The sequence below is a fragment of the Halichoeres trimaculatus genome, unplaced genomic scaffold (genome assembly GCF_033239565.1).
Source record: "Halichoeres trimaculatus isolate MK-OKI-2021-1 unplaced genomic scaffold, fHalTri1.1 fHalTri1_scaffold_10, whole genome shotgun sequence".
NCBI lineage: Eukaryota > Metazoa > Chordata > Actinopteri > Labriformes > Labridae > Halichoeres > Halichoeres trimaculatus.
This window is the reverse complement of record NW_027437187.1, coordinates 18,094,604-18,166,692: the sequence shown is the minus strand read 5'-3', so window position 1 is coordinate 18,166,692 and position 72,089 is coordinate 18,094,604. Positions and strand designations below refer to the sequence as shown.

The window sequence follows — 72,089 nt, the reverse complement described above, 5'->3', positions numbered from 1 at the left end:
ATGTGGACAATGCACTTCTCTCCAATGGTGTGGGTGGGCAGTAAATTTGCCTTTCCTTTATCTTCATTTGGCTTGAACAGGATAATTGCTCCCCAACGTACACAGTGCTGGCGCCGCACACAGTTGGACGTATAAATCATTCATAACCATGCGATTAAATATATTGAGGGATATATTGGTGGTAAATGGGTGGTTGGATCCTGGCACTCCTGCATGATATTCAGACTTGACCGCTGTCATCAGGAATCCATTCTAATGATGATGTCCAAAGGAATCTCTGCCCATCTGTGTGTGGTATGATAAATCAGAGCAATATGTCAAAGGACCAACCCAGTATGTTATTATCTATGTGTGATTTGACTGAAACATTCTGTAAAAAATGTGCTCAGTGCTGTGACTTTAACAAGACGCTACCTCCATGCAGATCTGTTTTTTGTTTGATGTGAACTGTGCTACAGAGTGCAATATTCCTGAATACTGCCAACTTGATTCAGTGAGCTCTTGGGTGATTCAAACTGTAAAACAGCCACATTTTGATGCCTCTATGATTACAATCAGCTGCTGCAAAGTGACAGCTGAGTCCTCCCAGTAGATGGAGACAAAGTATGCAGCACAAGTTGCCACACAGTGAGCTTGAGGCGTTTCAACAGTTTATTTTCTGTATTCCTCGTTCCGCCAAGATGTTGACACAAAAAACGTATAAAGTTACAAGTTTTGTTGCAATTTATACAGATATTTGAAGGCACTGGCTGCTTTCAGGCTGACACACAAAAAACAGACCAGAAAAAGCTGCTAAGAGACTGATCACCAATCAGTTCTTTGCGAACAGAAAACATTTGAGAGGCCTGATTTAACTTGCCCTGGTGCTTGACTCTGATTGAGATGATCACCCAGCAGAGGGAGTTGTTGCACAAGCATTGAGGCAGCAGGTTGTTACTTTCAGCAGCCCCTGGTAGTGGATCCAGCCTGTGCAGAGCCGGGGTCTGACTGTCCCCCCAGTGCCTCCGCCATCTTGATTGCTGCCATCTTTTGTGGGAGCGGCACCCTACTCACGATCATCACTGTGGGGGCAAAACTTTTGTTGCTGCAGAAAAGACCAGTTAGAGATCAAGGGCATGGAATCTTATACAAAAAAATCTTCCTGCCAAGATAATTTGTTATTTAAGTTTCTCCATCTGACTGAAATTCATTCCTGCTTTCCTTTTTTTGAAAAACAAAAGATAATCGAAAGTGTTAAACCCCATCCCATGCAAACCGCATTCCTCTTTTTTTGCCAAGAAGGGGTACTTTATTTTGATATTTTCCTGTTTCACCTGTTTGTCTGCACTTTTTCTCTTCTCATTTTTACTTGACCAACCTCGGAGTGAAAGTCTCCCCCTCTCTCTTTTCTTCTCCACTTTATTAATCACCATGAACTAAAGCTCAGACAGATCTACCAGCTGGCTAATGGAGGCCCAGCCTCTGCTTGCACGCCACTGCACACATGAATATCATTAATAACTTCATTAGCACTTCCTGACTACAGCCAGCACTGCACTGGATTGGATTGCTGACTAGTTTGTGTGTATCTGTGAGTGAGTAAGTTAGTGTGTAAAAGGGCTGAAGGAGGGGGGCTCCTGACTCCTGATTGCGCACCACTTTCAAGATCCAGAGGAATACATCTCCTCCAATTCCAGCCATGCCGTGTGATTGAAACAGTGTCTGGCTCGGACACCCCGCACTTACAGTCCCACCAGACGTATCACCGTACAGTAACAGTACCCCCATTAGGATTCAAAAACAGCCTGATCAAAGATAGACGTTGTGCCCCATGCTCCAAGTCAAAGTGAATTACAACAGCCAGGTTCTGTCCAAGCATGTAACACAAAGCACTTAAACATCAAATAAAGTACGTAAATACTCTGTTTAATTGTACAGTCTGAGGCCGCTCTGGACCGGAATGAGTCGTCAAAACTGTCTCCTCTTGTTGTACGTGGAGTGATGTTAAAAGTCTGGAATACAGAGGTGTACACCACTTACACAAAATGAATAATAATCACAAATGCATGGAGAGATGATTAGTCCCCTGTGAGGAAATGTCACTCATGTCCATGATTGCAGGGAGGAAACTTTTTCAGCTTTGAACAGCTGTGCGTTGTTTTTTTTCTATCACTATAAGCAGAGTTTTCATCACTGCACTGCATAAGGACTCTGCTTCAGAGCACTGCAACCTGCACAGAAAGAGTGTGCTTCCAAGCAGGGATGTATCCAGAGGGTTGGTTGAGGGTGTAGGGGCTCCTTGTAATATGATTGGTCCTCCCTGGTGGCACCCAAGTATGCTTTTACACTATGACGCTGCTTTTTTTTGTCAGAGGCGAGTCTGACATTAAGGTCAATTAACTGAAATTTGCAACAGTCACTAAAATTTGGTCGCTGTCCATGTAGCTTGAGTCAGAGAGTGCAGCATAAAAGATTCATATGTTACCTTTCTGTTGTTACTTTATACAGTTCAAATTCATCAAAAGACATCAGTAAATTTTAATGTTAGCAGTTAAATACACATAATGAGTGGAACCAAAAGGGGAAAATAAAGGGGATCATTTATGTGTGAATAGTTTATGAACAAAGTTTCTGTGACATCACCACCCTGTTATTGACGGGGGCCATATTGGAAATGCCGGGCTTTGAGCCTCCTCACTAACAGCTATCAGTCAGGTGAGCTGCACCTCTTACTGGTAATTTTAATATAGACTAAACAGCTGAGTTTTAAAAAAATATGATAATAACCTGCGATGAAGTGCGTGTCGTTAGAGAAATTAACTATTTAGACCCACGTTATTTTTTGTACCAGGTTGCAAACGTGTTTATTTCTGCTGTGAAAATGGCTTTTTTTTTCCAGCTTGGTGTGTATGTGGTGTCCAGTACTCCCGGAGCCAGCTTCAAGCAGACACTCAACAAACTGCAGATTTTAGCACTTCCGCATTTTCTTCATTTCATACAGCCAGAGGTTGCCGCTCGGAAGACAGAGACTTTAAGCCATCCCTCTGAGCAACTGAAGTCAACAAAGCCTGCACACACCCCTGTGTCTTAGTCAGGCATCTTTACTGAATTTCAAAAGAACATTTATACTACAATCTATATACTCCCTTATATTCTATGTGTGATTGTGCTGTCAATTTTTCAATGAAAAGACAAAAAAATCCCCATAATTACTCTAATAAACATACAGATATACATTTTCTTCCTGTTTGACCAACTTTTGCTAGAAGCTGTCATGCCTCACTTTTCAAAGTGGATCAATTAGTCTCATCACTGGTGATTTAAATAATTCGGTAGTTGGTGTTTTTTCACCAGTTTTTGAAGGAACAAATAGAAAGAAGAGGCAGTCAAAATGTACCAGACTATTACATTGTTGGGTTTAGGCTTTACATTGTTTTTTTTTAATCAAGTATAAACATGTATTAAGTATACAGATAGGCATATAGATACACATAAATAGATACAGGATACAGAGTGAGGTATGGGTATAAATTCATTAATCATTTAGTTCGGCTGCCACTTCCATACATGCTACACAACAGAATCACTCTTATTTAATTAATTAACAAGATCTGTAAACATGTACCACAAACAGACTGCACAAAAACTTGTTCGGACAAGTTTAAATACACAGGATAGCAGACATTATTTTGACAGAAAATGAATGAAAAATCAATATTTAATTTACCCATTGAGGAAATCTATTAAAGTAAAAAGTCGATGTGATTCATCATCAAAGAACCAAATCTACTTTTAGAGTGTGTATCTGGCTCAGCTGGGGATAAATTAGAGCCATTAGACATTTTGCAAAGTTAATTTCTAATTTTTATGCAAACAAAGATATTCTGCTAGTACTGTTGGCTTGTTTTCAACCTGCTCTTTGTCTGAATGATTGTGCTTTGTGCCCTGGTAGCTTTTATTAGCAACAAGGTAATGTGTTCACATATGCAAATGACTATTATCCAATCATTGCTGATTAAAATTAAGTCCAGATGTACAAGCTGTTGTAGACTACAAATTTCCCTTAATGAATGAAAAAATAAGTCTTTTTCTTACTTTCTTTTTTTTTTTTTTTTTTTTTTTTTTGCTCTTTGCAAAAGTTTACCCAAAATGTTTCAATCTGGTGTTTTGGTACAAAGTGTCAGAAACTGTCAGCCTTGGTCAGCAAGCATCCTGCTGTAAACTGCCATAAAATATACTGTTACTAATTAGATTATCCCTCTCCAAATGCTCCAAAGATCTTTAGATAGATAAAAATCAAGATCCAGTGACCCAGTAAATTATACTGACTGAGTGTGCAGCACATTTTCTAGCCATATACAATCAATCTTTGCTGCGTCCAAAACAATTTGCACCTATGAACAGCGCAGAGCCCAGGGCCATAAACTGCTCGACTCCTCCACTTGCTGCACGTGTAAGCTTGAAGTTTCCTTCTAATCACACGGGTCACATACAAAGTCAGTGAGTAATATTCACATGTGCCAATTTACTCTGATCTCTTTCCTTTTCTTCATGTTTAGTTATCACGCAGTGTTAAGCTTTCTTTTCTGGATGTGTATTTCATAATGACAAATGTGCTGTGGTCTTTGCGGCACAAAAAGTGAATACATATGTCAATGCCATGAGCCAAAACAACATTACAGAGAAGCTCTTTGATTTATCGTGCCTGTTTCCCTTTAAATCTCAGTTGACCAAACCCCCCTCGACTGGTGATTTTTCTCACAGTTTTGAATTCATTTCCCGCCCACAACTCCTCTTCTGGCTCCGTTATTGGGGGAGACAGCTCTCTGTCGGTGATGCATGGGCCGGATCCCCAAAGCAGATTTGTGGTGATGCCATTGCAAAAGGACCCTGGCGAGTGGAGGGGGTGTGTGCAGTGTGCTGATTCAGCCTGTGTGGAGAAGGAGGAGGGTGAAAGGAAAGAAGAAGTGACGCGGGGAAGGACAATTTGTATCTGTGCACCAGCCAAATTATCTTCAGTGCAGCTCTGAGACAGAGGGACAGCCTTATTTGGCAGGCTCATCAGACTTGTAAGCATTTTACTACAAAATAAAAATGGATGCATGAAGAAAGAGTCTGAAATGACTTGTGATAAATGATTCACAGGGAAACTCACTTCAAGTGCCTCTATACAGAACTTTGTTGGAAATCAGTTAACATATTTCCCTCTGCAATCTCACACTACTGGTGTATGTTTTTTTTTTCTTTTTAATAAAGTTCTCCAGTTCCAGTGAAAATAAATAAATAAATAGAACGAACAAATGAGAAACTCGACCTTGCCTGAACTTTGGAGCATTCCTTCACAAAGGAAGTGATTGTTCAGGCACTGGAGAAGGACAATGCATATTTGTCATCCCTTGAAGAAGTTGGGGGTGTAAGAGATCTACAGTAATAGTATTGTGCAGTGAGCAGTGCTGATTAGTTCATGCTGCAAGTTCTCCTAGGTCACTTACCATCACCAAAAAGAGTGCTGCTATGAGATTATCAGAGTTGTACATGTTTTTTAGTAGTTTTGGCACCATTTAATGCGTACACTATTATTCAAATAAGTTTTCTCATGGAACTTTTCATGATCAGTTGTTCATAATAATTAGAACCTCTCATCAACTAACGACCAAGTACTTTTCAACAACATACATTCAGATGTGTTGGTGGACAATTATTTGCAAAAATTGTGAGTGATACGGCTTTGCTGTCATACAGCTTGGAATAAGTCATGTACAGACTCAGTTTTTCTGCATCTTTCTAGGACAGGATTAGTCTGATTTGTTGGTTCTTGTATGGGTGAAAAAAAAGCAGTTATGGAAATTTGTTTTCTAAGGATAAGGACATACCCTGAACAAATTTAACACCCAGATTTTTTTTTTACATTGTTCTGAAGAATGTGATAATTCATTGTTTTGGCAAATTAAATGTCCTCCTGCCTTTGAATTATGGCACCACATGCCCACATAACATCTTTGCAATCGCAGAGCAGTCAACTGTGGAAGATAATGGTGGTTTTAAGTTTGGGGCCAACACGATAGTTTCATAAACAAAAAGGCAGCATTTGTCATGGCTGCTTCTGACAGCTCATGACAACCAGTGATGAATAACACATGCTGTGTTGAGTAAGAACCACAGCAGGGCTGTTGGAAATGCCCAACAGACGGTGTGAAACAGCGAAGATACTTCTGGGTCAGCTGGAGGGATAAAACCCTCACGTGGAGACGATCCAAGAAGCACTGACAGGGATCAGATGCAGTAATGCCCAGACAAACAACAGGGCTAGGCCACATGAGGTAAACATTAAATGCTACATGCAAAAATCTCTTCTGCACCAACACATGCAAAAATACTTTACAGTGAAATATATGCTCATAGTTCTGAAAGTAAAATGTACAGTCATGCAGTATGCATTAATAGGAATAAAGAGCGAAACAAATTCCCTGCTGTACTTGAAGTCTGAATCTGCAGAATGTTTTTCATTCACTGGCAGGGGTGAACGAGTCCATACAGTCCCATGACCAAAAATACACAACTCATCTGAGTGTGTTATCAAAGGCCTGCCCCACATCTTGTTAAGGCACGTCTGCCAGCCTATCTAAGCCTATCACTGTGCTCCGAGGGAAAACAAACAAGACCCACATACACATAGAAACACTTGGCAGCATCCTCCGAGACTTGTCCTCATGAAGCAGGTCACAGGTAAATCGAGGAGAGTCTCATGTCTTGTTGATGTCACACCATTTCTAAACTCGTGTCAGTATCAGGATTAATTTCTTGAAAGCACGGCATATGGGCCAGGTTTTCTCTACAATAATAGGATGAAGAGGAAGGCATGTGGTGCCAGGGGAGCCTACGTCTTCACTTTACCTGAGATGACCCTTTGCCACACAAATGTGACTCACCCTATGTGTGTTCCGTGTTTTTTTTTATGCCTGGTATTAATGTAACACAACCTGGCGTGCATATTTAACTTTACCGCCAGCTGAACCGCTGAACCATTTGAAGTTGTGATGGTTATTAGCTTTACTGAATTCTTTCAAAGTCACCACAGTAATTTTGGCTTTGTTATTGACATCTTTACCTGAGATAATGGATTTTTTTGTTTGTTTATTTGCTTCTACTTCATGTCTGTACTTAACATGCTGTTACTTTCCAAGGATTTTTAATCATTTTACCTCTTGCTTTTTGAATGCATGCTTAAAATAAAATAACAACACACTTTCTTTTTATGAGGACACGGTGCGAAAAAAGGATAACTATCAATTTACTTCAGCGTGATGAAATATTAATAATGAAACATATGAAAGCATCTAAGTAATCACAGTAAACATGGAAGGTGTGTGGCCACTACTCTCCAACAAAAAATTTGTACGAATGCTTGTCAATACACTATTAGCCGTAGCTTTCAATAAATAGCAATAATAGAAAATTTGACACTTTTTGCTTTTGGATGAGTTTTTTTTGTGCTGATTTGTGCATATTTGTTGAACGATTTGGCTGTTTGGTTTGAAACTTTGACCGTTCGGTTTCTTCTCATTAGGGCCTGGGCCTCGCCAAACTCCTACATCATCCTACAAAACTCTTGTGTTTTACTAGCATGCAGGCTGTTGACTACACGTAAAACTTCAAGTTGCCTGTTCTAGGATTTGCACATTCAACTGATTTTTGTACAAGTCTTCAGTAAATAATTTTTTGCTGAAGCCCTTAAGAATGATGGACATTAAAAAAGGAAACATGGTAATAGGGTGAACACAAATATTCAATCTGAAGATAACTCTGGTAGCAGACCCTGATCTCATCTGAAAAGGAAAGATAACATAATGGTCATAAATTTTGAACTCGTCATTTACACTTTTATCAAATATACATGTATTTAAATCTTTTGTCAAATTTTTTAGAGGAAGAGAGGAGATCACTTGGTTCTGTGTAAAAGTGTAATAACACTGAGTGGTAATTCCAAAGCTGACTTCATAAAGTTAACCATCAGCTGTTTTTACTTTCCTCAGGCAAAAATGACAGATAAACTCAATTACAGTTATCTGTCTGAAAGTTGGCAGTCTAAATTTCATGTTGCGGAAGTTTAATTTTAACTGGAGTGGATCCAAAGCAGAAGGAACTAAACGCAGAGGTTTGTAGTTAGCATAGTGACAGGGAAAAACAAAAGCCAGCCGCCAGTTCCTCTCAGCCTGCGGCTTGTCAGTTCATTACAGAATAATTACATCAAAATCAATTTTATTCTGTATTAAAATATAAAAATAAACTATATTTTAGCCAAAATGGCACAGTTTGTTCTAGGCCTGGTAATATCTGTGTCAATGTTGATGATTCAGCATGTGAGAATTTGAAATCTAGTTTGATGATAAAGTTATTTGAGTACAAAGCTCGAGTCAATGCCACCACTCACCGCTGTGCATTTGGAGCCTCAGTTTTTAACAGACCTGGAATTTATTTTTGATTCCCAAGTTCCTTAGATGTTTTGTTGGTCAATTCCCATGGAAAACCAGCAGACCAGAAGGCAGAGGGAGAAGGTGCTGAGAGGTTTATTTCACATTCTCCTCGTCCAACTTATCCCACTGTCATTTGGTTGTTTGATAAGTGGACTGAATAACCTCTGTACTAACAAGGGTGAGTTATAAATATTTTATCATGTATTTTTATGTACCCCAAGACCTGAGCTTTCCTCGAGGTTTAACAGTGCTGGAAAAAGAGTGCTGTGATTGACATGAAGTATCGTAGCCAATACTTTCTAGCATAAGCTTGTGAAATGTCAAAGCAGCAAGAACTGGTTCAACAAAATATTGTGTTCCTCTCAAAACACCGCTGCTCATTTAAGACAGACCCAGTTTCTCTTTAACATTTAAGCCCCCTGAACTTGAGATTCTTGATGAAAGATAAATTTTTCAGATGGAAAGGTTTTTTTTAAAGAAGTTGGCTTTACAGACTACTTGCAATCTTACCATTTGTACAAATACCAACTTGGGACCATAACTTGCATTAATATTTATTTTGAAAGGGAAATCATGTCATCTACAAAATGTACCTAAATCTATGCTAAAATGAATTTATTACATGTCATTGAAGTTTTTTGCTCAGTAAGTTGGTTTATTTTGTTTATAATGAATTCAAACAGATGGAATAGCTGCTCTGTGTCCATATATTTACATAAGTGTTGTATTTCACAGAGTGGATGAAAAACTTCAACCTGAGCTTGTGGAAAAATCTTTCACCAACAGTAATTAAGAGTTTTTTTCTGTTTTGTAACTCAATACACACCCTCTGAATCCTCAGTTGTTCACACTGTAAATGAGCCAAAACACACAAGGGAGGTCTGATGATGACTGTAAATCATGTCTGTTATAAGGTTTAACGCAGAGAGTCTTAAGTAGCTGCTGCACAGTAATGTGAACCACATTAGCTGAGATAAGTTGTCGGGTTATGGCTTTTCCACATGCTCCTGTCTTTTGTTCTGGACTAGATTTTATTAATGGTCCTTTCCTTTCACCTATTTTCCTTCTGTATCGCTTGTGGAATTTTATTTGTGACCCCTGACATATGTAACTGTAAGAAAACACCCTCCACTTTCACACACTTGCATGGTTACAAGATTGGCATCCATATTTTTGCAGATGACGCAGTCTGTTGCCAGAAGTTTATTCAACTACTTCTAAAAAAAAAAAAATCCATAGCTGCATGAACTTGAATGAACATTATCCTGCTCAGCATAAAGAAATAATTATAAAAAAAGATATTTGTCATGCAGTCAGCTCTTATTTCAACTTCTACCCTGTGAAACATAATTTGTTGGTGCAACTTAACACACTCAAGTTATCTTGTTGCTTTGACTGAGTTAAGTTAATTCAACATGAAATGTCAAATAATTTGATCTAGAAAAAGTCATGAGAACTACAAAAGATGTTGATTGAACTTAATTCATCAAGTTTTTACAGCAAATGTGGGGGTTTTTTTGGCGATGACCTGCTATCTTGTCTGTCCTATCCCCCATCAACATATCTCATGTGTTAGCATAACACTAAATGCACTTGAAAAATCATTGAGTAAATGAGCTCATGCCCTGTGAAGCACAGATAGCCCGTCTGTGCCATGTGGAGCACGCAGAGCTGGTTCATGCAGTGGAGCAAAGACAAGATTTCTTTGCAGTAGAGCACAGATAGCCAGTGGGTGCAGCGTGGCATCATGGATAGCCTGAGCCCCCTGCAGTGTATATCAATGTACAGCAGGGTCTCATATCCACTGCTTTTCATCCTCACTCATGGTTTCAAAACAGCATCACAACAAAAAAAAATCTTTGATGTCAACAACAGTGAAGTACTAGCGGCGGGTTTGTCATTATTTTACTTTTAATTTACAATGTAATTTTTTACAGCACTGTATTTGAAAATAACAGGATTTTACTGTAAAAATGCCAAAATTAATTTTTCAGAAATTTGTGATAGTGTACTGAAGAAAACTCAGCTTTCAAGAGCAAAAAAAAAAAATTTTTTTTAATTTTTTTTTTTGCTTTTTGGACCCACATAGCAGAAAAAATTAAACAAAACCTCAATTAAATCTATGACCGGGGATATATGCATCTGAATTAATAATATAACATTATTATTATTATTATTATTATTATTATTATTATTATTATTATTATTATTATTGTTAGTATTATAAGTAGTAGTAATAGTAGTAGTAATAGAAGTAGTAATAGTAGTGGTAAAAGTGGTATAAATAATAATAATTGTTATTATAATTATTATATTTATATGATAATTAGAGCATTGAGTAGTTATGTTATGAGAATCAGGTCCAGCTAATGTCATAATATTATGACTTTATCCTGACTCTGATTTTATAAAATAACAACTTATTTTTTTTACTTTAAGCTCATAACATTACAATTACATTACTTTTTCATTCTTATATATATATATATATATATATATATATATATATATATATATATATATGGGGTATTTTTTATTTGTTTTCATCAGGACTCATGGCCATCCTAGAAAGCTTCACACCAATGAAGGCTTAAATCGACAAGACAGAATCAACTGAGGAGGAAGAGGGGGCTAATTGGTCCTTCACTGTAAATTTTCAGTACACTTTGTGATCCACATTAAATGGAAGTAAGCATATGCACGAAGAGTTAGCTGAGATGCTCCAAGTTATTCTCACAGCTATTGAGTTCATGCCAACTAAATGCCTCCTTACTGAACTCTTAAAGCAGTTGAAAGTTCACCAGTGCATGATGCCAACACAAGATGTAAACAGGTGAATAGCTGCCATGTGACTTCTGTACCCTATGAATAGACTACACACATGACTTTTGTCCTGGACTTGAACTGGCTTGAACGGAACCAGTTTATCCAGAAATATTTCCAAAATTTATATAACAAATGTTATTTCTATACATTTGGGTTTGACTTGAATTATGCCCAGTAGTTTGTCAGTGTGGGTCTTGTAACTCAAAAAAGGTTTTAATGCTGGTTGCTTTGTTTTAAAAAAGTCACATAATGTTGCTGTGTTTATGAAGAATCTGTGGGAAAGGTATTGGCAGGTTCAACCAACACATCAGAATGAAGTGAACTAATTGAAGATTATGGAGGGGAGTATGCCGTGCCTCTACCAGCAGATAATCCCTCATCAGCTGCCGTCTGGACTCAGCCTGAGGAGTGCATTTCATGGAGGGACTCCCCCCATGGAGCTGCAGAAACTGAGAGGCGGCCCTGTTTAATTACTGGCCCCACTAACAGCACTCAGAGCTGGTGAAACACAGACACTGAGGTGGGACAGCCGACTGAAGTTGTGGGAGTCTTTTGGTGGTTGGGGGGGGTTCAGTGGGCAAGGAAAGGCCTAACCCCCCTAACTGTGGAAAACAGGAACAATGAGATTTTGTTTGGACTGAGGGCTCAGCAGCTTTGCCTCTGTTGCTATTGTCTCCCAGGCTCTTTCTTAAGTCCTGGCAGGTTCCAAATCCAGACACATATTGAGTCATTCATGCATCCGTCAATGACAGGGTGAAGCCCACGTAGGGACTCCTGCTGGGAAACTAATGAACATGTTTTCCTGAGGAGGTAGCTCGAAAAGTTAACAGGCTGGCAAAAGAGAGAAATGTGAGAAAGTTAGCAACAGCCAAGAGTTTGTAGCTTGTGCCAATTTAGCTTTATAATTTTGTTTGATTCCATACTGCATTTAAAGAGATGTATTGTCAGGGAGGTTGGTGGTCTTTGCGCTATTTACAACAACAAAGACAAAGTTTTGCCTTCAAGTCATTCAGTCCTCTCGTCTCACTGCTTGATCTATGCACTGATGCACAATGAATGCATCAATGCATAGATTGATTAACAATGAATCAAAAAAGTCTTTTTTTTCTCAATCCAAATTAAACCAGGGCCTCTAATAAAAATAAAAAGTAGAGTGAGAATGGTCTCTTTGTGGCCTATTCAGAGGCAGGAGGAGCGTGGAGAACTTGAGCAGAGCATTCTGTTTACAAATAAGCATGGCTTAGCTCACATAGAGCCTCTAGACAGTCTGAGGTCAAGGAGCATTCAAGCAAACCATCTGAGCACAGTCAGAGGCAACCTCATCGCTTTACGCCAAAGCAGGATTTCACATGCCTATGGATGACAGGAAACTCCACTGAATTCTGGGAGAAGTAATGAGATGCGTAAGTCGTAATCCTTAATCTAAATATCAAGTTGTTTTTGCATTTGCAAGCACGTTGCGTCTGGACTCCTGATCAAGCAGCATAAGAGACGCATTGTCTGAAATGAAAGTATAGAAACAGGGTAAATGTGTGCATTCAGGGTTTGTTGCTCAATAGTTGGAGTGACAATGAATCAATGTGAATCAAGAATGTGTGTTGGGAGAGAACAAAATTCAAATTCTGTCTTTACTCAAATTCATATAACCTTGTTTACTCCAAAAAGCAGCAAAGATTGAAGCCCACTGAGTAACATAAACAGAAACCAAAGACAGACAGGCCCAATATTAATCTAGGGCCTAAGTCAGAGGATTGCCAAGGGTGTCCACTGCTGGCCTTGATATCTGATTGGCCACCCCAAAGTCAGAAACAGTGCTTAACTTAAACTCCGTGGGCTGTGTTGCTAGCAGCTTTCTTTGCATATCCTTGTGACATATTTTCATTGTATAAGTGTTTTACATTGGGACTTTGTCAAAGTATGTTTTGTTTCGGCCTCACAATGTAAGCACAAAACAAATACTGCCACTTCATTTTGCTCCTTTATTAAGTATAAACATGATAATTCACAAAAAATATATCACCTTTTTTAGAGCTTAATATTAATTCAAGTATGACAATAGAGCATGACATTTTTCAGATAATAAAATACAGCCTATTGCTCATTCACATTTATCCATCTTATTCATGCTAGTAGTGAAATAAAGTCATGATGAGACCAAAAGAGCTAAGATTGCGTTCCTTTAACACCACAAACAATCACAACATGTCAGTGAGATCTAACTCAAACACAAAGCTCTCTGTGATTTAAGAGTTGCATTCTGTAGACTATTGACTCCTTCCACTCGCTCAGTAAATGTCCATATGATGCAGTTTGAAAGGCTGCCTGTGAACACAACCCACTGATGGTGCAACAGCAAGCAGAAAGTGGTTAGCACATAATTAATCAAAGTATTAAGGCAGAGCAGAATAGTTCACCAATCGAGTGGACAAAAGTGATTTCAAGTTTTGTCTTTGCCTTTGTGTCTGAGTCTGGAGCAGCCAGACGGGTGGGTGTTTAGGGCGAAACCTTGTGGTGCTTTCTGAGACTTTCTGTGTGGAGCCAGAGTCAGTGGGCAGTATGTACTCTAAAATCTGCAGTAAAGACAAATTTATAGGCCTGAACACATCCTGAGATTAAAGTTCAGATTGTTTCCAAAGATCAATATTTTTTATTACTTTTTCTTAACAATGTTGTGTTAACTTTTTGTCCAGTATTGTGCATTGAAAACAGCATTTAAATACACCTCAAGGTATTCAACATTTAAACCACATTATGCATCACATCCCACCCCTTAAACTAGTCTGAAAAAGCTGTGGTAGCCCAGAATGCATTGCACGAGGCATTTTGTGTGAGAGGTAGAGACAGCTCACTGCTCATGACAAATTGGCTCTGCAGGCAACATTGTAACTGGTGATTTTTCCAAACCCATTTTCCGTAACTTCATGGAAAGAGACAAATGTACGTTCCTTATCTGGCTGTTCAGGAAATACAGGATATCCTAATTGAGGCATAAACAGTTTAGACAAGCATCAAAACAAAGTAATCAGCGGTTTTTATGGTCAGTTTGGGTACATTGTCTCAAAGTTGTAGAGCCAAAAGGAAGCACAAACTGCCAGCATCACTTGAAGTCAAAACTTGGCAGAAGTTAAATAATTTGTCTGAGTGTGTTCAAATGAGAGCCTTACCAAATATCATTAAGAGACACACAAGTTCTTCCTGGAAACAGTCATCCCTGTCATTTTATGTCATTTCCTTTGGCACAAGCTCACGGAGCAAAACTCTTGTCCTTAGCTCACCGCTTCATGAACTCACTAACCTTGCCCAGTAATCCCCGCTCTCTCTATCTGCAATGATTTAGTCACTTGAACTGCAGAGCTTGAGAGCCACGCACGTACAATCTGGAGGGAACACGTCACAAACGACGCTCACACTCATGCACGTCTAATCTTATTACCCTTGTCTCCATGCAGTGAAGGGTCAGCAGGGTTGCGTTGCTTGTGCCACCGCTGTGCACGCAGATCAGAATGATCATAAATTCCAACAAGGTTTCACAGAACCATGAGTCACATAAATGCGAGAGGTGGCGTTCGTATTAATAGAGGCTATCAAGAGGCCCGAGCGGCTCGACTTCACAGCAAAACATGTCGCTGGGCGAAAGTTGTTTGTGCTCTCAGGGTGGAAAGTCCTCACAGTGTGTTTAGTGTCTGTCAGGTCTGGTATATTAGAGCACTTCATGCAACAGGTGCAAGTTAAGATACAGTGAGAGTTATTCTGAGTGATAGCTCAAGTCGCCATTAAAACAACCCTGAGGCCACCCGGCTGTCTGAGAGATGGCAGAGAGACAGAGACGGGTACTCAAGTGTGTACTGGACAGAGACAGTCTGCTGTTTGACTGATGAGTTGAGAATCAGAAAGTGTGTAATTGGAAAACAAACTTGGGATACAACCAATCAAATTTGATGAAAATTAGCCCATTGGTTTTTTTTCTTGTGTTTCTAGCACATAAATGATAAAATACTGATCCCTCAAAGAGTCCTCAGGGCACCTTACTTCAAAATAGAGCACCAAACCATGACTTTCAACTGGTAAACTTAAGTGAAATTATTCAAAAATATTTTGTGATTTTAACTTAATTTTATTTCTTTAATCTCTCTTTTTTCAGTTTGCATAGATCAGAGGAGCATGAAGAGATTTCTCTAATAGCTTGCCTTTTAGCACGAGTGTTGTGGTTCGACAGGTGACTATGCAAACTACTGTCCAACTTGACAAAGTTTCCCACCCCCGTTGCGTGAACCAGTTTAGTCTAAAAATTGTCAGTTAAAGCATGCTTTTAAGCTTCACCTTCTTAAAAGACAGCCTCAAATGTAATAATAATAATAATAATAATAGTAATAATAATAATAATTCATGTGTTAACCTATGTTTAATAGTAGATTGATCCCTAACTCACAAGAGTTGAAGTAAGGTATTGATCATCTCTCTGGCATCACATAATCACTTTCAACAGTCCCACAAAGGGTCATGAAGGCATCACAACTCCATGAGCCTCCAAGCCTTCAGCCACGTGCACATCAGGAACCGAACCCCCACCGAATCAATTACCCCAAAAACGAAACAAGGGCAAATAAAAATACGTTCCCCTAACTGGTTACCAGATTGAAGCCCTGTTGGCTGTGACAGTTACTCAGTCCAGCTTTAGCTCACAGAGGAGCGAGTCAAATCCGCCATGCAGTCGCGCGGACAGATATTAGGGACAGCCTGCGGATGAACCAGATGAAAAGCTTTCTCCGGGATGTGTATCCCATAATCCTGTCCTCGCGACAGTTGTCAGACCACATCGTTGGTTATAACTCGGATGAAGATCACTTTCGAGGCTATCTGAATTAAATTAAGTGCGGGGGTGGCACGCAGAGTCCTTACACTGACCTCCACTTGGTTTAACCTGAACGCACCCAAACAACCCAGCAGCTGCCGCCGGAGAAGACACCGGGACATGACGCCTTTCTGCCTGTTTCACACACACACAAACACACACGCCTGTTGCTCTGAGGACGCGCGCGAGGAGGAGACTTTTTGACAGGAACAAGCAGATGGCACCTCGTTTTGGTGAGTGCGACTCTAACTTTTCTCAGCCTGCGCTTTAAAACGGACTCACTTGTTTTGTCAAGTCTTTTGATGCAAAAAAGGAAAAATTTAAAGGCAACATGACTTCTTTGAAAACGAGCACGACTCCTACATATGGTTAGGTTTAGCTTAGTGTGTCTTGGGTTTCCTTAAAATTGACTTATTTGGTATTGTATCTCTCACTAACACCTCTTTTACTGAAAGCCTTCTTTGACCTACAGTAAGAATAAAATACTCACACAAACAGCATCGTTATAAAACACAACTTATGAGTTTACTTTTTTAAAACTGAATGATATGGACGTTATGTGTTTTTTTTTTCTAACTCAAATTCATGTATGAGTCTCTGGTGCATCTCCTTTGTTGTGCCATTCAGGGACAACATCTCAGGAAAATGAGAAAAAGCATCAAGTTTTAACCCTGCCACATTTATCTGTGTTCAGATTCAGTGTTCTTAATGTGGCTGATGAAAACACATAATGGAAGTAAAGCACAAGGAAACAAATCCTTGCTGTTTGAGGTATGTTTTTATCTTGAAAAAGAGGCTGTTTTGTTGTGATACTGGCTCTATGATGAGATTGTAGCTTTGGCAAGAGCAGTTATACTTTAGAGGCTTATGCAGCTTAAACACATGAGTAATTAGGGCAATTTTTTTAGTTTAAAACACCCTATAAAAAGTAAGCTACAGCGACTTACTCACAGGAATATAATTCGCAAAATGTATTTTCCAGCTTAAATCTACCTTCAGAGACACAGCATCTAAAAAGATGTTATTGAAAGCATAAAACATCAACGTAATAATTGTCAGAACAGAACACTGCACACTAAAGTTGCTGTAATGTGGAGGAATACTACAAGAAGCAGTTTCTCCTCTGTATCAGGTGAAACAAGAAGAGGATTCATGAAATCAAGAGTCAAACATAATTTGTGAAATTCATTTGCTATGTGAGTTGCAGCTAGTTGCAGCCTGAATTACTTTTCGTAGGACATTTGGATTGTTTTTGTGGCTGTGGCCTGTTTGTGCCTGTGATCCCTCACCACTGAAATCAATCTAAAATAATGACCTGTCGCTGATGCTTGTGCACAACCAGGCGGCACAACTGGAAAGAAGTGTAGATTTCTCATTCCAGCATGACAGCATCCTGAATGTTCGCCTTGAGGACACATTTTGTCAGGGTCCTATTTCTACTTGTTTTATAAAACAGTAAAATTAAGTTCTTAGTAAAATGTCCATGTGAGCTGATGGTAATAACATTGTTTTCTTTTTCTTATTCACATCTTGCTCCTGGGGGTCAGAGGCGTCACACGTGTTCAGTTCTACATTTAGGCTGCATCGCTCTGGCAGGTTTCAGTTTTAGAAAATAAACCTGATGCGTCCTATGAACTGTCTTTGAAACAGTTTCTGTAAAGTCCTTTAAATATTTTACACAACATATACTACATCTGTATGACTCATTAATTCACATTTTCTCCGTGTGTTTTACTACATCTAAAAAAAGATAAATTCTAACCTAGAACCTCGCTGCTTTCATCCGAGCACATTCATGTGTGTGCACACTCTATCTCTGGCTGTTGCTGTGTTGTTTTGAAGCTCTTTATTACTCATGGAACTCATTAGATAATAGCTGAGTGGAGCTCATTTCAAAAACATTGGCTGTATCATCAATTATTATACGGAAGCTATTAAAGATTTCTGAACATAATCTGATGAGTAAGCACGGTCTTAGCACAGACAGTGGAAAGATAATGATTTAGTCTGACAGTAAAATCACCATAGAGTGATAACTTTCACATTAAAGATCCTTTTAATTGCATGTTTTTTTGTGTTTGATCTCCTTATTTTTCCACGTTTGATCCAATATCATATCCATGGCAAACTTTTTCATTGGCAAACAGCTGCACAAATGTTTACTATCATTAGCAGAAGTATAGTTATGAGTGCTTAAAAGCTCTGGGCAAAATCATACAGAAGGCTTTTATCTCCTTGATGTAATCTAATGCTTAATGTTTGCTTGGAGCAAGATCTAATTTAAACTGTGAGACTTAATGAGTGGATATTTACAAAGTGTGCTGCACCCCTCCATCTCAAGCTGCAGATATCATGTTCTGCTGACACACAGATACAGGGCTGCATTTTTAAGCCTTGTTATACGTCTGACTGAGAATTTTGTTCTATATATATATGACATGATGCTGCTACTGTACGTATTCTGTTTGGTATATTTACCAATTACATTCCCTCTAGTGCCAACTTCAGTGTCAGGAATGTTTCTGATAAGTTCCAAAATGTTAATGCAGTACAAGGCGAGTGGATGCACCAGTCCAATATCATGATTAATTTGACACATAAAATACAGCTTGTGTTTACTTCCACTAATAATTCCTTCCTATAGTTGTAATGGTTGTTTCAGGGTTGCTCCGGGTGAATCATCATGTGGCAACATATGCAACAACAGCAAAATGCTATCAAAGAATGTCATGATGGTCAAAGTTAAAGCAGGGTTTTATTATTTTATCCAGTAATTAGCACATTCTCATTTACACTGGTAGTTGAAGGATTTGGCCTAGTTAAGAAACATTCCACAACACCTCCACATCCCTTTTCAGAGAATGTCTTGATGAGCAGAAAACATATAAGCTTCTTGTTTTTCTGTGCTCCTGCAGACTGTTGACAGTCGCCCTGCAGTTGGGAGCATTAACAGGTGAACAGTGTCAGCCAGCTGAGCCCGACAAGCCAATAATGCAGCCTCAGGACACCGCTGACTGATGCAAAACTTACCTTTAGTCCTCCCTCATTCCTCAGCAGAGTGGTGAGTTCATGCTGTACGTCCAGAAGTTATGGCACAGGCTGTATGTTACAGAGTACAGTACATGTACAGTAAATGGCACTTGGCAGCACTGCTCATTGTTTTTTTGGTTTGTCTTCCAAAGATTAGTGGTTTTTCCCCTGTGACTTTGAAAATGTCTTTGTAAAGTAGTGCGTGTTTATATGCGTGTCTGTGTTTGGGGCTTTTATGTGCATGACCTAATTCCACAGTGAGCAAAGAATCTGCGCTGATGGCTCTGCAGTAATGTGTATGTGTGCGCACACACTTGTGTGTGTGATTGAGTGTGCACGCTATTTCCTCCCTCCCCCCTATTGCTTCCTTGTAAAAGCCGACAGAGAGCACACTAAGTTCATCTGAGGACAGGGAAATTCTTTTCTTTCCAGTGTGAATCATTTTGGAAAAATGAGCCTCTGGACTGAATTGCCCCGGCAATTTGGCATGTTTCTCCTTTCTGCTTTATTGTCTATTTTGGCTGAACTTGCAGCTCTTCATTACACTGCCAAGAAAACTTCAGGTCCTATACAACAGGCAAAGTCAGTTTCTGACTGCACCAGGGCCTTTCAGCAAATAAAATGAATCTCTGCTGAATACTGCCACAGCTTCCCGTTTAGCTGTGAATTCCAGTGAGAGAAGAGTGAGCCTTGTCTGTTCTGTAAATCCAGCGTTGCCTACACCTAGACACAGCACGGACAATAACATCTGCTAGTTTTACACCTTCAAATAAAACTCTGCGAGGAAAATGACACAAGCTCACTTTTTAAAGAGGTGTGTGTTGGATTAAGACCCTTACTCATTTTGAAAGCCATTTTCTCAGCAGTAGATATCTGTTTTCGCACTCATGCAGCTTTGAAAACAAAACTCTGCAGTGCAGAGAAAGAAAGTGTGAGTGGGAGCGGTTTGGGGACGTAGACGAGGAGGAAGGGAGGGAGGTGAGGGGGAGTTTTTAATTTTGCAGTCAGCCAGCCCCCCCTTATAATTCTGGTCTCCCCCATAGTGGGTGCAGAGAGGGGAGAAGGGAGTGGCCTGTGTTGAGGTTTGGGTGAGCCAGGGGTGGGCCGTGGCAGCCGGCAGCTGGGCTTTCGCTACCTATGTCCTCCAGCTCCAGCCTGAATTATGAAGCCTCGGGAATGGCAGCCAGCCTAATTACAATGACTCATTGCCCGTCCGTTGGCATTTCTCATACGGTGATTGTCGTGTGTGTAGGATACGAGGGGAAAGAGGAAGGGCTATTTCTCATTGGCCTTCCCTTTTCTTTCTTTGCATGAGAACAGCCAGGGAGTGGGCTCTGATTGGTTGGAGGAAAAAGAGATGTTTCATGATTTGGCGAGGCAGAGCTGGTGGAAAGCTGGAGACAGGTGATGTTGCACTGATGGTGCAATGTCGGTCTATGGCAACAAATTCTTTAACAGCAGTATACAACACCTTGAAAGACAATTTGAAATTGAGTTTTTCTCTCAAATATGAATACTTCAAAACGTGAAATCACGGCAAAATTTTGATTACGCCAAGATTTTTTTTTATCAGAATGCCTGAAACTTGAACTCCAAATGTGGCAAATTCTCAACCTGTTGACTTTTACTGTGAATCTGGAACATTTTCTTCATCTATCCCACTGGCACTGTATAAAAATTAATACAAAGGAAAAAAAGGAGAGGTCCTGAATTGGCCATTTGTATGTCAGCAGAGCACTCAGAGGTGTGATGTGTGTGTTAAGTGGAAGCTGGTTTGAGTTGGTCTGCCCTGCTTTGTCCACTGCTTTGGCTTTTGTTCCTCCGGTAATGAATTGTGGAAGCCTTGGCTTCAGCTGGAGTGTCTCATAGCAACTGAAAAGAGAGAGAGAGAGCTGGTAAATGGAGAATAGGCCAGGGGAGATCATGTGTTTCTTTGCGAAGTGCAAGACAGACCAGACCATAGTTTGGGCAGTTTGGAGAAAGAGAAAAAAATCAAACTGGATTCTGCTTGTACCCAGTCCACCATTATTTATCACCATTATTTCAAATGAAAGGAGCTTGAGGCCCGGGAAAGCAGCATGTGTTCGTGTCACTTTTTAAAAGATGTATTTTATGCCTGGAGTAATAAAATGTAATAGGGAAGAGCTCTAATAAACAAGTCATCATACTAACAGGGTGGCCTTTTCCTTTTCCAAACACTATTATTACGCCATCCGAAGATGTCACAAGTTCACAATATACATGTGAGGGATGGAAAAGAATCAACAATTCTTTTTTATGACAGGGGAATTGTTTTTTTTTGATTACCCTTGGTTTTATTTTAAGCTATAGTTTAGCTAATAAAACAAAACAAAAAATCAGGCACCTAGTGCTGCATGTGGTGCTAATACAGTATGGAAAGAAAAACCTAGAAATAATTATTACCAAATGAATTAATCATCAAGGACATGGAAAAATGACCGAAGTGTTCTAACACTACAACTATCGATAGAAATCAGCTAAGGTTAGTATTTCACCACCTGTGCTAACATTACCTTTAGCTAGGAGTTTATGCCTTCTCTTTTTTTATTATGAAATACTTTAAGGTGATATTGTTGCAATTCTATGTCCTCCATCTTGCAGTGCATTTGGTCAGGAGTTTATACCTTTCTTATTATACTATTGTAAAACTATTAAAGAGAAACATAATAGAGGTGCCTAGCTAGCAGCAGTGCTAGCTGAAAAGTGTCTGATTGCTAGAGTTAATCGTTGTCTGATACTATCTAATGATTTAACAAGATGACCTTCAACCTGGAGCACAGGTTAAATTATCTAGCAATTAACTGATCTTGTATTTTGTAATTTTAGCATTTAGCCTCTTAGTGGCCAATAGCACTGTTAGCTTCGTGCTTGAGCCATGGTCTGACAGTGGAAAATTGAAATCATGGTTTTATTTATGCTTCTGACTCTGACTGCCCATCTAGAGCAGGGGTCTACAAGCTTCACTATCAAGGGAGCCGTTTTGCCTCATCTAACCTGGATCAGAATCATTCCAGAGCCACAAAACCTACCCTACCTACACAATAAAGACAATATGGTGAATAAAATTCACTCACATTCACATATTTAAAATGTATCTAATGTTAAGAAATTACAGACCACAAAAGAATACTTAAAATTAATTACATGTATGATGTACTGATAATGTTGCTGAATTCATCTTTTTTTGTCGTTTTGCTATTTCTTGCCTCATATCAAGCATGTATATATATTAAGCCAGCATGTTGACAGTTAATTTAATTCATCCACATAGAAAAAAAATCTCAGTTTTCTTCCAGATTTATCTCTTTGTTGTTATCTTACCAGGATTGTAAAACTTGAGGTTAGCCACAGGTGCAAGGGAAGTTGGTGAGCTGTTGATGTTGAAGGAGGTGAAGTAGAGAGGTGGCAGGCTTTATTGCAAATTGTGAGGCATATTTAGTTTAACAAAAATTTAAAATCTTTATTTTATTTAATGTCAATGTCATGAAGTATCAATACTCTGTGAGAAAATAAAATTCTTTATGTTAATTTTATTTTTTTTTAAAGCTACAGGGTGCCACTGCGGAGTAGTCAATGAGTGGCATGAGCCTCCAGAGCCACAGGTTGCAGACCCCTGCTCCAGAGGAACATAGCCACAAGGTGAATTGTACCAATAAAAAAACGACCATTATCAGACAGAGTGGCAAGTCACACTGGACTTCAATAGAAAGACCCTGCACTCTTTTTTCTTAGGTGACAAATGTGAATATTGGGACTTTTGAGATTTGTGACGTTTCTTAAATGATTCACTCAGCATCGTTACACTGTTGTGAGATGGGATCTTGGCCTGTTAGATTTTCAACACTGAAACCCAGGACTTCTCTGTGGTCAGCTGGTAACTTTTACCTCAACATGCGCGTGTGTGTGTGTGTGTGAGTGTGTATTTTGTGTGTATGTGTGTGATTTTTTTAAGGATGTTTGTGTTAAATATGCATGCATTATCTAAATGTATGCACACGTGTGTTCGCCTGGATTTGTGTTTGTGTTCACACCCGGCTATTTTTATATTAACTGGCGGCCAGTGCTGAAGCCCAGCCATGTTTGCCCTGTGACCCAGACACTACCTGTCTGCTGCCATGGTTACAGAGACAGAGCAGGTTTAGTGGCCTGACTCCAGGGATTACTTTCCCTGGTCTTAACAATCAGGCCTGTGCCCCAGTGGCTGTAAAATGGACCAAACCTGCACCCTAACAGTTTGGGGAGCTTCGCGGTGTGCCCCGGTGGCCTTTAAAACTGTCCTAAGTGCTGTGTAAGGGATTAGACCTGTACACCCTAATTGCTCTGGTGTCAGTGACTGTCCCTTTGTGATCCGGTTCACTTGTAGTGATTAGCTCCCATAAATGAATGAGCTGCTGGCGTGTACTGGATACAGGTCTGAAGGGCTCTAGCTAAAACACATGTGGGTTCTTGTTTCTTCTTCAGGGAAGAGATTTTGTCACCAGACAGAAATTGTGATTTTCCTCACCATTCTGTTTTTCTTTCTATTTACCCAGTAGATTAACAACTGAGGGGAAGAAAATGTCCTGAAACAGTTATCGAGTAATTATGTATATATTTTGAACACAATGACCTGAACATCTGTAAAATATCATACTCTTGCTATTCATACTAGATTTTGTGTAAGTGTGTGACAGGGCTGCTTTTCCAACTAAGTGGACAAAAACATAACGAATAAGGACAAAATAAGGGGCCTGTTTTTAGTATGAGAACATTCATCATAATGCCGCAAAAGACGACAACTCACAAGTCGCTTTTATTTTCTGTTCTTAATGTTTTTGTAAATTTAAGTATTCAAAATCTCTCATGTTGGTCCTGAACCCTGTCCCTGTGAGAAAAGGCAATGTCCAGAAGTGTGTGAAGACATGACTAAGGCCTGAGTAACACACAGCTGAAAGTGACAAGTGACAGAAATCACATTGTACCTACTTGGAAAAGATTAAAAATCAAGTACAGGGACTTGTTCCTTCTGCGTCAGTGATCTTGGAAACAACTGAAAAGTTGGCAGAACTTGATTTGCTGCCCACCCAGTGAACCTGGTCTTGTCCAGTTGACCAGATTGGTGTTGATGTTTTTATTGCCTTTCCCTGACTGATCATTGTTATTTATGCTACCCTTGATTTAGTGATCAAACGCTTGAGTTAAATACCCTACACTGCCGGTGTGCTGAAGGCTTTGGAGCTGGCTTTGGCGCTGGGGGTCAGTATACTCTGGCCCAGATTTTTGGTGACTTAGCAGAATTACAAAGCGTTCTCTCATTCACTCCAGTGACTTGTAGTCTTACAGGTGTCCACCAGATGCTGCAGGCAGCTCGTACTGTCCCTCACATGTCACTGCCAATGGAGATGTAATACCCAGTTTGTTCCCATGGTGTTTGGATTTAATGAAACTTAGTTGTTCATTACAGAAAACTGGTCCCTTTTTGCCTTATTAAGCAGCTTTGATGGTACATCTGTTAGAGAAAGTGGACTGAGGGGTCAGTGATTTAAGATGTGTTATTTTACTTTTATGGTTAAATTCACATAAACAAAGGAATAATGAAAGAAGATAAAATGAAAAAATCATCAAATTCTGGGGATTTTGTTGGGTTTTCCCCGACCATAATTTCAAAATCATGGTCATGCATCAAAAGTTAGAAGCAATTCCTAATAGAACATTCAATATTATCTTAATAAAGAACAGCGCAACAACTGAAGCCATAAATACAGGTTGCATGCCAGAGCTTGATCCCTTTGACAGTGTGGTTTAAGTGTCATGCAAACCAGAGCAGGGTTTGTGTCCTCTGTCGAGGAGAGCAACTTCACAGTTAACTTTGTGAACAAAGCCAGCCCCACCATAAGGCATGCTGGGAAGTTTGGCTGCTGGTGCAAGTGCCTGCCAGTGTCGAGAGAGCGACTCTTTGCACAGGCTGAAAATGAACGTAGAAGTAAGAGGAGCATCAAAGCAGAGAGCTCTCACAGCTGTAGGCTCAGCGTGCTCTTTAGGAGATATTACTCAAAAATTCCTCAGTAATGGACAACACCACAGGAGTTTTTTTTTAAAGTTGACTGACTTTATTAGACATCTTGTTACCGTGGTTTTATAATTTGTCATAATTCTAAATAATCAAAGTAAGAAGAAATCAAAGAAATGTGTCGCAGAAGAATCTGCAAGACAAGTTTGTATCCCATCTGTATGTAAATTTTAATAATTTTAATATTTAATTACCTTTAAAACAAAAATAGATTTCCTCTTTAAGTTTGACTTATAAACATGTTTTGTTAGGTTCAAGGTTGAGAAATTGTTACTGAGAAGTAAATGTTTTTCACTCTTACAAAAAAATATGACAGAAATATAAACACATGTTCTACAATGTGCCAGAAGTATGTTATGGCTTTTACAATAAGTAAAATATAAACACAGTTAGCGATGGGCACCTTTAACATTTGAAATGATATGGTACCTCGCAATCTGTATCGGTAGGGGAGACCAGGTGTGGTTGTAACATGGGGAAAGTTGTGACACCACCAATTCCACCAATTCCACCAATCAGGGATGAGATAGGAGTCATATGATCATTTCAATATTTACCCACTCCCACCCTGATCACACATGGTGATTGTCAGCTGGAAACAGGTGAAGCAGATACTATAGAGAAAAAAAATGATTTTGAGGTAAGTAAGTAATTTTTTTTACCAAGACTTTATTTTGTTTAGTACTTAAAGTATTACAGATAAAACCATTTGACTTATATCACAATAAATTGTAGTTTCTCAGGCAAAATGAAATGTATTTGACCCATGCTAATTTCAATCCACTATGCTTATACAGCTAGCTAAACACTGGCTGACATGGGTGGGATGGGTTGTAACACACCTTTAGAAAGTGTTAGAACCATCCCCAACTAAGAACAGTTTCTTAATTTAAATAACGTTACATCATGCCCGGGCAGTGGAAAAAAAAGACTGACAGATGTGTGCCTGCAGATATTTTTTTTTTAAAAGCATCTGATGAAGTCACAAAGAACGGTACGTCAGTCAGATTAGTCACAAAGGCACATGGGATCTGCCATGTTAATACAAATCACTGCAGAAGTTGAGGGTCCAGTAATGTCCCAGTGCAGGTTACTGGAGCAGCAGCAAAGTTTTCTCTGAGGGCCAGGAGTTAGCCACCACTCCAGTGTTACAAACAACCATTTGTTACTTTGATTAAAGATACACACACACACACACGCACACACACACACACACACACACACACACACACACACACACACACACACACACACACACCTACACACACACACACACACACACACACACACACACACACACACACACACATTGTTTTGGTATGACCTATCTGTTCTTTACACAGTTACACTATATAGTTTGAGCATCCATGCTGTAGGATGAACTCTTTAGTCAAACAGGAAGTGAGCTATGGTCAGTCACAGAGAGAGACATCGTTCTGGATTGTTCTATCTCAATAAACCTCTTTTAGAGGGGCTTGATCCCTGTTTTTGTATTTTTCTTGTCTGAGTGTTACAACTTACCCCAGCATGTGTTACAACCTGTCCCGGTAGTGGGGATGGTTGTGACAAAAGTTCGCCATGTATTTGACGTCACCCGGTGAGGTCTGTGATAATCTTGCAGAGGTCTGAATTGGGGCTATTTGTAGTAAACAAATGTGGGTACTTTGCATTAAAGTTTGAGAACTCTGACTCAAAAATTTACTGAGTTGGAGGTGCTGAAGTGTTACAACCAAACCCGGTCTCCCCTACTCAATGGTATCAGTCTCCGGCACTTTTATGTGTGTTTATGTTGTGATAAATATTAATCTGCTTAATGATGAAATCTCAGCGTTTTTCAGTTTAACTTATCTATTTATGGATATTTGAATCGGCAATACTGTGTTCATGTCCAGTAGGAAAATAGCCACCCTTCTGCTCCCTCTCAGTAACAAGGATGCTTTAAGGTACCAAAACATGGTACCGTTTGATTTTATTTGAATCAGTTCTCAGTACAACAGAATTCAGTCAGTACCGATAAAAGTACCTTATTTGATACCCATCCCTAAACGGAGCTTTGTTTCGAGACACACTGTCCAGTCAACTCGTAACCCATCGGTTCCAGGGACACACCTCATCCATAACTCTGTGCCATCTCCTGTATGTCATTTGTGCTACGTATGTGATTGTTTTTTTTTTTTCAGAGAGACAGTGAGGTAATCGATTTTAGCCAGCTAGCATGAGCTGTAGCAACCTCCAAGCTTTAAAATTCTGTTTTGTTGTTTTTAAAAGCTGTTTCTAAAGTGCAGAGAGAGTAATCAGACAGAAACATCTGCACTTGAGTGTTTGTTTCCTGCATGTTTCGCTGCATGTTTCCCTGCTATTGCAATATCCCAGTCGGTACGGTGTGGCATGGTGCTGTGGGGCTGCTGCCTTATCCAGCCAAAAATACTCTAAAAGGAGCGAGGAAATAAAGTAGATGCTTGTCGATTGACCATCAAGGAGAAAGAGAAGTCCTTTTTTTGAGACAGTTTACATGTTTGTTTCTGCTGAGTGTTGTGATAGTAAGTAAGACAGACGATAAAAACAAAGGGATCCTGCTGGTTTCAAATACAACATGGCAATATAATTTTTGAGCCAAACTGATAAAATCAAACCTGTTTTCTTCCCTCTGCAAATGCTTGAGTATTTTATGCAGCATAAAAACTCACCACCAGGATTGTCCAATATGAGCTATATCAGCAGATACGGGAAAAAAAAAATCTTTAATATGGATGCACACTTTCTACATTCATATTTGTTTTTGCTCAAAATGAGTTATAAGGAAGTCTTGCACAAAATTTCTACCTTGTCTGTGTGATGTAATCTTTAAATAGAAACCTCGGTGTCTGCCCTGTTAAAGGAGGCAGGAGTGAAATAATTCATATTAAAGATGTTTTTAGATTGCAGGAACAACCTGATACAGAACAGTGTTGGCTGTTGGTGCTTTTTCCCAACATTGATGTGCCGATTCTTACAATTCTTAATATATTTCTAAAATAACTCAAAAGGTAGTGCACACACCTGCACGTGCTATTTATTTTATTATCAGAAGACAAGTGCACACACTCCATTAACCATAAGGCTCTAGAGTAAACTGTGAAAAGAAATAAAAAAGAAAAGAAAGAGATAAAACTGTGATATTACTATATAAAAGATCGTACTCTTTTCATTTTAGGAACATTTTGAGCATACTTGAATATGAATCTGTTTGTATATTTTGAATGTTTTAACATTTTAATTTCTCCAGAAGTGTAACATTTTATTTGGGACCCATTAAAATGTTTTATTAATCATCTTTGGGTCCCTGGGACCCTATATGTAAGCTATCACCTTCACAGCAAACATACAAAATAACTTTGATATTTTGATATTTAGCCTCACATTAGTAAGACAAAAATGTTATAACCTTTTCATGCTATTCAACAAAAACATGCTTAAGATACAAAGATATATTTTTGTATAATAGCTGCAGCTGCTCATATCAGCAGGGAATTCACTGAGATTTGATTGCAGCCTCGAATAGCACCAAGAATTGCATGTCCTGTGTCGCTGTTATTTGCTCCATCTGAAGGTCAAATTCATGGCGCAAACTTCCACAGTAATATTCAAGCACAAAAACAGCCACAGAAAGAGTTTGCTCCAGTTTTTCACTTGATTGCGACCGACGGGAACTGCCACATGTCACGGGTTCATCCAGAGATCGGCACTTACTGTCCGTCAATGCTGCATCGAGAGCTTCACTGATACAATCTGCATCATGTCTTTCCTAGTTGAGGGGGTTGTGTGCGTTGCTAGAAGAGTTTGGAATGTAAAAGATATTGGTAAAGTGTCTTTAGAAATATATATATGTTAAATTTGATCGACTCAGGGGCCTGTAGTGCACTGGTCACTGGTCAGTGCTGTGCCGTGGGAGCAGCTGAGGCTCAGCTGAACAGCAGCAGGCAGCCTGCAGGAGTCCTGAGCCTTCACTGCACAGTGTCTTGCTTGGCTCTCTCTCGTCGTTTCATTCAGAGTCCATACCAAAAATTCACCCAGCTCTAAGCACCACATCATTGTGTGTGTGAGCTTTTCTGAAAATCCCTCTGGATTTTTCCCTGTTACTGATTTTGGTGTAAGCACATCAGTCCTTTCTGCATTTTCCCAGTCTTAAAGGTTTTACAGGCTGATATGAATCTTGTTTCTCTGTCCATCACAAGTTTCACCATTCTGCCATCTATCCCATGTTAAATGTCCTTTAATTTCTATCTTAAATAGAATTCAAGACAGACATGCACACAATTCAAGAGATAAACAATAGTTAAAACTGTTCAAAAAATACATTAGACCAAAAACTTGGGACAAATTATCCTATTTAATGAAAGAAAGGTGGATTATTTGATTATTTGAAATTGAGCCACACAGAGTTACTTTGTCTGTGTCACAGACAAACAAGTATATCCCAGTATTTTTCTTGTTTGTTGATCAGGTGCAAAAACACTTTTCATGAACATCGAGGGCTGCTACAAGGACACACATGCAGGAGAGCTGGGCCGGCTGCTGTTTCTCCGTCCTGGCCGGCAGACTGCAGGCAGGGTGGACATTGCTCAGACCAGAGCCGAGACACTGAGACAGTTGTTAGAGGAACATGTCTTATTATTTTATTTAGCCCAAGCCTTTACAAACAATCTGTTTGAGTTCTTCTTTGAAGTTTGTGTCACTGAAAGAGAGAGAAAGAGAGAGACATTTTTATGAGTAATAACGAGGCACATCCAGCATATCAGCTGAAAGCTCATTTTAGTAAGTTTAAGTGGAGGCAAATGAAAGGTTGTGACAACTTTCAGAAAGGCCAGAATCAATATGAGTTAAATGAAAATATTCTCGACCTTGTTTTGACAGATATAACCATCGGCTGTTAAAAAATGCAACAATACTTTGTCAGAAGCTGATATTTATCTATCTTTGACGTCTTATCTTTACAGTAGATGCATTAGTTTAGTGCTGGGAAGCTAGTGTAACTGCTGGTTCCAAGTTTTTTATGGTGCTCAAGAAGTCAGCTACAAAACCAGCCCTGTTTTTTATTTTCCTGGTCAAACAAAAGAGAAAATGTCAAGGGTGGGATCATAACACGATGTCTGAGACTGACACCTTCAGTACGTCAAATCTCACAGCTCATTTGAAAACCAGACTCAAAGAAATATAAATGATAAATAAAACAACAGACATTAGCTTAATAGTTTTAAACATCAGTGATGGTATCATCCCTGATTTTTGCAATGGCGTTCCTGTACAGATATTATTAAGATGAATAATTGTCAACCCCTGCAACAAGTATAGGGGCTAAATATAAAGCTGTTTTGAAGAGGCGTCACACAAACTGGTTCTGCTGGTGCACAAATAACCACCCTACACACCCTACACACATTTCGTCTTAAAGATATGGGGCACATTAAGAGCTTGATAACTCTTTCTTTATTGTGCAAAGAGATTAGGTAATGTCTAAGCACTTGCAAAGTCTCTTTTTAAAAACAATGACTTAAAATTTCATTTTGCTTTTTGTACTTAAAAAAAATTGAATCCATGACTCTGTTTGGAATACTTTCTTCTTATTGAACAAATATTTACTTTGTAGTTCCCAGTTCTCAATTTAGCAGCTTTCCTACCTTTATTTGGATGCTTGAGCACAAAAACATGCTGTCGTTGACCCACTGGGGCTTATTTTTAGGCTTTCTCAGATATGTTGGTTTCACCCAGTTGTTGAATTTTGTGCCAGATGTACAGAGGCTAAAGTTCTCAAAGCTAGCTGCCCATGTTCACGTTTAACATGCAGCTCTTTTTCTCATCACTCCCCACACTTATTTCTGCTCCACGCCCTATCTACTGAACTATTCTCTGAATAATTAAATTAAAAGGCCCCAAAATAATCTTAAATTTGATCAGTCTCTCAGAGGAAATCTTGTAAGTTTAATTCCTTTGTACAAAACCCAAAACTTGTAGGCAGCAGGTTGTCATTGTGGTGTGGAAGATACAGCTCCTTTCTTTTGTTATCAAGCTTACTGCAACAAGATAATGAGCTCACTAGGCAGCTAACATTAACGTACTGGCGATCAAAGGTGCTTGTAAATATGTCACCAGACAGATCTCTGCGTCTTTAATAGCTTACACTTTTATACATTTAAAAGTGAACAGTTCTTAAATCAGTGTACATGTACTCGAGACTCAGCTGCAGGGGTTAATGTGACTATCAGTGTATGTGGGGGGGCGATGTCCATCTGTCTCCTGGTGAAAAGGCCTGTGTTGCTTGGTGCTCTGGCAGGAGAGGGATGTATATAGCTGTAGTGTGAAGATGTCCTGGTCAGTGGGAGAAGGCTGCTGAGGGGATGTGACGTCTCCTCGGCAGACGGGATATCAGTGGGAGTCACCTCGTTTTTCAAAGGAAAGGTGGCTGAGGAGGCATTTTCAGTATTTAGCTCACAGTGTTGTTCAGAGATTTATAGATTGAAGCGTCAGGAGAGGGAGCGTAAGGGTCAAAGCAATGGCACAGAAATGAGCGTGTTGCTAGTACAGGTAAGGGATGAGTTTGGATGCTTGGCAGTGCCAAGGTTCAACAGGAAGGTTGAGTTAGCATTTCCAGCATTGCTCTCATCATCACTGGGGTGCAGTTTGTCTGTCCCAAGTCCAGTGGGTCACTGACCAAGCAGTGTCATGTGAAATGTTTATAAAAACAGAATTTAGTGGTTACAAAGTCATTTGAGCTTTATATTTGTGTATTTTATTGATAATAGTGCATCAGATGTTGACAGACAAAATGTAATGTTTTATGAAAAATATATGCAATTTTTTAATTGGCACAAAAATGCTGTTAGATAGGGTTAAAGTGAAAATCAAACCAACATTTTACACAGTGAGCCAGCTCTTTAGTATGACATGTCATGGCCAATGATGCACTTTGTTGTAGTGCGACAGAAGTGACGTCATTATCAGGTCTCTGGTCAGACGTTGTTTAATGAAGTGTCCTTTCATTGTGCTCTCTACGCTGTCCACAGCGAATGGCTTTGTGGTTGTGGAATCAGTCACCTGGTTTCTATCAGGCTTCTCTGGGTAACATCCACCCTACTCAGAGTCAGGAGAGTTGTATAGATGTTTTTACACCAGGATTCACTTTGATTTACATGCACTGAATGTTACCTGGTACAGATCAAAACCTGAGCCACGCTAGTTATGGGCAAATTAGCGCACTCCTTGAGAAGTCAATCAGCTTCCTTGTAGCTGATCAGAGGCACAGTGTTGTGCTGTGGTGATGCTAATATTTTCATGTTTAATACTAACAGGTGATTGTTGCCCTTAGATAGCAGGTTAAGCCTTCTTACCAGATAATCCAGCACTTAAAAAATCTCTGGTGGTAAATGCTGCAAACTCGAGGTGTTAAAAACAAACACCAGAGATTACATGTTAATCATACTGGACTCTGATCCACTTGTTAGTCAGTAGATGGGGCTCTCACTGTGTTCACACTGTGGGGGTTACCAGTCTCCGTATCCTCTTAACAAGCCTCGTGGCCCCTCCTCCCCAATGGATGAACCTGGCTGGACCAGGACAGCTTGGTTCTCCTTTTCTGTGCCCCCTCCCCCCACCAGACACAGTGATGGCACTCAGTGCCAGAGACACCCTTTCCTCCCTCCCCTCCCTTCACCAACACTCTTCTCCTCCCTCTCCTCCCTCCCCTCTCTCCGCCGCAGGCAGACCCAGGCATGGGATCTCCATCTGTGCACAAAGGAGCCTCCTCTATCTGCATACGCTGCACATAAAAGGGCCTTTTGTCATGAGCTCTGCACACATGACCGTCCGCCTTTCACCCCACTGGAAAAAAAGATCACTCTCTCCAGCAGTCCAACCAACCCCACCCCCAACACCAGACTCAACCCCGTCCCCCCGACCCCCTCCTGCCAGATTTTCGTCTGCGGAGGGAGAGAGAGCGAGATCCACTCTGAACTTTGTCGATAGAGACAACCATCATATGGAACTGCCTCCATCACTGCTGCAAACTATTTTTTTCTGCTCTTTTTCATTTCCCGTTTTGCACGTCTGCATCTCCTTTTCTCCCTCCCGGTGTCCTCATGTGCACTCAGTGTGAGGCGGCAACGCATTATAGCATCTGCCATACTGAAATATGAATGTGCTCTCGTTTTTTGCTGTCTCCCTTCCTTTCTGCAGTCTCTGACATTTAAGGGGCATTAGTGGTTGGTTCTGTGCCAGGTTACCCTCCAACCCCCCTCTCCCCTCCCCTCACATTACAGAGGCACAGGCTCAATTGACAGCAGCCTGAGAGCTGATGCTTCTCTCTCCTTCTCGTTTCGGTGCCTCATGCCTTTTAACCCCTCGCCCCTTGCGCTCTGCGGTGCTGAGGGTACTTCTAATGTGCAGAGATAATGATGAAAAAGTGACCGCACACGTGAGAACCATATCAAGATAAGAGAAGGCAGGATTTTTGGGGGGCTGTGTGCCATTTTGGGCCAGTAAACATGACAGATATCGGTGTGAAGGGATAGTGACTCAGGGTGGGGACGCAGAAAAGACATAGAGGCGGGCTAACACACACTGTCAAGTGCATGGGTGCTGCCATGAAAAACGCTTTCCTCAGCATTTCCTTTGAAACACACACGGCCCTGATGCCTGCTCGCAGCCAAACAAGTGTGGATTTTGGAAATCCCTCCTGCTCATCTTGCTGTCGCTGCACACAGGCCTTGGGTTGATCGGAGGGAGAAGACTAACTTCTCCCTCCGCAGCCATGTCCTCTGAATGACCCTCCGTCTGTATGAGACGGTGTGAGAGGTCAGAGGTCGTCATATCTCAGATTACTACATGCTGTCACACCTTTAGCCGGACGTTGATGACGATGATAATGGTGGCAGATTAAAAATCTACCACACACCATTTTATCAGCATAAAGCAAAGAATTTACACACAATGACTCTTAACTACATAACGTGTCATTTTGGCATCAAAGAACTGTTTACCCATCCTTCATTAATCTGTTATAATCACAAGAAATGAAACTTCACATGAAAGCAATAATGAGAATAATTAAAATCTTTTTTTTTCCTTTTTTTGTTTTCAAAAATCGTATTCTTCTGGTTAAATGCAGCTTTAATACCGTACTATGAAAGAAGACATCTTATTGAATATTAACACTAGGTAGGAGAAAGGGAGAGACCTTGTATTTTCTAGATCAGTTTTAGGTTTTTAATCATTTCTTCAGTGACGTCTCAATTGTTCTTTAATTACAGAAAAATGTACAGGGAGTGATTGAGCTTCTATAACAGTTTGCAGGTAGTGATTTGGTAAATAAAGGAGGACATAAAGTCTGTGGACTGTAGAAAAGAGTCATATGTTATTTCAGTCTTCTGATGACCATTTGCTTGATACAATATCTAGAATATGAATGATCATATACTGCAAAAAAAAGAGAAAGAAATGATAAAATAAAGAACATTGTGACTAAAAGTTGCATTGTACCACCAAACTATATAAGAAATTTTAGGCATGAATTTTAAAAATATATTCAACAAAGGCTAAACACTCCCTTAATAAGCAGAAACAGCCCACAGAGTAATACAGTTTGTGATTACACAGCTGTTAAGTGAAATGTGGCTTTTCCCCCACACATAGATCAGAGTTCTCCTGTTCAAAGAATCATACACATCCATTACACTTTGTAGAAATGGGTTGGAAAAATGATTTCATCCCTGATCATTTTAAATCAATATCAGTACAGCAGTTTAAAATATTCACAGTGCAGAAATCTTAACTCCTGATGAGTGCCTGTGTGCGTTTGACCGAACCAGCTTCACTGTGTAAAACAGAAGATGAGAAAAGTGTGAAGGTGATCTCAGGCTGAAGGCTCAAACTTTACAGCAAGAGAAGACAGTATGCTTGTGAAATGACTGTTAGATGCATGTCACTGAGAACGTACATGAGGTTAATTGAAACAGAGCACACAAAGTGTTTGCAGAATCAGTGAGCTGTAGGGTGTGTGTTGCTCGGCTGTTGGACACCTTGCAGCCCTGCAGCGCAGACACAGGCGATGTGACGTGGCCCCTGAAAATGCCAGGCCTGCGCACTGCTGCTTTAGTGCGGAGAAAGAATAAAACAAAATGAAGAAGGGCTCAGGGGTAAAACTGCAAAGAGAGTTTAGATATGTAGAGACATGGTGCAGGCTGGTCAGGTGGACAGAGAAACAGTTTTTACTTTAACATTAAGATGCCTCTTGAAAATTTGCTCTGGCACGTTTTATCGTTTCTGATGAGTATTTTTTTTTTTTTTTACTTTTTTTCAGTTAGTTCACATTATCTCTAACACTCAAATCATATATGGTTTTTTTTCATTAAATATCCGCTTGTGAAGACTGTAATAATACTAAAATAAATACAATAGAAAAACCTTCATTTACATGTACCACAAAATAAAATTTATATTTCAAAAACAACAGTATGCAACATTTTGTGCTCATTTTCTGTAACCATATTTTCAAGCAACAAAAGTGAGGTTAAAACATCGTATTAGGTTTTAGAATAACAAAGAACTGCAAAATTGCTTTTTGATTTATGTCACATGAGATGGTATTAAATATATTTTAAAAAAATAGCCGCAGTGACTCTCAGGATCATACCAAGTCGTGAAATCAAAGTTTTTTCTATCTGCATTACTTTGCCACGTGGAAAGTTTCATGTGCAGGTCAAGGTAAGGATTAAAGTTACAGCTCAATCTGCGTATCACAGAAAACCAGATTTAAATACTTATAGTGCATTGTGAGTAAAATTATATTATTTCTCCTGTAGTTTGATGTGAATTTGGTGCCTTAGCTGCTCTGCTTCGATGCTGCCATATGAAAGCTGCACTGCTCCAGCACAATATGTTTGGCTGCTGAAGAGCTGCCAGAAGTAGTTGTTAGTTACAGTTAGGGCGCGTCCCTCTTTGGATAGGTTGTCCACTCTGAGCTCTGATATCGAATAGGTCCATAATTTCCAGTCTGATCCCAGGAGAAACTCTCCTCTGCTCTTTTCCTCCTCGTCCTCTTTGAGAATCCTGCATGAGGAACAGAGAGGTGAGTTCATTTCTGCTGGAACAAACTATTTACATGTCTGCTGTCTGTCGATGAACCGATGCAGTGTGTGTGACCTTCATTCAAGTTTTCCTTTTTTTCGTAGGGTTTGTTTTTTAAAAATATCAAAAACTCATTTATAGCGTGGTTTGTGTTTTTCTTTGCTTTCATTTTTCTGATTTGTGAAATATGAAGGTAGCAGATCAAAAGCTAACGAAGGGTGTTTGACCCATGCAAAAAATCAATACTTTGCGCCTTAGCTTAAAGCCGTTTTATCAGGTTTATTATAAAAATAATCCAGAAAAATTGATTTAAAAATATTAATCAAATGAATCTAAAAGGAAAAGAAGTTAAATTAAAAATTTGATAAATGTGAAAGCAATTCAACAGTTTTGAAATGAGTTTTAGAAAAAGCTCCTCTGTGCTGTAGTTTAAAATAAGACTTGATTTATTAAATTTATATGTCTCATTTTAAATTGTAATGATTAAAACAAAAATCACACTGCTTCTGGATTTATTGTAAATTTGAACTTGTACATTACTGAGTTTAGCCTTCAAAACTTTAAACCTATTTTAAAAATTGCGGTCGGTAAAATTTCTCATGTTACAAATTAATGTGACATTGCACTTGTGAAAAAATAATAAAGTGTCTCTTTTAAAAAGAATAATTTGTCATTTCTCATTAAGTTTCAAAGATTCCCTGCAGAATGTGTAATTTTGAGATGCAAAGTTTTAAGAGGTGTGTGTGTGTGTGTGTGTGTGTGTGTGTGTGTGTGTGTGCACATGTTTGCTGTGTGTCATTTTGTTTTGTACAAACAAAATAAAACAAAGAATGGGAAAAATCCCTGCATTTCCTGCATCATTAATATGTCTGACAAAAACTGTTCATACGTTATAGTTTTTGAAAAAGAACATTTTTAAGCCAAAAGAAAGCAAAATACAAACTACGAATTTGCAATGTATTTGTATTGATGGATTAATCTCTAAAATTCCTGTTTTGTTTTGTTTTTTCCTGTATGTATCTTTTTAGTACCACGCATTAATTGCCGATTGCAAAATGACAAAAATAGTAGTTTTTATTTTAATATGGATTTTAATATAATTGGGAATACAGAATTTGTAAAATTGATTTAATTTTACTCATCAACTTTTGTTGATATTTTACAAGAAAATAACAACAGCAAAAAGATCTGTGATTTTGTTTTTATTAATTAATTTTTTTTTGTCTTGTACAAAATGACATGACTTCAGAGAAATACTGCAGAATTTATTTTTCCTGATCCAGATCCCCTCTCATTCAAATGAAAACATATTCTGCATGTTTTTTATTCAGCAGAGATGATTTCTAGTGATCTGATCGCAAGCAAAGATGGCGAGTATGATTTACGAGGTGTTATTGGCTTGATTTTTTTCTGGACGTCCTGGAAGGAGTATGCTCAGCACAATGTTGAATTGTACTCTCCTGCCTGTAAAATAGTGATCATTGAACAGTCGAGCAGAAGGAGTTAATGAAGAAATTGTCCCTTCCCTGCTCTTCATCATTTGATCATCACGAACGGCGTCACTGCGCATGTCCTGTGTCCACCATTTTGTGATGAGAATTTAATTGCTCACGCTCCCATTTCATGAACTGCTGCAGAACACGTGCTTCGAAATCAGAGGCCAAGGAAACGATCATTTTTCTTAAACGTGTTTAATTAGGGAAATTAGAATTTTTAGAAAGCTACCCTAATTGTTTCAGATGCACTGATTGCTCCTACAAGTCAAAAAGCTTTTTTTGTTTGTTTTAAAAAGGTGAACCTCCACTCCACACAGCTCTGATAACTCTGCATCACTTTCCTCCTTTTTTCTGACTCTAATTATTTTTTCCAGCTGTGTTGCACCTCACTGTGATAGCTTTCTTTTCCTGTCTGTGTGTCAACCTGAGAGCAGAAAGTGGTGGTCACAGTCGGCTGCCTGAGGTGGCTGCTGGGGTCAAAGGTCAGCTTGTGTTAATAAGATGTGATGTGCTGCCCTGGGACCTCAGTCCCACGAGGGATAACCCCCTAATCGGCGTTAGTTAATGTGTTGGTAATCTTTACCTTCTTAAAGCAAACAGCAGTGGAGCAGTCAATGGGCCCGCTTGGCCTACCGTGTAACGCTTTTGACCCAGGGGTCATGGCCTTTGTTCCCCGCTCGATGGGGAGTGCCCTCAAAGGTCTCGGGTGTAATAGAGAAGTTGTTTAGACACGTGCGCAGCTTAAGCAAGACCACCTCATAGAGACGGCTCCTGCTCCTGACGAGTATAAAACTTTCCTCCTACTCTTTGTGGTTACCTTTCATCCCTCTGAATGAGCCCATTAGAATATATATATGTATGTTTTTATGTGCCATATATCATTTCCACTATGTTGATGTAGTGGTGGTTGCTGACCAAGCACAGACCCCCACCTCCATCGCCCCCTCTCTGCCTCCTTACACAAACTCCTTGATGTTTGCAAATGCAAGTGCAAATGTTGTTTGTCTTTGCAGATCCTCTGCCCAATGCAACTTTATATCCCTGCAGCACTCCTCACTGTTTCCTGTGGTCGAAGAGAGAAAAACCATCGAAACACAGTGTATGCATAATGTGTCCATGTAAAGTCCCCTTATCTGAACTTTCACTCATACAGAGTGTTTGCCTGTGACTGACACTCAAACGTGTGCTCAGTGTGTGCCTCCTGACTGCAGCAGACCTCAGCCCTCGTACTGTGTTCGGGCAGATCAGTGAGACGCTGGAAGCTTGTTTCAGGCCCCGAGATATGTACGGCTTTTTAATGATACTAAATTTTTTTGTCGTGCAGAAGTTTGGGTTAACACATAAGCGACAATTTCCCCTTCAATGGGTTTGTATGTTTTATCCTTTTTTTTTCAGCACAAGTCTTGAGCTGTATAACATTTCTGTAAATAATTTCTTGTACATGTTAATCGAGACACGATGCATTGGATACAAAAATCAGCAAAATCTTTTGTGCAACAAAATCCGACACGTTTGTCTCCAAAAATGCGAATCACATAATGACCGTGTGAGTCCGTAACATGGCGCCGTCTGCCATTTTGTTTCACATGGTGTTATCAATAGGCCCGATTAACTGGTTCAGTATCACACAGATGCTGCACTTACAGACGTCTGGTGAAAAACTCTTTTTTTTTTTCTGTCAACATTTTCCAAAGCACAGATTATGAAGAGCAGTCTTAATTTTGTGTCCGTGTATTTGAAACTTGTTTTATTTAAAATTCAACACAAAGAAAATTCATAAGGTGTGTTAGGAAACAGAGGAAATGGAAAAGAAGTGATGTGAGAAAAAAGAAAGGTGTGCACCTCTATCGAAGCGTTTCATTGCAGAAAGATATAAAGATATTTTGACCTGCTGCATTAGACGTTAAAATGTCTAAATTCATGATGGGGGAAAAGGAGACGTTACAGAGTTTGAAGAGGCTACAGAGTAATACTGCTGAGGAGCTCAGTGTTGAAGCTGGCAACTGTAACCTTGGATGAACTTTTTACCAAACAAAGTACAGTTTGCCCACTAAACTAAGCACACACCGTCTAGCCCTTTTAAACAAATACTTTAAATGTTTCCCTCTCAAATATATCCTGTTTTATAATTCACACCATCCCTGAATTGGATCTCCTGACACATACACACTCAGCTTTATACATCGACACCATAATAAAGTCATGGGTTTCTCAATTGGTTAGAACGCATGGCGAGATGTGACGTACAGCTGCACCCCTTCTAATAGGATTCTATAGCTGCTGCCAGTGTAGACGCCTGAACCGGGCTCCAATCTCATTTAGGGAAGGAGAACCGAGAAAAAGCAAATTGCAGTGCAGCTTTTTCCCCCTCGCACTGAGTTGGTTATATAAATAATGCTCGTATTTTCCCCTGCACACTGACTGCCACCTGTGTTTTTAATGAAACCTGTGGAGCAAAGAGGAGTGCAGAGGGGAGAATAGTTTTCATGGAGAATCCAGGCTGTGTGCTGCTGGAGCGAGAAAGAGAGCAGCAGGGTGGTGGCCGTGCTATGAAAGCAGCCCTCACAAACTGTGCAGCCTGAAGCAGCCTGAAGCAGCCAGCAGCAGCAGCAGCAGCCATGTTAGACACTCAAACGCAGTGCCCTTAAAAAGCAGCAGAAAGTTTTCACAGTGTAAAAGTAAGAAAAGTTTGACCCCCACCTTTTTTTCTCTCATTGTGTCTGCTAGGCATGTAGTCCCCTCTTTAAGTTTATAAAGCAGAAATGCATTCAAATAGTTCCTCAGTGACTGAAAACACACTTGACATATCCCTTTCCTCCTTTTCTTTCCTTGTAGAGCTCCTACAGTTCAAGGCCGAGGAAGGAAAAAGTTGAAGTCACGATGCTCTGCCTTTGCAGTTTTTAAAGAAGCAGAGCCAAAAGAGGCAGGAAGTTGTTGTACAATAGCGTTACAGTAATCTGCCACAAATGGAAAAAGCCAAATGCTGATCGGCGAGTGGAGAAGGTGGCAGAATAGAGGCAGAAAGAGGGGAGGGAGGGACAGAAAGGGAGAGAAAGAGAGGTAGCGTGTGTGAGGGAGACAGACGTTAAAGCAAAGAATAATCAATACAATCTAAGATGGTGGAAACAGCCGTTCTGCTTAACTCTCCCACTGCTCGTGGAAATCAGCTCAGTCTCCAACAGGACGTATCTGCATGTTGTGGGTTTTTCCTGTGAATATTCTCTGATTTTGCTCTAGCCGGCAGTGGCAGCTGTTTTTCCTCTAGGAAAAGCAGTGAAGTCTTACCCAAAAATGCTTATCAGCCTTTTGACTCTGTGCCAAAATAGCTGCGAGGTTTCAGCTGCATCGTTCAACTCGCTTTGTGACAGAGCCGGGCTGAGGAGGAGGGTCCCAACTGTGCGTTCTCTGCCACGTTACTGAAATAAACACTGTGGACGCTTATCTTTTTCCTGTGTGTGTATATGTGTGTCTGTGTGTGTGTCTGTGTGTGTGTCTGTGTGTGCAACCCGTCCATTCTGTGCATTCATGCTAGTCACTGTGGCATGCTAAAGAGTTAATGCACTCTGAGAGTGTGTGTTCCTTTCAGAGCGTGCTCCCAAGACTGTTGCAGCGACAAGAGCCCGGCTACGGTAAGAGACGAGGTTAATAATTCAACCTGCTCTCAGAGGTGTTGCATATTTCAAGGATCCTTCATCGGGGAAGTCTGCTCTGAATGACTGGCTATTCTTTTTTTCCTCCTCACTTTTCTGTGCACTAGTTGATATAGTAGCTGAAGTAGTGGAGAGTGTATCCCAGTATGGCGTGTGAGTATGTGCACTGCGTCTGCGCACTACCCGAGGAGTGGATTTCTGTGTCCTCCTCCACCCCTCCCACAGTCAGTGCTTTCCACCCTCCCACTCCCTCCCTCTCTCTCTCTCCCTCTGTTTTCCTCTGTGTCTCTGTCTCTCACCCATCCTGCGCTCCCTCCCGTCTCACCCCCCCAGTCTCCAGTGCAAATACAGTTCCTTGCCGTGTTGGACATGTGATGAAAAAGTGACTGGTTCGCGCGCTCCGCAGCACCTCCTATTTCATCATCAGCGGAGCATTTCTCCCCTTCACTGTGCGCTCGCTGTCTCCTCCTCTCCTCCCTCTCTCTCTCCCTCCCTCTCTCTCTCTCTCTTCCTCACTTCTTTTTCTCTCCCTGTTTCGCTTGCTCCCCTCTTTCTGCTCCAGCCACACGCAAGGGGGAGACTTAAGCTCTGCGAGGGGAAAAAAAAAGAAAAAAAGTCTGCTGCTATTTCTACAGTCAGGGCCTCCCCACAGCCCGCCCTTCCATAGACGGAGCTTTTTTTTCACTCACTACTAGCTGGATTTTAACCCTCTGCCTCCAACTAGCTGCACAGCAGCTCTGCAAAACCTGGCAACAAGTTGCTTTTAGGGGCCTTTTCTCACTTTTGGCGCATACATTTTTGCATCACTTTGGATTTTGACGCTCTTTCAATCTTTCTTTTTTATTTAGTTTTTTTAATACGTACGGCGTCTTTATTTTCGTCCGCTAATGGGTTGTAGCAGTTTTTATTTTGTTTCTCTCTTCGCTTTTTGAATGGAAATTCTTTAAAGTGGTGTTTCGCCATGTGATGGGCCTTGTTCCACCTGGAGCGCCGGGGCGCCATTTCTGCCGGGAAACCTGCTTGTGGTGGGCTCGTGGTTCGGATGACCACTACGGATGACAAGCAGAGAATGTGTCCAGTGTCTGTGCGTTTACACATCTGTGTTTTTAAGACATGTCCTTCTTCAGCGCCAGCAACTGGCGTGAAGTGCGGCACCTCCTTCGTCTTTACTCCCTGTCTCTCCTTGTATTTCCTCTCCATGTCCTCCCTCTCTCTCTGTCTCTGGGTCTTTCGCTCTCTTGTTCTCTGTCTTTCACACCGACTGGCTCTCCTAACAGGGGACCGAGTAGTGTGCTGATCCGGAGCTCTTTCTGGGACAGGTGCCAACTGCAAACAAAAGACATTAAAAAGCAATAAGAGGACAGAAATGAGTCATTTGCAATATTTCAGTTTCGATACAGAGTGTCAGCGGTATCCTTGCATGTTTTGTCTCTTCACGGCCACTTTGTTCGATTATTATAAACTGAGTTTAAAGGCTGATACATGAGACTCATTCTGTTGTTGGGGCAGAGGTTTGAACACTTTGCCATGCTTATTCTAGTGAAGGTATTTCATCTTGTGAGAGTGTTGGTGTAACGTGTGAGAGCAGCATATAGACTTCTGAATTATTCATGTGCCTGGCTGAGCCTGTGACTGGACTGGTTGTGCCATTTGCATGCAACAGACATGCTATTTGTCTGTTTGATAACATTCCTCATTGAGAGACTTGTTAACTCGCTGACTGGCTGAGCTGGAGCTCTGCAGACAGCCTCATGGCCTCCCATTGTTTCAGGCCTCAGCAGACCTGGACGCAGCCGGTGGCAGGCGAGCCGTGCAGCTCTGAGCTGGGAGCTCAGTGCTCCGAGCAAGACAGAGGCAGAGTGAAAGAGAGGGAGAAAGTCTGAATCTGAGATTGAGGCTGGGACTGAAGCCTGGGCTGGGACTGAGGCCGAGTTGCAGCTGTGGAGAGAAATCACTAAGTCCTGCATGAAACTCTGAGCAGGGGCTTGTGGCTTCCTCCACTCCTTAACAGTGATGTGGATCCAAGCTGGAAGAGATGGCGAATTCTGGGTCCCGACCAAACATTTATCATCTTTGCACTGAATTTGGTGAGTAAAAATCTGGCGTTATATGTTATATGCGTTTTGTTTGCCCACACGCGGCTGGATTGTTTGGCTTTTCAGCCGCGTACGATTAAACATTTGATTCACTTGATGTTCTGAAGTTTTTCACTTTGCCTGCGCATTGATACATCTGAATATAAAACTGTACATGCGCATATAGTTCAGAAACACAGCACACACAGGGGCGATATAGCGATTTCTTCAACTTTCAGCTTTCCTGTGACTTTTCCCAGCCATCTTTCAAACCTGTGTGTAATTTAGTAATGCAAAAGCAAAAGTTATTAATAGCGGTTTGATTGCAGCGTGGATAATCCTGCTTGGTGGTAATCAGAGGATGAGTGGAAGGCCTCGATTGTGGAGGTATTTCATGTGAGTGATGTGGTCCAGGCTTACAGTGTGCAGTATGAAGGGGAGTACGTGGTGTACTGACCGTTATAGCTGTTTAAGCTTTATGAAAGCTTTCCTTTCGACAGAATTTCTGTCAAAATACTCAACATTTCTTTAAAATTGAGCGTTTAGTTAATCGTTATCACCGGGCTATTATTCATTTTTAAAAGACGGAACCGAAAAGAAACGCGAAACTCTTCATCGCCGTCTTTGCAAGGTATTTGCCTACATAAATTCTATATTTGTGTTGATCTTTTTTTTTTCTTGGGTTTCTTTCATCAATCGTTGTTTTTCCTAGAGCACAGGGATCTGAATGATAATTTACATGGTAAATGTAAGTGTTATTGAAGATGCTCGATCTGCTTTGAATAAAATCAGTGCGGATTTAACTTAATTTGTTTTAATGTAAGTAAAGAAAACTTCTTAATGCATCAAGTACGGTAGTTTTAAGGAATTGTTTACACACGATGGCTAAAGAAATGTTGTGTAAACACAATATGGAGATTTTCTTAAATAATGCACAGGTAGTTAGTATAATTGACTTACAGAAATCAGTCACAGTTGTATCAGTGATTTTTGTATTAATGTGGCAAATTACCATCACTAGGTCTTTTCATAAGATGTGATAGACACTGCTTTCAGGTTTCGTACTGAAAAATTTGCTGAGCATTTTAATATCTGGTTACTTTTTTTCAGAAATCAGAATCATACTTTATTGATCCCCGAGTGGAAATTTCATTTTACCCTTTAATATCTGCTCTTGTGTTCAGCTGTTTGTCAGGGTGAGCTCAGAAAGGGACTATTTTTTCACTGCACAGAGCCAGCTCTCTACTACCAGGTGACTCAGGCCTCAGATTGATCTTTCCCCAATACAGGTGATTATGTTCATTCATTCGAATATAAGCTGTGCCTAACCAGCAGTGGACACATGGTTTTGGCTGGCAGAGTCTCAAAGTGCTCCACCCCTCAGGCCTTGTTGGCAGTGGGTGGCAGGAGTCCAGGGGAGGGTTGCATGTAGAGAGGCAGATGGTGCTGTGGGTTTCTCTCTGTGATAAAGTGTACCTGAACAAAACCAAAGGACTCGGTCAGCCTACAGTGAGCTGATCTGTGTGCTCAGACTCTGGTTAGCCTTTCTGGAGCTAAAACAGCTAACATGAAAAAAGACAGTTTCAGGACACACACACACAAACGCGGAAAACATGGACACAAACTTCTTCAGACGAAAAAATGTAAAAAGTAAATTTTTATGCTGTTTATCATCTACCATTTTTTAAGAACGGTGAGCATATTTTTATAGAAATTTTTCCTTTTCAGTGTGTGTGTGTGTGTGTGTGTGTGTGTGTGTGTGTGTGTGTGTGTGTGTGTCTGTGTCTGTGTCTGTGTGTGTGTGTCCATGAAATGGTGTATTTGAAATGTTAATTCAAGTAAAGCTCTACAATGATTTAAAGTGTATTTTTCAAAATTTCCTGATCAGTAAGTGTTTCAAAACCTATGAAATGTATTTTCACAGTTTTTGGGAATGCAGAGGCAGCAGTGTTTTATGAATACACTTAGAGAGCAGTACAAAAAGACACTGAACTTGAACTTACCCAATGCCGACCTTGACTCTGGTTTTGAACTTGAACCAGAACTTTTTTCTTTCTTTTTTTTCAAATTACGATTTATATATTTTTTTTATTTCAAATGAACACCGAATAATACACCGTAAGAAAGAAGAAAATTTTAATAGTTAGATCACTTTATAACTTTTTCGTGCATGTAGATGTATTTAAAAAAAAAAACTAAACAAGAGATGTGATAATATGTTTTTAAGAAAAAAACGCCCTGCTACCTATTACTGTAACTGTGTTACATTATAAGTAAATTAAAAAAATCCTTCTTTTTGATTCCATAACAGATTCATGTCAGTCAAGCAAAGTTTAATTTGTATTTGATAAGGGCATATTTCAGTATTTCTTAAGTGAATATGATGAAAAGAAGATTAAATGACGTATCACGGTACCTTCATGTATTTATTCTTATAAATCTAAAACTTTTGCGTAATGTTTTGATATTTAACAAGACACAAGTTAATAGTTTATTTAAATAAAAAGTTTTAGAGTACAGAAAAATGGCGAGTATTGCGTGTGAATTTCCAAAGAGTTCAAAACTAAATTAACACTCACAAATACCTAACACACAGCACACGATAGTGTGTGTGTGTGTGTGTGTGTGTGTGTGTGTGTGTGTGTGTGTGTGTGTGTGTGTGTGTGCTCTCATGCTCATTTACTTATCGTGTTCGTTTAATTCCTTACGATATTTTTAAAAATATAAACTTTTTACATTTAAAATTTATATTTTTCTTTCCTTTGAACATGTATGATTACATAAGCTGTGTTAATTTAAAAAACAAAAAAGTTTCATAGACGTTATAAACTTTTAATTTTTTTTAAATCTATTTTTATCTTTTTATCATATAATATATACCCATTTTAAACTTCAAAACACAATTCACATTTTTTAAGTATTATTTGATCAGTCTATGAGATATGTGTAAACGTGGCCTCTATCCTGCACTTTCTAAAAATTTGTATCATCAGGCCAAAAGTTTTCGTGATTGTTTGTTTTGAATCATTTTATTTCTATGAAAATGTGTTTTGGTGCGGAAAGTCAACGTTCAGTGATTTATCATAGCAGAAAATTATCAAACCCTTTTTTTGTTTCATAGTTTTATCTTGTAACTAATACTATAAGTTTTTCACATTTTTTTACTGTGTTGGATTGAAAAGGTCATATGTGGTGTATTAACTGTGTAGACTTCTGTATGTCTGCAGATCTGAGTAATTCTGTCTGAGACGTTTGAAGTGTGAGTGTGTGGTTTAGGTCATGTGCCAGTGCTCAGTGTATTCTTACCAGTGCACTGAGTCACTCAGCAATACAACACAGCAATAAGCCACCAATACACTGCTTCATTTGTTAAGTGGATAAATCGGTATTTAAGATTATGTGATTTTCTTTCATTTATGAGCTCGCTGTGATGTTGTGAATTCCATCCAATTTCCTCCTGGCTAATATGAAATCCAGATTGGAGTGGTGAATGGGGGCCAAGTGAGGAGTGGCTGCAAATATAGTTTTCTACCATAGTAACCACGGCTTTTTCATTTTTGCAGCTAAGATTTTCTCGGTGTGAATTTTGGAGAACAATAAGAGGTCCAGCATGGTGAATATTGCCTTTTTGTGTTTGAGCTCTCCAAAGAACTGTCACACTTAGGGTTTGGATTGACGTACAGTGCAGTGTGGTTGCATGTGTGTAGCCCTGAAGGAGCTTTTCATGTCCTTATTAATACTTTGTCGTTTAATTTTTGGTGTGTTGAGTCACTGTAAGTAAAATTTATATAAATTTAAATGTTTTGATGAATTTTACAGTCAAAGAAATTTACTTTTTCTGATCGGGAAAAAGAATGGTATTGCTGCTTATAAAACAAGGCTGTGATTGCGTTTTAAGATTTAACTTTTTGTGTTTTCCTGAGCAGAGAATTATTCATTCAGTTTATTTTAGCTCAGTAAAGTGCATCTTATTACATTTACTCAAACTTGGATAAATAAAACTGTAAATGGTAAAATGGTATAGTGAGTAAAACTGCATTTGCAAGGCCATCAAAGTAAAAAAAATTTTGTAGTTTCTCAGTCATTGTAAAACACTCCTACTGACTGAAAAATAGAGACGCATTGTCCACACGTTCTTCAATTTCATAATTGAATTACATGCATAAAAACTTTTTTTCTGAGGGTGCTTGGAAATCAAATTTTCTGTTTTATCATTTCTATCAGAAAAAGTCTGTATTGGTGGTGTGTAGTGATACACAGTGAAGCAGGTCCCTGCTTGTGTAAATGGAGTTGGATTGAAATTTCCCACTTTGTGAGCCTGGCACATGCAAAGGGGCCCACCCTGTGATAAAATTGCATAGATTTCTCACAACATACATCAGCAACAGTCCTGTCTGCTTCAGGCTTTTATTTAACACTTCACAGAGTGTGGAATAAGCTGTCCAAACCTCCTTCGAGGTAAACGTCAACCTACAGGTCTCCAAGGCAGAATCTTAGCAGGCCCCCTCTTTGCCCTCCTGTACTCTGAGTGCAGAGGAGCAGATGAGTGGATCCACAGTGGCCACTACAGGCTGTGCCGCTCTCATACAGCATTGGCTCTACAGTACAGTACAGTAAGGTACAGTAGGAAGTAGGCCAGGCCTGAAAAGAGCGAAGAGGGGCTGGACAAAAGGCCGAGACCCAAATATGCAAACACACTCAGACACAAACATCCTGTACATTGTTTGGGTTTTTTGTTGTGAATCCAGTGGCAAAATTATTGCACAAAAGCGAACATTTCAAGGCTCACTAAACAAAATAATTACATACTCATTACACACACACAAACACACACAGCACAGCCTCTGAACCTGCTTTGCCTCACTTCTCTGTCTATACATGGAAGCCATTATTCCTCTATCCCTGTCCACTGCTCAGAATCAGATCGGGGGCCATTTTAGTCCCCCAGTATTAATCAGGACGTCAGCTGGGAGCGTCACATGTGATTTATCCCTGAAACCACAGCGATTCCACAGAGACGCCCAGCACAGGCGTAATGACATAATTCTGGATGGGGAGAATTTCAGGGGTGACAGATGATGTAGACTTTTCTCCCCCTTCTTTTCGAAATGCAACCTGAAAAAAATCTTTGTGACTTTCATCTGGTTGATGGGTCAAGGTGCTTTTTTAGATTTCACTGTACATTTGTCCTATATGTAAAAAAAAAAAAAAAAAGTGTTAGTGAAGAGAAGTGTTGCCGCCACAATCAGGTAAATTCTCAGAATAATTCAGACTAAAGTTACAATTTTTTTTTTCATTTTAAGCACTTAATGTTTTCCTAGGGCTCAGTTGTCTCTGTTCTGCAGCATTCGTGTGAGTGTTTCTCTGCACAATCATCCGTATAGATACTTGTTTTATGTACCTGCCAGGCAAAGCGATACTCCAGATAACGCTGAGGAGCTGCGCCCACTCAACTTTTCTTTTCCAACACTCATATATTTCTCTTCACTTTTTGGCCTCTGCTGTCGCCAAAGCAATTTAGTCATAGAAAAACTGCAGGATCAGCAGGTTTGTTCCACTCAGAGTCAAAGTTGGAAGTGTTGAAAAGGCCTCGCCTGCAACTCCTCTATTATCAAAATACTGTACAGTACCAAAATACCTAACCCCGCTCCCCTCTCACTAGTTTTCTGTGTGGAGCTGAAATAATCTGGATACGTTTGGTGACACATTGGCTGAGAGATGTCTTTGGGTTTCTTGTTTCAGTACGGAAAAATTAAATATCCTCTGTGGTTTCGATATATCACCACCTATGTTTTTTGTTCACTGATTTGACAGCAGATTATACAAGTGCAGTTCTGCTCTTAATGTGTAATCTTGTATAAAGTTTTGAGTTTCCTGTTTAACTGTTGTGTGATAGAAGAGTAGCCAAAAAAATCAGATGCAAAAGAAAACACCAGTTATAATCCAACAGAGCACATTAAAAGTCAAGTTAAAAAAAAACTATTTTGCAACAGTTGTGCACTGTATGTAATGCATGAATGTTGAATAATACAGTACACTAACAGTGCATAATATTAGCAGCTTTTTCCTGTGGTACATACTGAAATACTCTATACTGTCCCCTCTGCACTCTCGCCCAGGCTGCATGAGTCATCAACACACACACACTCACACGCTGAGTGCAGAGCTCGGACATGAATCTCCCTCCACGGGCTGGAGGAGTTGGGTTACTCATGAGCCCATAAACATGTGCTGGCTGCGCTCCAAGTCTCTGTGCTGTAATTACTAACGTTAGAAACAATATATAAAAGACCCTTCCCCTCCAAAGCCGTGTCCTGCACTGCAATTAGCGTCCTTGTACAGAATTATCACCCTTCATCAGCCACCGCCACATGGAGTGAAGCCCTGTAATTGGCTGTGTCCTTCTTGGTCTGCTTGAGGACAAACGCCCTCCTCCCGTAATCACTATCGCCTTCTTTATCTTTCTGCAATCGATAGCTAACTACCTCTGATTTCATTTTATTTCACCCAAACGCGGTGATCCTTGCCGCGCACGCCCACATAAGCACAGGGGAACAAGGGCAGGTGTCAAAAGCTGCCTTGTACATTAACACAGCACAGCCCCCTACATGTGTGAATGCAAACATACTGCTCTGCATGTGCATTGGCGCTACGTCGCCCACGCACATGACACTGCAGCCTTTCAGCGTGCTCAAGTTTGTGTGCACGATATGCAGCGCGTGGGTGCAAGGGCCAAGGCCTCGTGTGTTGTTGGTTCCATGGCTAGCATGCGGCAGTGTGAGTTGGCTGCTGCACTTGGTAGGAGAGGGTGCGGTGTGTTACATGTTGCACTAATGAGTTTCCCTGGCCAGGCAAGACCAGGGCGAGCCTATTAGCAAACAGGCAACAGAGCGGAGACCCTGCAGACCTCTGCCGCTGCTTCTGCAGCTGATCATCCTCTCTGTTTCTGCTTTCTCTATTGTTTTCCTATTTTCTCTCGCCGTGAAATGTCTCAGTTCTCACTCTGTTTCTGTTTCTTGCAGGCAGTGAGATGGGTTGACTTCTGCCACAGCCACAACCAACAAGTGAAATCACAGACAGACGAACACACCAGTGATTACAGCTGCATTGTGAGTACCACAGAGTATTATAAATTGAATATGTTATTTAACATTGTAATGTAATGTGGTCACACTAATGAGATGAAGTCTGTAATTAGATTCTGCATAACTTGCAGCAACATTTGTTGTACACATTGCATTGAAGCACTCCTTCCAATTCTATTTCCCCTTCTTTCTGAGGCTCATTATAATGTGAACGTGCATCATTAGATTAAACTATAATGGCTGCTCATTGTGTCTCTATCCCACTAGAAAAGCTTAGCGCTCCCAATGGCTTGTAAGTGCAAACAAAAACCATGCACAGTTTAAAGCAAACTGTCCGGGTGCAATCTCAGCCATCCACCAGGCGAAAGGAGTCTTGACTTTGTCTGTGTCGGGCCTGGATCGCTGAGAAAATGGCTTCCTCTCTTTGCCTTCCAGCTCCCCGCTCCCCGCCGCCATTTTGTGTATTGGTGCCAGAGTAGGCAGGTAGCAAGATGAGAGGGACGGTGGGAGAGGAGAAGTGGGCGAGACTGGGTGCTGGGTTCAGGAGAAAATTAGAGGGCATTGGAGAAAATGATGAGCTGATAATAGAAAACTTTGTATTCCTGATGGAGAGATGTTTTTAATTGTTGCCGACTGACTACAGCCTCCCCTCTCGAGCCTCCGAGCTCTCCTCCTCAAAGGGCTGACCATGCGGGGATGCCATAAACTGTTCCTTTTCTACCAGGGCAAATGTGCTGGAAGAGCCCACAGCTGCATGACCCCCTTCCACCCTCCAACAGCCCTCCCTTTTCCCTCCACACCACCACCCACAGTCCCCTCCCCACTGCAACCCAACCTGCCCACTTATAGCACTCCAGAACCAGAGTAACAGGGGTAAAACTTCAACATCTGCTCATGTACCTGTCTCCGCCCTAACCACAGCACTCTGTTAGCTGTAGCCTGAGCCCCAACTGTGCCTGAATCATATGCACTCAGTAACCCCAGGCCCCACCCTACAACCTCCAGCTACTGTAGCAAGCCGCCTGCTGCCGCTCTGGAATCCAGTATGTGCCAGGCATTTGATTACATGTGCAGATGTTATTAAAATCCTGCTCTCATCTGATCCCAAGACCGCAGATATTATATATCCAGCTTCAAGTAGGTGTCTGCTGCTGCTGCTTTTTACTCTTGATCAGCTAAACTTTTCCAGAAAAGTCATAAAGTAATCCTCCGTAGTTTTGGCACAGTTACATAAGATTAATGTAAGGCAGGTTGACGTCATTTGACCTTCACTGCCATAGGATTACACTTACTTAATGAAGAATGTTGGTTGACTTTGGAACTATTTAGGTTTTATAACCCAATATTCATCTGTTGCACAGTAATTCTCTGCCAGTGTTTGTAGAAGTGAGATGAGTCAGTGTAGTCAACATGTAATTATGCAAGTGCGTGTTTATGTTAAACATACCCAAAAGACCATAAAATCAAACATTCTTGATGCTAAAACTGAGTCACTTATTATAATAAAATTTATTTAGCAGGTTTACTTTGTTTTTTTTCTTTTGATTAGCAGCAAGCTATCTTTTGGTTTCACTCAAATTTTCAGTAATCCTTCGCTTTGACAGTTTAGGGAATAAGACTATAATTACTATTGTAATATTCATTTCATGACGTTTAAAAAGACTAATTTTTCAAGCGTTCAAACAATATTAAAAGTAAGCACCTGGTCAAAAAACGTCGTACTTGATCTAGCCATTAATTCTGATGACATCAGGGTTATGCCGTGTCATTTAGTCCACTACACTTATGTCTTAGTTGTTAATTCTTGTGTTAATGTGTTGTAAAATAAATTTGAGTCTTTGGATTAAGAGGCAACAACCGGTCAGTAAAAATGAAGCCTGTGCCGAAGTGCTAAAAGTCGCTGTTCGTCAAGAACCCACTTGAGGCTGGCTGCAGAAAGACCAGAAGTAATGTACACACTCAGCCATAAAAACAGACGTTTACAGCATTAGAAAGCATATTTACAGCCAGGTTCAAAAATGGCTTGGGTCTAAAATGCTGATTTCACTATCGGCACACACTGTAAGGTGAGTGAATTTTTTTCCATCCCTGCGGTTTAGAAGTTATTAGGATCCTTTGATTTTCTAATCAGAGGCACAGCTCAGGTCATTTGACTGCCAGGCGTCCTGTAGGTGCTTGAAGAAAAACTGTTGGCGTCATAACAAATGTGGCTGCGTCTGCGGATTGGCTTTATTTCACGGTTTCAGGAACAGACTGGTTACCTCGCGGACGCTTCGTCCATGTTTTATACAGTCTTTGGTTTGGATAAATAATGTTGTTATTGGTTTAGCAAGATTGGCCAATATTAGCAGAGCTAGCACCACAAGCCTTCATTCCTTTGAGCAGGTTTACGTCCACTGCGCTACCAGATGCCGCGTGTTGTCTGTGCTTGCTCACTTAAGGGTTGTAAAGCATTATAGCAGTAGCCATTAACAACAGGTACAGCCCCAGCTAGTGGCAGGAGGCTGCACTACAGTTGAGACACAGCATATGACCAACAAATAATTCTTATGGCAACTAGCAAGGTTAGCATTAAATTATTTAGTCCACTAAACATACACTTTACTCACTTATTTATTTATTTATTTGCTTGTTTAAAGTTGCCTTTTCCCACCTTGTTGCTGAATTAAGCTCATTAAAGCACCACAGCTGTCACAGACACAAATGAGTCTGAACATGTGTATATTTTAAATGTGGATGAATTTGTAAATTGTTAAATAATGGGTAAATAAAGCTCTAGAAACCTCTCTGTATCTTTGATGGATAGCTATCTTTTGTGCATAGGAGCAATTCTATTCCTAGCTTTTTTTCTACTGTTTTGAATGTAATGAACATATTTTAATGTTAATCAAGGCTTTTTTGAAGCACTTGTCATTTTCTGCAAATTAAGTCAAATGAGAATATCTTACATGCAAGTTGAGAAGTAAGAGACACATTGTACACAGTAAAATAGAAATGTTCACTTCGCCCAAACACCATGACAGAATTTTAAAAAGTCTGTATTTTGTGATGCAGCACATGAGTGTATATCTTGGTGTAAGGCAAACAAATGGTGAAACAGATTATGAGTAAAAATGTGGGTGTATCTCCGCTAGCATGTCACCGATTTAGACTCTAGGTGCAAAATATAGCAGAGGTCCCTCCAGCAGGCAGACCTGGCCTATTTAGGCCTGTCACAGACAAGCTCTCATTGAGACGCGCAGACAGGCAGTCAGCGGCTTCACTAACCGTCCAGAATGCACTCTGTCCCCTTTGGCTCCCCGCTCCTTAATCTGGCCATGTGTTTGCATACAGGACAGAGCGGCCTCCATATTGTGTTTGTGGAATGAATTATGAATGCTATTGCATAACTGTAGCTTCTTTCTGGGGCATATCTCTACAGCATCTACCCAGAGACCAGAGCATGAATACATTCCCCTGGCCTAGACCTCTTGGAAGTGATACTGCGAAGCTGGCCTGCCTGCGTTTGTTTATGGTTATATAGAGCAGATGGCCCTGCAACATGGTCACATATCACACACTGCCTCGCTGGCAATGCCACACATTCATTCTTATAGGCAGAAATGTCGGGCCGTTTGAAGAGGGCTTAAATCAACAAAATGACTTATAATTATTCTATAAATCACAGAAGGAGAAGTATTAAATGTCTTTATCAGAGGACTTGACTGTATTTTCTTCATGTTGGCAGTAGTCCTGGAACTATAGGCACCAGCGGTAATACCAGCTGCAAATTCAAGCTCTTTAATGCTAGCTCTGCTGTATTTACTGCCTTAGCTGTCAGCTGTAAATGCTAACCACTGTAGTGAGTGTGACTACAGCCAGCTGTAGCCTGGGGGAAACAAGCTCTTCAAGGTTACAAACTGTACAGATCCCTGTCTGCTTTGCTCGGCCCTCTGTCTGTCAGCTGAAGTTCATATCCAGGCAGAAAGGTATTTGTCCCACCCTCTAAATATAGCTGGCGACAGATGCAGAACGATGGGGCACTGCCCAAGCTGAAAGGGGCCCTGCAGGCAGGCCAGAGCAGAACTGGGCATGCAGACGTGTCAGGACTGTGGACTTCTCTTAATAGACAGGGGCCGTACAGGTCACCAGCAGCTACGTGGCAATACACGTTTCATTAGCATCCATTGAGACTTAGACCAAAAGTAGACATTTATTTACACATAGTATAAGGTTTACCCTTACATAGTGGGTAAAATAAATATCATGATACACTCTGATAAAGGTGGTTAACAAAAAAAACTTTCCTTCTACTGGATTTCTGACTCTTTTATGCAAAGCAACTTCAGATGTGGTTTCTAACCATGTGGTTTTGTGGTGCTGTATGTCCTTAATTATTGCAAAAAAAAAAATCAGTTTGATCCCTATCTTTTTCCTGACGAGGAACCCTGTAACCCTAAAGCCAAACAGAAGCCACAGGCTGTATGCTGATACATCTGCATAAATCTGATCAAGATATAGTTTTCTGCCTGTGGTTGTTTGTACATCATGCCATTCAGACATGTGCAAAGAGTTCATGATTTAAGTGGGATGCCTTAGAGTGCAAATTATAAATTTTACAAAGAAAAGAGAAACAAAAATCTATTTTTTAACTTTCTATGCGCTCTAAGTTTAATGGAATATTTTAAACTTACCCGAGTTATTTGTATAGTCCTGGAGTTGTTGTAGTTGATCTTTATGTCACTGCTTAATCAGTTTCTTTTCTGCTTACAAAAAAAACCTAAAGGTCTAAACTGTGAGAGTGCATCAGGTTTATGGTGTCTTGAAGCAGTTCCTGCGTAGACTTTCCCTTGGGCCTGAATCTTGTTGTGCACCCTGCTGTGCATCCTGCAGTGTTACCATGCCTGTGTATGTATGTCTGTCAGTGTACAGTGACTGTATACTGCGTGTGAGAGATGAGAAGCAGCTGGTGAGGTTGGCCTGAGTGGTCTGAGGGACCCCTGCTGTGTGCCCTGTCATTACAATGATTGGGGTCGTTTTTTACCTCTAAGGATGGGGCCGAGGCGGGGCGGGGGGGCTACACTGGGATCGACTCACTCTGCCTAATGTAGCCCGCTTCACCTGGCATGTTTATGGTTCTGCTGGGGGATGCAGGGGAGGGGTTGGTGGGGCCTGTTCATCTCACAGGCTGACAGGCAGACGCACATATTATACACAGGAGATCGTGCAACGCACTCCATCTCACATGTATTCTCCACATAAACAAATGCATACGGTACTCATGCACTACCTGTAGCTCCACATGCTTCAACCCAAAGAGGCACATACTGTACTGTACGTTCATACACCTTGCTGTACTCTTCTGCACTAGGTCTGTGAGCTCAGTATCTGCCTCCTGCAAAGGTGACGGGGAGGTCAGCCTGTCTGACTTTGAGCAGAATCCCCCAGCGGCTTGCCCCAGCCGTCCCCCCTGGCATGTGTAACAAGACCTGCCCATGCTGCCTCTGCTCTCCCCTCACTCCGCTCTTGCTGCTGCCTCCCCCCTGGCTCTGGTATAAATAGATGGGTCATGCCTGCTGTGCTACCCAGAGGCGGCAGTTGGGGGGGCATCCTTCTTTTATAAATGCTCCATCGTGTCTATCTAGATCCCTCCAGTCTGCACAGAAAACACTGGTTGTAACAGGCCGACATATCGCTGTATACAGGCAAGAGAGGAATGCACAGAGTTGTCAAATTAATCCAGACCATTCCTGATAAAGGTCAGCCACATATGGGAGCCAACAGGAGTGCTCTTTCACTGTTCATTGATACATATTCAAATCATGCACAATGCTGCTGTACTTTTCTGGTATTTTATATCATGACCAAAGGCTAAGTGCTTAAAGAGCTGTAGAGTGAACACACAGCCTCGGCACTGGTTGCCACTTCAATGTTCTTGCATCACTGCCAGTTTGAAACCTTGGTTTTGGTACCATTTCCATACAGTTCCCTTAAAATATTGGTGTGCATGGAGAAAGATACACATTTTACCACAACAAACTTTAAATAATGTCAAAAAATGATATTTTAAGAAATGTTCAACTTGTTAAAATCACTTGTTTAAGTAATTGATTTCAATATTAGTGTGTATTTGAACATTTCCACACTCAGAATTTCTATAAAACCACCGCTACACACACATTTGTTTTAACTAAAGCCCTGTCCTGTGTCTGAAAAGCCCTGGCTGCACACTGTGGCTTTACTTTTTAACTGTTTGCAGTAATCGCCTTTTAAAACTGTAATAAAACTGAATATACTATGTGTAAAAACATGGGCTGTCATTGTTAAAGTGTTTATGGGGATAAAGTCAAGGTCCGCATTTATTTTTTAATCACATGCTTTTTTTAGTTCTTACAACACCCCATTATTCAGCTGCTGCAGCATCTTCATGCTTCCTGCTGCTGCAGTGTTGGAAATAGTGGCGCCACTATAAAAAAAATGGACAGAAAAGTAAAGATGCACTTTGAGTCGAACAGAATTAAAACAAGTGCTTTATGTTTTACCTGTGAGCTCAGCATACAGGTGTAGGTAATCTGACTGATGCCAATGGGCAGCAACATTATTAGAGTGACCTTTAAAATGTGCTAATCAGAAGAGACCTGTGAATAAAACCAAACTAATGAAGTTATATAGCACTGGCCATAAGGCGGAAACTGACAACAGGTTGGCAAACATTGTGGAAGACATTGGTCAGGAGGTTGTCATGTTGGGACCAGACATATTCCTTATTATGTAGCGGCATTAACGGGGTATCTCTGAATATCAGTGAGTAATAAAACTGCAAACCCTTCTGACTGTGATTAGACCTTGCACTCATTTGCCTTAGAGCAAAATGTGTTTATCAGATAAATTAGTTGAAGATTTCTAAGTAATGATTTCTGACCATGCCTAAGTGCAACACTTTTCTGTATCATGAATCCAAAAGTCGATATCATAAAGTACATTTCTCATTGCAAATCTAGAACAATTTTTATCGGTTAGGATTGCTTTGACTTGGAAAAAAACCTGCAAAATAACAGAATTTTAAACATATGACTTACAACATGATTAATTGTGATAAATTAAAATTCAGAAGTTAATGTGATTAGACAAACTAATCATTTGACAGCCCCGCTAAAAATTCACAACTATAAAAAAACAGAAATAAAATACAATATTTTTTTTATTTATACAAGAGAATAAATCCAGATTTCTTGTAGATGCATACTGTGTGAATATCTGTCTTCCTGAATATTCTGCAGCCCTGAGTGACCACAGACCACCACAAACTAAAGATCCTGTTACAAGGTTACAGCACTCCACTCCATCTTACTATCAGTGCGAGTCAGCTTCAGTATTGATTGATGGCTCTGTAGCACTTAGACTAAAGTGTGATTGAATTAAAGTGGCTCTTTAAGCAGTGTGTGCCTTTGCTGTGAAAATGTGATGAGGTAAATGAATTTCATGTTTTGCTTTTCCCCCTGAAGGGTATTTTTCTATGTTTGTGTGGGAAAATATTTGCAGATGTGTGTTGCATTTGAGACTGTGTGGGTGTATGTGTTTGTTTGTGAGTTCGTGAGTGTATTTCCCACAGTGTGAGCGTGACAGGATGAGACGACGAGGTGCAGAAAGTAGGACTTTGCACCCTGAGCCCTTCTAAACAGCTAATGGAGGTGCAAGGCTGAGCAGTGTATCAGTTACAGACGCTGTTCTTTCAAGTGCTTGCTGAGTCTGCACAATTTTAAGAAGGCTGAGATTTTTAGGTGGATGAGCCGTTGGTAGATGAGGGTTTTCAGGTTGTGTTACATAACTGCATAAAGAGCCCTAAACAAGAGTGCAAAAGGGTTCATGTCTTTGTGTGTGCGCTTGTGGTGCATACTGGTCCTCTGCAGTGCATGTGTGTGGGTGCGAGTGTGAATACTTCCCTGTCACTGGATGATAGCAGTTGGCTTCACTTGAAAGCAATAGCTCTCCTGGCTATGCTCTCTGCTGGTCAGGACCCCAGAGCCATCTACTATATTAGATTGAAGTATGTCCAGTCAGCAGGCTGAGAGGACAGCATGCCTTGACCTTACCTTATGAAGTCTGGAGCCCATGTTGCTAAGCGCTTTTGCAGGGCTGCACAGTGTGAATAGACAGAGATATAAACTGTGGGTTTCCCTGTACAGTGCAGATTGTGTCCATGTAGTCATGAAACCAAGACACATTAGGCTTGATGAGGATGAAAAAATGTGCATCTCAAAATCGAGTTGATGTTTTCTGCAGTTATACATAGCCTTCATCCAATTTCAAAATGTGAATAGTAAATTAGTTTTTCACACATGATTAGCTTTAACTGAAAGCTATTACAAGTTAATTAAATCTGTTCACACTTGGCTCTTAGTGCAGCGCTTGTAGTTTCTTTCTCTCACTATAGAATATGTGTGTGTGTGTGTTAAACATGTGTGCACTTTTGGTTACCATACTGTACCTTTCTTTTTGGCAAAATATCCGTAATTCTTTCTGTTTGTCTATTACCCTGTAAGAGTGGAGTGCGTTTGGTGTGTGTGTGTGTGTGTGTGTGTGTGTGTGTGTGTGTGTGTGTGTGTGTGTGTGTGTGTGTGTGTGTGTGTGTGTGTGTGTGTGTGTGTGTGTATGTGTGTGTGCTCGTGCATACTTACAATCCACTCATCCATTACTGTGGTGTAAGTACGGCAGTGTTGAATAATGCAAAGAGCCTCAGACTCACCACTGAGCAGACACAATGGGGCCCCTCAGCTCAAGACATACCGTTCTGTATTGTGCTGTACATTTGTGCATTTGCAGATGGAATAATGTTACTATATGGCTACGTGCTGCCCAAGATTCCCCTGGTATGACTGTTCAGGAGATAGTGTGACAGTAAACATCCAGGATGGTGTGGGTTTCTCATGGAGCAGTATGAGTAGTTCAGAACTTCTGATAAGCAGACTGTGACCGCGTGCAGTGATAATATTTCGTCTTTTTAGGAATAAAAAACACTTGTAAGTATTCCTAATAATCTCACAAAAAGTCTGTTGGTGTTTATTTGCAGATTTTCTCTGACTTTGACATTTCCAGAGGACACAATTGGACATTCTGCTGAGACCCCAAAGGAAGGAACCAAAAGACCTCCTCACCCACCTCCTCTGCTGTGTGTTTTCAGAGCAGGTGAGAAACATTAACATCAGCAGCAACAGCTGCATCACCTCTGCTACACACATGTGAACCAGGATATGAGCCCGCTTGAGTTCACCCACTGTCAACACAGGTCACTGATGTCAACACTCCTCTGAAGCACACAAACAATACAGTGAGAAAAACTGCAAAGCATAGAGGGACCTTGGAGTGAGCTCATTTAGTCGACCAAACAGTTAAATGCTGTCACCCTCTGTCGGCATTAGAGTTGTTTGGTTGTAATAATGATAATAATACTGATTTTTTTTAAACAAATGATTAATACTTTCATTATTATAACAGGGCAAATACGCTAGTTTCATAAGTGATTTCTGAAGAGTAAGTGCAGCCACCTGCCACTAGCTATAGGGACTGTAGCACCTGTTAATGCTACTGCCAAAATACTATGCTAACTATCAAGTAAAAAAACAGATGATATCCTGAAGCAGCACAGTTTGTTGATATTTTGATCTATAAAAAATAGAAGTGATGGCTGTGTCAGGGTAGTCTGGCATATGAACAATCAATGGGCACAGGAGTGATCACAGGCTGGTGGTGCTAGCTCTGCTAACTTCAGCGTAACTGTTTCATTAAGAACCTTATTTTACTGCTGTAATATCTTGAAATATAAATATATTTCCAGACTTGTCAGTTTAATGTAGCTCATATGAAGTGCATAGAGAAATGTATACGTTGAAACAGCATTGATTTCAAGATTCGATGATTTCTATTCAATCCTCCTTATGGATGTCACAGTACCCTCTGAGTTGCATACAGGTCATATTTGAATATGGAAATGTCTTGGCTGAACTATTTGTTTGGGACACATTTGCCTTATTGGATCATTTGAGTTCCTCCTAACCTCGAGCCATGAACCTACTGACCCTTCTGTCTCATTGTGTTCAGAACACAACATGTCCCGTCACACCGCTGAGGCGTCCCAGAGGAGGGTGGCGTGTGTATTTGTGTTTCTGTGAATCATAACTTCTGTTTTGTATTCACTGAGGTGTGTCAAAGCGGATTACCTGGCTGAATGGAGACCTGAGAAGACTTTTGTTTTTGAAGACTGTCCTTTGGGGTGAGGTAGTAGGTTGTATAGTTTTTGGGTCATACCCTTCCTGTCAGATAACTATACAACTTACTGTCTTTCCTGAAGTGGCTGTAATGTCATCAGATGCTTTTGTTGGAGCTTTTGGAGCTGGATCAACACTGAAATTGGCATTACCTGCAGAGTGCCAAGAAAATTAATGATTTGTAACATTTAATTAAAGTAGGTTGTTGAATTTGGGGACTTAAAGGTCCATAGAAATGTTTTTTAATGTGCACTTTTGTGTCAGGCTGCTTCTCCTTGCACAACTATAACTATACATCTTTATCTTCTACTGTCTTCTCATTCGATTCATATTTTTTAGCTTTTATTCCTGCTTTGTAACATTTTTATTTCAGTGTCTGGTTATCAAAACAAGGTAAAAAATTTCCTGTTGAATGATATAATGTAGATTTACTTCCTGCATATGGCACCAGCTGTTAGCTTTAGCTAAGCTGTATCTGTAGCTTCATGCATGCTGAGTTTTGTCTGTCACAGTGAATTGCAAATGTTTAGTATGCTGTTTTTCAAAAGGTCACTATGTAAGCAGATGCATTTAAAAAAGGTTTTGTATAACACACTCAGGATGCCCCTGAGTACATTTGAACCCAAGCGTGGCAACCTTTCTGATGTTCGAACGGGGTGAGGTAGTAGGTTGTGTGGTTTCAGGGTAGTGATTTTGCCCAATCAGGAGATAACTATACAACCTACTGCCTTCCCTGAAGGGCAGCAATACGTCAGCATACACACCAGCACCAGTGTCATTCAAAACAGACAAACCAAACCAGGGGGTCATCCATCCTGACTCGCGGATATGATTCCTATTACCTGCAGAGAGGATAAGCAGGTAAAGTCTATTGATTTGAACCTTGTGCTTTAAAAAATAATAAATGAATTATTTGATATACTTGCTTGTGTTTGGCATTTATTCCTGCTTATGAATTTGTGCTCTTGAATGTGTCGGACTTCACAACTTACGGACAAAGAAATGTATAAATTCTAGTAAGTCTCCTGTTTGTTCATAATATTATATTCAGTCTACTAGCTTGAATTGTACATAACCAGACATCTCCAGATCTATCTTTGAAAAGCCCTGACGTGACTACCTTCATCCTCTACTTGGATCAGCCCTGCAGTCCTGACACGTTTAAAACCCCAGATGGAAAAATGGAAAGCCATGGCACGGTCTGACCTCCAGAGCTACAGCAATGATTCATGCGGCAGAAGATGATGGTTGCGGTGTGAGAGTTTCTTTCTGAGCAACAGAGCATAAAAATACACACACATACACACACACATACACACACACACACACACACACACACACACACACACACACACACGAGGTGAGTGCCAACTGGTATCAGGCCAGCTTAGGCGTCAGAAATTCTTCACTGTCTGAGACTGCAGACCTGTATCTCATATCATGGTCAGAGTTGAGGCTGTCAATCACAGTGAGAGGCCTCAGTTACACCTGTAGCCACATCCTGAAGATAAAGTCTGTTTCAGAGGTCGTTTCTGAAAATTATTTTGGCCTTTTTGAAAGCACGAATGGACAAAGCCAAAAATGAGAAAGGGGAGAAACGACATGCTGGAGGGCTAAGGTGTGGGTGCGGTTAAACCAGGATATTGCTTTGGGGTCTAAGTCACAGTACCTGGGATGGAAGGCTAAACCATAAAGCTAAACCGGAGCACCAGAGGTTTTTATCCGAGTAATGATAACAATTATTGAGCTTGTCAGGAGGATTGTCAGACAGCATTGATGTTAAACATAATTCTTACTCAAATAATATGGCTTCTATCCACGCCAGTATCTATATTTGTCTCTTATACAGCCTAATTTTTTTTTTTTTTAACCGAATATATTCTACTTCATGCACAACAAATGTTATAATTTGTTAACCTGAAACCTGCTTAATTATCATGATCCCAAGAAAAATAACAGGATGGCTTTGGTAGTAATACCACTAAAGTTCGAAAACCAAATATCAATAACAGTTGAATTTTGGGGTGGTGTTCAGTTTCGTCTATCATAAGTATATGAGGGTCAGTATGACAGTTGCTTGAAATAGTCTTAATAAGTGTGCATTCTGAAATTCGTATTGACATTTTACTGCTGTATGAACACACACTTATTTGTTTCCAACTTTGCATGTCATGTCTTCACACACATCAGTCATACACAGCATGCCAAGTTATTCACACATGCACTGAATGTCTCCCCTACTATGAAAAGGACTATATGACAGTACAACAACCCTGCAGCATGTGACGAATATATCTATCACTGTACTGTATCCCATGTGCCCAGACCAGCGGTGTTAGTATTTGTACCGGGCTGCACCCACTGCACAGCCGCCCCCCTCTAGCCACCATATTGAATTGATTTGAGCCTTGGCCCTGGTTATCGAGCAAACTGAGCTGAATACTAAGCCTGATGAGACAAAGGCCCTGTGTGCATCATGTCTCTGGGGTTGCATCTCTAAAGGCCATCCTTCATCTCCTACTGCCTCAACGCCTCACTAAAATCATTGCAAAAAGCTTGGACATGCACCCTGGGATATTCTGTTCCCATGCAATGAGGAACTAATGAAAAGCTTCTGAGACTCACTCTGCAGCATATGAGTCAGAATTCAATAATGTACTGTTGTTTTATACAAAGTTGCCAGGAATTTGACAGGAATAACCCTCGCAGCTCTGCTTTTCTAAGCCCTTCATATGATGTCATGGCTGTATAAATGGAATAGTGTTATTGATTGAATGTAAGTGGATAGGATTGAGGGCTCTGTGTGGGCAGGCCTCTCAAACAAACCACTGAGGAGAGTGCATTCACTGAAATGAAGAGAAGCTTAGCTTGTGTCTAAATAGATTCAGCTGCATTAATATTTGTCACGGTGATTACGAAACGTTGTATTCAGCCATACATGTAGGGCAAAGAGATGAAATAATTAGTTTCTGCTGCTTGTACATGCTTTCCTTATTTATTTCGAGGTTTTCTGCATGAAGAAAAAAAAATACTTTTAATTATAATCTAACCGATACATAACTTCAACAGCAGCAGCTGCCAGGTCTCACTGAATACATTTGATAGAAGCGCCACCTAGTGGGTGAGCGTGAAGCATGCCCTTAACACAGTTATGTTGTAGTGCACCTAGTATGTTTTTTCTCTTTCACCTTATTGAGATAAACACACACACACACACACTTACATACATACATACATACATACATACATACATACATACATAGGGATTTACAAAGGGATTTACTTTCTTGTTTGATCAGCTAATGGTCAATATGAAAACAACATATAAAATACATCTGTTTTAAAAATATAACTGAAGACAGGGGTCAAGATTTAAGTGATACTCAAACTCTTGAATTTAACAGCAAAACACTGTCTATGAGTCATCAAAGCATCTTTCCAAAGTTTATTGCACAATTATGATTTTTCCCCAAACATTTTAAGTAACACCAATGAATACAGGGTGATTCAATCTGTGACTTTCTGTGAATACCTATACCACACTGTAGAATATAATACTATCTGAATTACTTTATCAAACCCCAATTCTCTTATGGGTTCATTTTTTCACATTTCACAGCGTCACAAGCTTGTTTCCTGAATGATGAAATCAGATGGCAATGTGCCTCAGCGCTAACATGTGCACTTTTTCAACACTAGGCGGCAGCAGAGATTTAACCACTGTGTACAGTCATTCCTGACCCACTTACTGTGCCTTTGTGGGTCACCTTATTAACCCTTTACAAACACTGAGCTAACTGGCACCCTTTCATAAAACTGTGCAACTTTAGAAGTTACTCAAAAGATGAAAAACTAAATTGCTAGAAAAATAAATCGAAATTTGATTTGAACTCTTTTGTCTTAAGTAATAAAATATCCCAGCTGGAAGTCACTTGATATTTTTGTTTGAGATTTACATAAAACATTATTCTTGTTTATGTACTATCAAAGATCTTTGTGAAACAGTATGACGCACTCTGAAGAATACATTAAGTGTAAAGCAGTCTTCCTTCCTCAGCAGTGATTCTAGGCACTACCCTGTCATGACCATGAAATACTTCATCAGGATTTTGCTTCTTCATGGCCTGTTTTATTGCAGCTTGCTTCACTTCAGGGACAGAGGCGCTGTAAGTAAATGGTGCATTTGTCATGATATCATCTAGATGTGGAAAGAACTCTGAGTCTCCTCTTGATTGGGAAAGCAGCTGCCCTCCAGACACAAAGTCTTGACCGAAGCCCATTACTGTTCGACTGTCATGTTGCAACGAGCCGTAGCTTGTGGGTCTAAAGTTTCTCCATGTGCACCCCATGGGATGAAAATCAGCAACTGTGGGTGAGCTTGGTGCTCTGCAGCTGACATCTGCATGAGTGTGCAATGGAGATTTATCCCTTTTATAAAGAGTTTGCATTCACAGGTTTAATGTAAAGCTGAGGTGTGTTCCCCTCTGATAATTTGGTGAAGATGTTCCCACAGCAGTGCTTCAATCAGTTAATTTTACCAAAGTACTGGACATAGGTATTCATACTTTTTGTCTTAAAACTTTCAAAAGAACATTGTGACTATCAAGACTTTTTTTTTCATTGAAAATAAGTGGAATAGGTTGGTTAAAAGGGGTTTTGGCTGAAGCAGAGCTTGTAGATGCTGAACCCTTGTTTTCATTTACTAAAATCAAACAAAACCAGATTTTGGAAAAAGCAACAACAACTTAGAAATGTGAGAACATAGGGCTGTGGAAACATAGGCATGCCCCCACCGGACTGATAAGTCTGTCAGCCCTTTCTTTAATGTGTTTGAAAACACATTTCCATTGAATGATGGAGAGTTTATCTTTATTTACAGCTAAGTTTGCCTTACTCTGCCCCAAAACACCAGCAGAGTTTAAGCTCATCTGGCGGGATAATGCTAGCATAGCAACATTATAACAACATGCTAATGTTTCTGCAAAGCTAGCTTCATAACAGGAACGACTATGTCATAAAATTTGTTTATATAAAGAAATTGTTTACCAGTGCGCAATGAGTAGGGTGGTGTTAGTCGGACCATTTTTGCCTTTCATTTTAACAATTTGCCTTCCTAATGTAGCACATGCATTTGTATGTTGTTTGCATTTGAGTTGTGGGGGATGAGTTTGTGTTATGGCATGAGCATTTTATTATGGAGTTAGCATTATTTTTTCAGTGATAACATTTGTGTTGTGTTTGCATTTCTGTTGCGGTGTCAGTATTTTTGTCATGGGCATTGCATTCTTGTTGTAGTGAGTCTTTACTGGCAATGTTGTGATTTTACTTTTGCAAGAAGTTTCATATTTTTATTTATCCAAAATCCTTCAGCCTCTTATGTCTAAATAGTTTCTCATCTTTGTCACTGCAGCAGTGGTAAGTAGTGGACTTTTTTCTCATCTCATGTAGTCCCTAGTGAAAGTTTTCTTTACAACTTTGATTTTAAGAAGCAAAAGAAAATTAAGATGCAAAACCAATAGTAACTTGTTAAACAAGTTACTTTATTTACACACTATGTTAAGGGCTTAGAATTGTAAATGCTATCACCTAATTTAAATATAATAGACTCATGCTTTAATAAAAGGTAAGGTAATTATGCTACAGGTAGCATTCCATCATCCTTTATGTTGTACACTGTATCACTCCTGGGGTCTCAATGCTATATAATATATATAACACACATCGCTATAAATGCAAGTGCTGAGTGTGCGGTAAGGTCATAGGGGCCCACTTTGGTCCCAGGGCTCACACAGAACAACCAGTATCTGCCTCCAGGCTCCAAGCCAAACAGTGGGGGGACACCCACAGAGACTCTGCCAGAGACGTGGACAGCATGTGATGGGGAACAGGATGAGGAAACAAGGAGGCGGGAGATACAATCGCACACTCAGCATCTGGCTGGGGCTGAGGAAACAGATCTGCATCATTAATGTGCACTTTATTGCAACAGTCTGACTGGAAACCCTCACAACTTGGCCTGGTGTCAGAGTGAGACACAATCGTTTCTGCAGCTGATTTGTGACTGCCCTGAAAATACAGATAGGTTTTCTACTGCGCAATTAGCTAACCATATGTCAGTCATCATCTCGTAAACTGTGATATGCTATAAAAGCATGAAGATGTGGTCCTTGTGAGAAGTATGTGATCAAACAAAGTATTTTCAGAGTTCTGCAGCTCTAGAGTTTCCAAATGACATATCAAGTACATAAGTAAAAAACCAACAACTTCCTTCAAACATGCTTTGCTTGTTCCATCATTTGCATGTTTGAGTGCTGCAGTAAATAAATTACGTAGATGTAGTTTGACATGAGACGGCTCTTCCACATTCTTTCTCTGAAAGTTACAGGTGGGGTCCTCGTACATCTTGGTTTGCTGCTCAGTTAGACATACTTCTTTCTTAAGTTTTCATCAGATTCAGATTCACATTGAGTGACATAAATGACGGTTCACAAAACTACTTACAGTCACCAGACATTACCAAACAAGCAACAAAATAAGATTGATCACCTAAAGCTATTTCTGACATGCACCCAGACTGAAAGTTACTCACAGGTGCTTGAAATCTTCTTCCACTGAGCACTCCCTGGTTTGAAAAGTAAAGAAGAAATAGTCTTTTGAGTAGATTTTTATTCCCAGTGTGTGATTTATCAAGAAATGTATTTACTTTTGCATATCAACAACCCTTTATTTTGTCAACTGGTCAAGTTAGGTTTCCTAATTAGTGCTAGCGTTATGACATGACATTCTCTACGTTTGTGTCTGATGACATTACAAGCATAAAGAAACACAACTAAGTAGTTATCAATCATATCGCTGGTGGTCTTGTTTGCTGCTGTGTTTGCAGTTATTTTTGTAACCAGAGAAAAAATCTCCACACAGGAGCTTTAATATTCCTGATCATATGGATAAGGAGCACAGAAATTTGCACAACTCCATCTACATGATCAATTTTGGTTCTGAACTGATGTTGGGGAACACAGGAAGGTTCAGTGCATGTTATATTCACCCAATTTTACGATGATATTAGTCTATCTTTATTACACATGGATTTTAATTATAAATGTAGTATGTAGTGTGGCTGCCTCACAGTCACCAGTTCGAATCCTGATTCAGGTAAGATGGGCCTTGCCTTTCTATGTGGAGTTTGCATGTGTGGCCAGAGCGTACCCCACCTCTCACTCACAGACAGGTGGAATAGGCTGCGGCCTGAATAAATGCTATCGTGTACCAGCTTATGTCCACTCCCACGGGTATTTTTCCTTAATACTTTGATTTACAATAAAGATGTAAAGAATAGTCCTTCCTGTCTTCTATTTTTCACAGTTATATTTCTGAAACCTTGGTAAATCCTGGCAATGTCCTGCCAGTCATCTACCAAGCAGAGCTAACGTAACCTCACTCTTCATTTAATTGACAGACTCTCAAGTTTGAACAGACCACTGCAGAATAACTGCTGTACGTGGGTTGAAATGGACGTTATCACAAACAGTTTAGCACTGTAGCACGCTCCTGTTTAGCTGTCTTCAGCTCTTCTGTCCTTTTTCTGTCTGACAGTTAGACTCCTGTGTCCACCATCACTACAAAATTGAATGAAGAAATCTTTTTACAGCAGAGAAAAATACAGACCGCTCTTCACACTTATAAACTTCTTCAGGTGTTGTCATAGACACCTAGACGTGCCGTAAACCAATCCGGTCCTGCTCGACCCAATTGGGGAGCTAAGAAGTTGCAATTAAAAAGAATTAGTAACCTGTAATATTGGCACTGATAATCTCAATAAAAGTGTGGATTACAATCAGGCATATATCTAGAAGGGGCTTTTTTCAAGATCACTTAAAAACTCCTCACAGTCCCTTTAAGGAACAATATCTGCATTTCATTGTGCAATGCTGCAGTGCATGGATAGAGACAGAGAGAAAGAGGATACCCTTGCACAGCTCGGGGAGGGTCATGTAAGGACGGATTCAAGGCATGCAAATTTTGCCAGCTGGTATTCATCGGTTATGCATCCCTGTAACTTGTATTCCCTCTGAAATCAAAACTTCCCGTTATACCTCTCTTTTTCCTGCCGCCTGACTCTCTGTGTCTTATTTGCTGGGTGTTTTCATTTGTTCAGCCCTGCAGGAAGCCTGCACAGTTTCTGACAGGACACTCTGTCCGTTTCCGTCCTCCTCGCTGTCACCATGGTTAGGGGGCGTCTGTATCAAGGAAAAAAGGCTGCTCTCTTCTTATTCGCTGAAACTATAGGTGTGTCAGTTTTGGGGCGTACGCTTTCCCTCCACCAGCTGTCAGTCATGACGTCACTTCCCGCGGGCGTGAGCTCCACGGCTCTGCTTTGTATGGACATGGTGGGGGATTTTTGACAGCGGCAGCGCTGTTGGGAAACAAACAAGGACGTGGTCGGGGGTCGGGGACTGTTTTTTTCTCTCACCCCGTTCATATCCAGATCCTTCTCTGGGCTTTTCTCACCTCAGCAAGATTTCCGAGGATATGGCGGCTTCGGACTGGGCAGTCTTTTCCAAGGTAAATATCTTCATTTTGACTTGTATCTCAGAAATAGACCCTCCTGTGCAGCGGCTCACTCTGTGAGGGAATTTCGCTTGGTGCACACAGATGGTTGCAGACTGGGAACATTGAACTGTAACTGGTTTAAAAAATTGTTTTTGCACATGCATCTGAGGTATTTTGTTTAAATCTGTTCAGTATTAAGCTATATGACCATTGTTATTGTATTGAGACAGATAATCTGATTTCAGTTTGCACGCCTGCGCAGCCAAAGTGGCGTTTTCCCATTAATAGCAATATCTCTTTTCATAAATAAACAGTGCATTTGACTCAAAAGGCTAAATCATGGCCATCTGATAATTCGTTTCTGTAAAAAGAAGATGAGGAATAGATTAAAAGTGTTTTTATGGCAGGCTGTGCAATGCACCGGTTACTCTCCACTGCATACTGTGCGGTACTCAGGACAGGCGTTCAGACTTGATGCAAATACTGTTTCAGCTTGGTCTTAAAAACTGGGTAAGCAGTGGTGTTGTTGCTCCAGACACCAGCAGAACACCTGCATATGGCATCTTTGGTAAAGTTATAAGGAAGGGCTATGTATTTGTTCTGGAGCTTAGAACTCTTTCAGGAAGCTGCGTCTTGTGTTTTTGTCTCTTCCATTTCAGCTAGACCTATAATTTTTTCACCCCTCAGAAAATGGACCACCCTGTTTATACTTGTGTGAAAGTGAAATTTGACCCAAATCCCGCTGTATACCTGTCCTTTTACCCAAAACAAAGGGAGAATTCAGCCTTTCTTTTTCTGAATAGCAGAGCCCTGTTTGTAATTTTGGATGTTTACTTATGCAACTGCCTCTTGCTTATTTGTTTAAAGTTAAAATTAGTCACATGTGCACATAATGCTTCCAGGATCTTCAAAGTTAAGGGAACTTTAATGATGACTTTTTAAGGTGCTGCCGGAAGTTTTTTTTTTTTTTTTTTGTAGATGTTTATGAAATAGTGTTGCTCATATACTGATACCTCTTCATGACTCACAAAGAAGCACGAGATTATCATCTAAAAGACTTTTATTCATCTTTTAAAGGAATTTAAATGTCTATGTTTGGGTTGCATGCTCTGCAAACAAAGCCAATATTTGGTACTAACTTTAAACTGTCTGTGTCAAACAATCTGCCGTTAAATTTGGAAGTGGGACGCAAGTTAGCAAACTGGATAATTTTTTTAAAAACTTGGTTTAAATTGTGTTTTACTTTATTTATTTATTTTACCAGACATAGACCGATAAAACAGACAGCTGATTAATTTGGCATTTTCAAGTCATCTGCATCAGATAACCGCATATGTATTAGATTGTAGTTTGCATAGAATAATGGAGTCAATGACATGTTTTAAGGAGTATATTGAACCCATAATTTTCTCCATTCTAAAAATTACAGGTTGATAGACTGAAACCCAGAAGTTCCTTTTGGCAATGACTCAGATGGCCAATTTTTTTCTTAATTAAAGCTTCTTTAAGGAACTTTTGGTTTCTGAAGGTTTTGGTGCCCTCTCTGGACAAAGTGATGTTTGCTTGATTTTCTTGCATATATAGTCTTGCATAAATTTTAAAATCTCATCCTGTCCCATTTAACAGTTAAATGAAGAAAATCTTTGCTGTGAAGGATGAAGATTTACTTTGTTCAATACGTTTATAAAGAGATCCCAGTGTCGGTTTGTGTTTTATAACCGTCTTCAGTAGACCTGTTCTGTAATTAGAAGTATGGAGGCAGAGTTCTTAGCGAACATATTTACAAAAACACAACACTGAAGGAGACAGAGGACAGATGCTTCATTCTGCAGCCCAGGTGTAAATACATCTAGATACAGATCAGCTCTCTGTGTAGCAGTCTGCTTCACGAGCCTCCCCTCTGTTTGCTAACCCCTTACAGCCAGTCTCCACATAGACGTGGCATTTACCCAGGGATCAAAGGTCTTCACTCAAAGCCATTTTTACACATCTTATCAGTCTGGTGAGTGTGGCTGAAAATCTGTTAATAATTGTATGATGTTTGACACAGCCTTAAAGTGACTGTGTCTTTTTTATTTGTGGAGCCAAATCTCTCCTATTACTCAATCACATCAGAGGCTTCACATGTGCCAGAAGATAATATCAGAATCTGCATACCAGTCCTTGATCAAATAGTTAAAGAGAGTGAATTAAATCCCGGGAGAGCGTGGGTTCAATGCCACATATAAAGGTATATAGTCAACATGTAGAATATTCTTTTACCATGTTTTTTTCCTTTTAAAAGTTTAACCCATGCAAACGTGACTCATACTTGTTAATGTTTAAACAGATTCGTTGAAAAAGTGTTGTCACTCAGTCTGTGGTTGTAATTCATCTTCAAACCTCAACACTGTAATCACAGGGACACAATGCATTTGAGATACCCTTATCTGTCATGTGCCATGCTTGAAACATTTCTTAGGAAACAAACCGTCCCCAACTGAAGTGCTTGTGCTTCTTTGAGTCTGCCTTAAAGGGAATTTGCCCTGCCATTTTTTTTTTTTTTTTGCATTGTGTACCTTGTTTCTGTCAAGTTGAGCTGCTGCAACCTCACAGTTTTGTCTGCTGGAACCTGAGACCTGTAATTCACAGCCTGGAGTGAGGCAACAACAAGCTAAGAGA

At 40.2% G+C, this 72,089-nt stretch overlaps 1 protein-coding gene and 1 long non-coding RNA gene across 2 annotated transcripts in view; both read left to right on the top strand.

Moving 5' to 3' along the window:
* Window positions 1-41,899: 41,899 nt before the first annotated feature.
* LOC141796602 (uncharacterized) lies at window positions 41,900-61,779 on the top strand. Its single transcript, XR_012598896.1, has 3 exons — window positions 41,900-43,561; window positions 50,572-50,658; window positions 59,684-61,779. It is a non-coding gene; the product is annotated as an uncharacterized LOC141796602 (long non-coding RNA).
* Window positions 61,780-69,240: 7,461 nt separating this feature from the next.
* Window positions 69,241-72,089, top strand: part of pparab (peroxisome proliferator-activated receptor alpha b) — a 35,965-nt gene continuing 33,116 nt past the window's right edge. Inside the window, exon 1 of the mRNA XM_074677062.1 lies at window positions 69,241-69,440. The gene's annotated coding sequence lies outside the window, so the exon portion shown is untranslated. The remainder of the gene's footprint in view (window positions 69,441-72,089) is intronic.